We start from the raw sequence: 72,089 nt of genomic DNA, 5'->3' as shown, positions 1-72,089 counted from the left end.
ATCTTTGTTATTTTATACTACTACTAAAATAAGTATGTTGGGAAATGGAGCAAAGCAAGGGATGTTCTCTGTTGCTCAGGACAGAGTATTAAGAAATCTTTTCTTGGGAATTCCCCACGTTTTAGGTAGAATAGAAATTAAGTGACTGATTCACTCCTTCATTAACAATAGGGAGAATGTTCTGAGGTGCCAATCCATGCTAACCCCAGCAGATCCTCCCTAATGCCTGTGCTTGCAAAAGGCCTTTGAAACTTCAGAGGAGTTTGCTGACATTTGTTCTCACTAAATGCTAACACGCTCATGTCACGATGCTTTGCTTCTGCACTATATGTGTTGGCATACTTTGTCTTTATGCACCATCAATAGCATCTCAGTAACACTGACTACTCAATTCAGGTGACATTTCATGGTCGGATTTTTGTTATTGTTACTTTCAAAGTCTACTTTTTTAGCACTTCAAATTCCCAGCAATTTAGCCTAGTATACAAATCAGCAAATAGAAACTGTGGTTGAGAATGTGTTTTCATAACACATAATTATGACCTCAGAAAAATCCTTTCCCACCCCTAGTTCATTTAGGTACATATGTCCAGCAGACTTTGGTGCCACTTGACAGCAAAGATACAGTCAATGCTTTCCCTGAGATGGATTTTTCATCCCTTTTAGAATCTAATGAGGTTGATCAACTGTTTCCGACTCAGGTTTTACCTTTATGTTTACATTTACAAAGCTTGGTGATAAATCTAATTCACACCTCCCAACTAGTTTAATCTCCTTCAATCCTCATTGTCCACTAGGGTCTTAATATTTTATTGGACAGTAGATATCTCTAAAACTTTGTGAAAACTATGGCCTCTCTCCTCAGTAAAGGATATATAAACATCAAATATTACTTGCAATTGTAGAAGGGTCTCTTACCCACCAATCCTGTCTTCTACTGAGGAACACCTGTTTCTGATGTTGACCGTCGAAAACAAACCTGTATTCTATTTTCCATTTCAGGAACCCTTTCCAAAGCATACCTGTGACTGCTTCATTTCACTCCACCTTTGGCTGACCTAGCCCTATCACCCCTCAGGCAACAGAAGAGACCACAGAGAAAGAAGAGTACAATAAATCATTTCTCTTTTCCTGCTACTTCTATTGTGGGGTAATAGGCTCCTCTGGACCCCACTCACTGAATTAGTAAGGCCAGCTGAAAACAAAACAAAACAAAACAACAACCAGCCAACTGTCTGCTGACACATGAAGAGGACTGGATTAGATATTCAAAGCCTAACCAAATCTTAGGGACACACCAAAAGGCTAGTCTTCCCTACTATTTATCAGATATATCTTGGGAGTCTTCTGTGACCAAGACACTTAGTGTGCATGAGTCAGATTCACTGGTGGCTTGGACAGTGCCTCCCAAATAAAAGGAACTCAATTCATATTTGTTGAAAATGAATTATAACTAACATTTATTGAGCAATTATTACGTGCCAGAAAGTTTAATTCTCAAAATGACGGAGATGTCATTTACTACGTTGTACAAGTGAGGGAACAGGCCCCCAGAGGTTCAGTAACGTGATCAACATTATGAAACTATGAGTCTGGATTTGTTATATCATACATTCTACTACTTCAACTTATTCTGGTAGGCATGACTGTTTAATCTTGTCCAAGAGATGACCAAATCTAGGTCCAGATCTTATGAATAACTTAACTCAGAAGAACATGCGACAGAGCCTGAATTAGGCCCAGGTTTGACTAATTTCAAACCCTGAGCTGTTTTGTGATATCACTGCTATGTCATAGCTTGAATCCCATCTACATACCATCTTTCCCCCCAACTTCTGGTCCATCTGCTGTCCCAAGGCCGTGTGTCTGGAACCATGGCCTTATGACTACGGAGTGAGTGCACCAATGTCTACAATGAAAAGGCTTTTATTTTTGAGCCAAAGGCCCGTAAAAATCCTGCAGAATTTCAGATCTCATTAGGTATAATCTCTTATCTGTTGGTCCTTAGGTATTTTGAACTTAGTTCAAATTTAGTGAAGTTGTAGTTCTCTGAAAAATCCATCACAGAGGTTTGGTAGACATGGAGATGGAGGAGGAATAAAAGCCAGCTTCTTAATTTCCTTTAGTTTTATTAACTATTCCTCACAGGTTTTATCTTTATTGTTTCTGAAGGCTTGCCATTGGGGTCATCCACTTCCCTTCATCTAGAGGGGCAGGTGCTGGGGCACCTGGGTGCTCCGTGGGTTAAGTGACCAACTCTTGGTTTCTGCTCTGGTCAAAATGTCACAGTTTGTGAGATCAAGCCCCACGTTGGGCTCCATGCTGAGGGCACCTAGCCTGTTTGGGATTCTCTCTGCCTCTTTCCCCCTCTCAAAATACATAAACTTAAAAAAATAGAGGAGCAGTTTTCTACAGCCAATCATTCTTATGACAGGCTTTATGTAAGAAATACCATCTATTCTATTTTATGTAGTTGATTTCTCCATCCTTTTATTTCCCTCACGTTCACTAATTATGAGTTGGTGTCATTGCCTAGAACAAGATCTGTCAAAAATTAACTATTGGGGCAGCTGGGTGATGCAGTCAGTTGAGCATCTGACTTTGGCTCAGGTCATGATCTCACAGTTTGTGAGCTCAAGCCTCACATCAGGCTCACTGCTGTCAACAGCTTGGAGCCCACTTCAGATCCTCTGGCCCCCTCTCTTTCTGCCCCCCGCCCCCACTAGTGCTCTCTCTCTCTCAAAAATAAATAAAAAACATTTTAAAAATTAAAAATTAACCTTTAAAAAGTATAGTTTCTGACTAGCATCATGTTTAATGTGTATCATGTGAAGCCTGAATTTCCAAATAGATTCCCAATAATGATGGCAAGCCAGGCTTGTCCTGGCTTACAGATTTATACAGGAATTTGAAGGAATTATTAGATGACAGGAAACCAGTCCCACCATTTGGGAGCTGAAAATATAATCTTACACCCATGTAGACAGAGACAAGTACAAAGAAACATAAACACAATCAAGCAATAAATACACTGGGCAGATCTTTATTCATCAAGAGAAATAAACATTTGCTCTGTGAGACAGTCTTTTACCTTTCTGGGAAAATAGAAACACCATCATTCCTGTAATCATACTCCCACAGGCAGCATGTTGATTTCATGTCTCTAGGCTCCAATATCTTCAGTTATTAAAAGAAAGTTTTCCAAGAAAATATGTGTGTTTGCAGGTGTCAGTCAAATTGGAGGAATATTCAAGGACTTAATCCAAGTCCAAAGGGAAATTCCCTTCTCTCTTATTGCAACCGGTTTTCAAGGATGGGCAGAAATCCCAAGCACAGAATAACAAGAAATCTGGGAAGATTATTTAAGAGTAGGTCTCAAGCTTTCTTTGACATTTAATTCAGTTATATAAGAACAGATATTACACAGGACCTGTCTCCCTCTTGCTCACCTATTTAATTTTCATTATGTTTATTCTTAGAAATGTGAGGACAAGAAGAGATAGGCAAGCTAATGACTCATCCAACACAAGATTTGAATTTCAAACCAAAGATATTTTATTTTATTTCAGCTGGAGATTTCCAAATAAACACTTCCTTCTCTGTTAATTAGAATGTAGATATTATCACAGACATATTACAGTTGTCAACTCAAAGCAAAAAACTTAAAATGCCATTGACTATTTGGACTATGTTAACACATTAAAATTAAAAGAAAGGAAAGGAAGGTGCTATATTATATTATTGGCAACAATGTGACATCTACTGTATACAAATATTATACTGTTGAGCCTTTTGGATTATTTTTTGTGATGTGAGGGTGGGTTGTATTGACTTTGCCAAGATCGCTCACCCTGCTTATAAGATGACATTAGGGTTTAGGCCCAGAACAGAAGAAGGACAGTATAGCTGTGATCTAGTAGTCACCGAAACAGGGTCGTCACCTGACAAAGGACTGGATCTTTCCAGAATTTAAACTCAGGCCTCCTGAGACTATTCACAGAGTCCTTTTCATACAGTGTATTGCACTGGATGCTCTGAGCATTTACCCCTCTGAGCAACCCACTGCAAGAGGTTGAGACTCTAACTCATTCACACCCACACATTTAGATGGACAGGAGCCAGGCTTTCAACCAAATCCATCTTCCTCCATGATCTTTCTGCTGCTATACATGCCCCACACTCAAGAGGCAGGGAGATATGTAAAATCAGCCCCTGCCAGTGCGACCAGCTTCACAAGTGTCCATCGGGCAGGTGCCCTGGCCCCCAGCCCTGAAGGTCCTCAGGCTTGGTTAGGGCTCAGCTGCCACTTGAAATTCTTAATAATCTTTGAACAAGGGGCCTCGGGTTTCATTTTAATGTGACTTTTGCTAATTATTGAGCCAGTCCTACCTATAAGGACAGCACAACACAGAAGAAATAGTCCCATTAAGCCTCTTTTCTTCAGGACATTGGAATGAAATGAGCTGCCTTCTATACAGTTGCCTAGCAGACCAGTCATAAAAGTAATATTAAAATATTCCAGACTTTGGGGGAAATACTCAGATTTCTGTCATTTTTCTTAGGGGAGATAGAAGTGAAAGGTAGTATTTGATCATTTCCCCCCATAATTAGCTGTCCCCCTAATAGATTAAGGTCCATTTTGAAATGTGCAGCAATGTCTCATACCAAACAAGAGCTCTAAGAGACGATCTTGAAAATTCATGACGTTTCTTCTTTTTTTAACCTTTTTAAATGTTTATTCATTTATTTTTGAAAGAGAGAGAGAGTGTATGGGGGGGGGGAGTGGGAGAGGGACAGAGAGAGAGACACAGAATCTGAAGCAGGCTCCAGGCTCTGAGCTGTCAGCACGGAGCCTGACTCAGCACTCGAAACCAAGAACCGTGAGATCATAACCTGAGCCGAAGGCAGATGCTTAACCAACTGAACCACCCAGGTACCCCTTATGAAGTTGCTTCTCATTGGGTGTCTCATTGCATCTCTTTGTATGCTCCAGAGAAATGAGCATCTCTTCTCAACCCCTAGATTGGTAAATAATTGTAAAGGCCACGTCCACTAGAAATGCAAAGGAATCCCACAGGTTCCCGGTTTAAAACCCCCCACAAGTCCTATCTATACATAAGCCATGAAAAAAACAGCTTATCTTACTGGTTTGAAAACGAACAGTACTCTCGCTATCAATAGATAATGATCTGGAATGTTCAGGGCACCACCTGATAATTATCCAGTGTTAACAATTACACCAGCGAGGTGAATTCTTCTCTTACAAGGCAGTGTCTAGATAAAAAAAAAAAAAAATGAGATTTAGTAAACAATTGTAAGGTGGAAGGCTTGTCTTTGGTTGTAGGTGGAAGATTAGGTGATAACATTGTGGAGATGCAGAGACGTTTCACCCCAAATTCTTACCTAACAACTTGATTCGCTATTTGGAATTCTAACACTAGGTTATGATTCTTTGGGGTCAAAAGTTGCCTTATGAAACATTTTATTCTCATACATTATAGTCACTGATCCATTCTCTGCATGGTTGAGTGGACTCAAAGGTGCAACATCAAGGGAAGGACATGGGTGAAAGAGAAAAATAGGCCGGAAAAAATGATTTTTTCTCCCCATTTTGTCCTGTTCAGGTCTCACCATTTTGTCTGAAACTAGTGTGGAAATCTGACAGAAGAATCACTGCAGAACCAGCAGTTTTAACATCAGCAACATCGGTTGTAATGACAAGAAATATTTTTTGAGCGTTCTGTCTGTGGCACTGAACCAAGCCTGCATTTTATGAATCATCTCATTTAGTTCTCAAAACAGCTATATTATTTGTATCCATTCAGATGCTTTCATCCACAAGGGCTAGAGTTAGACTTGACTCAAAATGGTGTAAATAATTAAAAAAATCTATTATTGCAAGTAACAAGAAACACAGAGTTGGGTGGCTTTGTTATCAACAGCTTAGTGATGCCATCAAGGACCTAGTGCCTTTATACTTTCTGTTCTGCCTTCATGGCACTGTTTCAGGCTTATCAGCCAATGGTTTCAAGATGGCAAGAGCAGCTCTGAGCATCACAGCCCAAAGTAAAGCAGGGAGAACATGATGTATTTGAGAAAGGAAGGCAAGTTCCCAGAAGCTGTCCACGGATTCTCTGCATGACTTATTGGCACCCCTAATTCTGTATCAGTTGCTAATAGTGAATAGAAGTTCCTTGACTGACTGCATTTAGTTAATATTGGCCTCCTGAGAAGAGGTCCACACTTTTGTGCAAGGATGCCCAAAGGCTGGACGAATTAGCCACTCTGCTAGAAGGAAGCAGGAGGAGAATGGATTTTGCATAGATGACCAAGAATGTCTCCCACAGACTCCGTTGTGTCATGTAGCAAACAAGAATGCGGAAGCCCAGCAAGCCCTGTCACTTGCTCCAGAGCACACACCCGGCAGGCGGTGACACCAGGGTAGAGTCAGCCCTAGTCTGTGGACATTGAAAAGGCGTACTTCCAACCATCGTGTCTTTCCACATGCTACTTTTGTGTATGCATTCATAAACACCCCAAATTTTTGCAAAAATAACTTTAAAAAGTAAGCATCATTGTATCACCATAAGCTTCAAAAGAAAATCCAGAGTGATTTCTTTAAAGCTGCCTGACCTGTAGCAGCAGATAGGCAGCATTTTGTCCAGTGGATACACACTTCACTGATAGCAAGCTCTACACTCCAGGAAATTTTAGCCTAACAGGACCACTGCAGTCATAGAAGTTCTCAAACCCCTGAAAACAACATCAGCCACTGAGAATTCAGAGGAATCAAAAATTGTTCTTGTTGAAAGGCTTATAATGTGGTAACATAGTGAACTGTGCAGCAATCGCTAAATCTTTAGCTAAATATCTTTAGCCAATGACACTCCGCTAAGGTGACCTTGTCTCTCACTAACCCAGGAAAGCTAGTAATTCCTAAACTACTAATTTTATTACAGAGATAACTTCTGGATCTTCTGCTGCTAGGTTTTATCTGAGTCGAAGTTGGACAAAAAGATAGTATTTCTTCTAGAGATTATAGAGAAATGATTATTTTGGAATGAAAGTAGAAAACACACATATATTCTTTTTTTTAATTTTATTAAAAATGTTTTTTTGAGAGACAGAGAGACAGAGCATGAGGGAGGGAGGGGCAGAGGGAGAGAGAGGGAGATATGAATCCAAAGCAGGTCTCAGACTCCTAGCTATCAGCACAGAGCCTGACACGGGGCTCAAACCCACCACCGTAAGATCATGACCAAAGCCGAAATTGGATGCTTAACTGACTGAGCCCCCAGGCACCCCCACATATATTCTATATTTGTTTTTCTTGTAATTTTTTAATCATCTTAAAAATGAAGAGAATGGTGATGAACTTACCCCAATCCTGTACTTAAATGGAAATAGTTAAAGGCAGGTATATGAGCATATTAAAATTCTTAGATAGCTGCTTCTACCTAATTTTTAAAAATATATAGTATTCGTTAGATTATACAACCTCCAGTAGAAATAAGAACTGAAAAGTGGACCTGATTTTGACTATTGGTAGTAATTCTATAAAAATATCCCAAAATAAAGAGGCTAAAAATCCTCACATAACAAATTTAAAAATTGACTATGCCTAAGAAATTAATAAGAAAGAACTCAATTTTGGCTTTATTTTCCCTCACTTTGTTTTCCTCTCCAACCCAGCTCCAATTTCATTCTTTCTTATATTTAGTTGTAACTTTGGAGACAAACATGATATTCTTCAAAAGGAAACACTTTTAAGCCAGCTAAGCATAGTTAGGGAAAAAAAAGAACAAAACTAGAGAAAGCTTTAACACTACTTGTATGTGTAATAAGGCTGTCAGTGAGTCAACCAATTCAATTTTTTTCTAACAAATTTACTGGATAATTTATTATCACAGAGAGACACCATGGATTTAGCAAAAAGATTCCAACTATATTCTGTAAAAAGAAAAAAAAGGAAAGAAAGAAAGAAAAAAACCATTTCCAACTAAGTGATTTATTGTCATCATCAGGATCATTTTAAAAATAAAGAAAAAAACCCTTGCATTATTATAAAATATGCATTATCATTTGTTGTAATTTTAACGGAAAAACTTTAACAATTACTACAAACAATTACTTGTCAGTTCCTGAATTTGTGACATACTTCATATTTAGATCACAAAGAAGAAGAAAATTGGTAAGGAAATGGAACTGGTTAAGACTTTATTGGGTGTAGGGAGTCCTAAGAATGCTGTTTTATATTCTTACACAAACTAGAGGTGACAGATGGGGAATATGAAAAGTTGAGGAAAACCAGAAAGTAATTTTGAACCCTGAAACTTCTCAAAGAGAGAAAATGAGATCAGGAAAATGACTTTTTTCCCCCAGGAAGCTTGACATTAGAGTAGCAATGAAGAAACTATACATAGAGAGTGGTAGAAAATGGACCTCCACTTAGGCCTTTATAATAAGGGTGAAAATCAAAAAAACTGAAGTTGCTGACTCATTAATACCCAGAAGGGAATTAGGAAATACCTGCAGAATGAATGAAGTAACCAATGGCATGAATGGAACGTATATTTAAATGTCTCTAGAGTCATTAAGATTGTTCATAGGTTTGGGGCGCCTGAGTGGCTCAGTTGGTCAAGCATCAGACTCCTGGTTTACACTCAAGTCATGATCTCACGATTCATGACCTTGATTATCTCACTGGCATTGTGTTGACAGTGTGGAGCCTGCTTAAGATTCTTTCTCTCTCTCTCTCTCTTTCTCAAAAAAATAAAATAAAAACTTAAAAAATTTTTTTCAAAGATTTTTTAAGGAAACAGTCTAACATGCTTTAATGGTGAAAAAGATGGTTCTGGAATAAAACTAGTTAACAAAATTAAATTCTTGCACATTCAGTAAATAAAGCTATAATCTGAATTTCATCCCAAGGAAAGCAATGGAATGGGGTTGGGTCAGTAAGGTCCAGAGGTAAAAAAAAAAAAAAAAAAAAAAAAGATAGTGTTGCTAAAAGTGTGTATACTTCTGTTCCATTCTCTAAATGCTTTCCATTTACTGATCCAATTTCCTATTCACTGGAGTGTGTACTTTGCTATAATCCATGAAATGTGATCCAGGAAGAGTCTGCACACCTAATCTTTCCAAATGAGTGAGTCAGACATAGCATCCACAGTAATCTGTAAAGAATCCAAACATGGAAACTACCATCACTGGCATATGACCTACTTAGATGTCTTACCTGTGGCAATGCAGAAGAACCGAGTCAATCAACGTGCATGTTCTATACAATTTGGAAGATATTCTATTGTACTTTTTATCTATGGTTCTAAATACTAATGAATTTTTTGGGCATTCTAAAATATATTTGACCATTTCAATACTACCTTTCCTATATAGATAGAAATGTCACACTATTGTAAATCTTCCTTCCATCTCAACAATTGTCATTTCCATGAGACAGTTATTTGCATATAAATAAGCATGTTGCCTGAACCACTCACTGAAATATGTATGGCCCCAGACTGCACTGGCCTCTTCCAGATCCCTATAATTACACAAATAAGAGTGGCCACTGTATCTGACATACCATTGCAAACAAAAAGTGTAGGAAACCTGTCAAAGGTAAGGATACAATGGCAAGAGTTCAACACCTATGCTAGAAACCCTTACGGGTGGATATGCTACCTCTTCAAAGTAGGTCTCAGGCAAAGGCCAAAGTTGGGGCAGGATGAGGGAAGCTAGATTAATGATTGCCTCAAATGAGAGAAAAGTCAGGCCTCTGCACTTGTGAGTGGCATGAAAAGGCAGAGTGAGGGACCTGCTTTACTCCTGATACCACAAAGGCTGTTGCTCACTCATCCATTCGGCAATAGTTTTGGGCAATGTGCTCAGCACTGTGCTACGAGCAGGCCATACAGTGGTGAATCAGACACACTAAGCATACAGATTAACAGAACGGTAAGACATCAAGAAATACTTGCACAGTTAATTATACACTCTGTGAATCGATGCATAAAAGAAAAGTAAAAGATGCTATAGCCATGTGCTATGAGTAGAAAGTGCCTATGTCCCGATGTGCCGGGAACAATCCCAGTTTACACCTGCTGTCCTAGAGCAATTGTTAGTGCTGCCTCCGTGCACTCAGATGGGTGCCCCAATTCGACGGGAAATATGTGATTATTGTTCACTTTCCTAAGAGGAGATCTGACTTCATCCGAGAGTCAGAAAGAGCTTTTTCAGCTGAGACATGAGGGTGTAAGAGCTACCCAGAGAAGGAAGGAGCACACTGTAAAAGTAAGGAAGGATGGAGAAAGTCACATGTCCCAAGACCTAAGGAGTGAAGTCCAGACCATTTCAAGCACTTGTGAACAGGGAGTTGTCTGGTAAGAGAGGCAATACCAGCGCTGGTAGAGCCTTATCAGTCACCTTATAGGTTTAAGACCCAGAACAGCAGGAAGCCACTGAACAGTCATGGTAGTAAGAACCACCACTAAAAGGTAGCGTTTGGAATGTGCCAACATCAGTTTACACATGTTAGGGTTTGCACAACAATTTGAAGCAGGTGGGAGTATAACCCATTTTTTTTCAGATTAGCAGACTGAGGCACAAAACTTTAAGGCAACTTGCCCAAAGTCGTATATCAAGAAAGAGATGGGGCCAGGCTTGCAGCCAGACAGATTTCTTTTAGAGCCCTTACCCTGTTCATCAAGGAAGTGACAATATCAGATTTGATAGCTCTCTTTGTAAACATTTAAATAAGCTTAGAGAACTTCAAAGTTCTGAGTTTATTCTAAAATAATCGAATGACAGTGAAGTGTTGAACTTGCTGTTTCTTCTCATCAGGTTAAAAATCCCCATACGTAAAGCAGTAAAGTATGATCCTGTCTGTGCTCAATAGAAAATAAGGTGAGAACATATGCATATATACGTGGATGGAAAATAACTGAGTGGGAACACTAAAAAATTATTAAGCAGTTACCTCTAAGGATTTGTTGAAATAAGAGTGTGAGAGAGCAAGTGATTTTACTTTTCATTCAAAACTGTTGATTTTTGTTAAGTGAGTGCATGCTTCTTAACAATAAAAATCAAGGGGGACCTGGGTGTCTCAGTTGGTTAAGTGTCTGACTTCGGCTCTGGTCATGATCTCACAGTTCATGAGTTCAAGCCCTGCATCAGGTTCTGTGCTGACAGTACAGAGCCTGCTTGGGATTCTCTCTCTCTCTTTCTCTCTCTCTCTCTCTCTCTCTCTCTCTCTCTCTCTCTCTCTGCCCTTGACCTCATGCATGCTCTCTTTTTCTGTCTAGATAAGTAAGCAAATAAATTTAAAAACAATCAAAATTAAAAATTAACTATCAACACCCCCACTATTTCTTGCTATGAAACATACAATGTTTTTGGAGCTGAAGAGAGCTATTTGGAAGAAAGGAGTCCCTGATATCAACCTTCACCAGCCCGGTGAGAACATGAGGAGTGACTTCAAACAAAACACACAGGATATTTGTTTGAACAAGATATTAGAGATGTTCATATTACCAAGGTACTGTACGTTCTGACGATGAGTGTAATCATGTTCTTTCCTGGTAATGAAAGCAAGCCTTAGAAGAGAGTGTAATGCTATCACAGGCTAAAGACAATGCAGCTCAGCATCAAGATATGTTGCAGGAGTACAAGCCCATGTTAAGCAAAGTTCAAGTAAAATGGCTGTGTCATTGGATGGAGTGTTAGTCCAATACTACACATCTAATTTCCAAGACATTGTTTAAGATTGATGTAATCAATCAGTGAATCAAGGAATCCAAGTTTTAATGGCCCTCCAGCTATCTCTTATCAATAATGTAAGACTGGGAATCTGTACTGCTGATTCTACCAAACCATGGTGGTGATTTTCAGGTTATAATATCTTTCCTAGAAAAAAAAAAAGTTGTCCTTTTCCTAAGCGAAGTTTCAGACTTCCCCCATTCCCTTACCTGACCAAACAAACTGAAATTTCCCATTGATTTATTTATAATCTTAGGTCTGTAGTTGTATCTATTTGATGTTTGGTCACTTTTGTAATGTCCAGGGGAATTTTTTTTAGAGTAACACTTCTGGATAGTATTTATGCTGTTATGAAAAGAAGGCATATTGATTTTGTTTAATTATGATACTGATGGTGTAAGACCTGAAGTCTATAATGGGTGTCCATTATTTCCTGAAAAATTTGACAGGTTCTGGGGACTCTCAGCTCCAGAGATCCTCAGTCTCAAGGCTGCATTGATCCCTGTATTTAAAATGCCTTCTCTTGTCTATGATGTAGTTATTTTCTTGTGTTATTCTGTGGAGAACAAGTGTTAGCATATGGAGTATTCCATTTAATTTTTAGTCAGATGCATTTGACAGGATGGCTATATTTCTGACTTCTAGTATTGGGCGTGTGATCCAACACATCTTAGAAACTTACAAATATTGAAATATGGGAACACATTCATCTTTCTTTTGTTCAATAAGCATGTTGTTAGATTTTATGTTAAAAAGAAGATTTCTCCTTTTTGTATCCATATAGCACATTATTCCTAATGTTATTACAATATGTATAATTTTTCTTTTTCATTATTTTTTGTTTCTATTTCTCATTCTAATTGTGTTTTCAAAGGATTAATATTATATCATTATTTTTTCTCTAACATTGAAGAACAGTGTAGTAAGTTCTCCATACATATATTGAAGGAAGAAAGAAATTAATAAATACATGAGTGGTTGTAGATATACGTAAGGGTTTTGGATAGGTCTTTTAATTTCAATAATTATGGAAATCAATATTCTGAGCAGGAAACTATAAAGTGTGCATTATTATACACCTTTTTCTGCATTTTCAGATAGAGTGAATCTGATTAAGAGAAAAAAATAAGCAGCCATGATTGTATCCATTGTGGCAGGTGCATGAAAGAGATGATATATGAAATAATTTAAAAGAAGTAGCTAATAGTTACTTTTATTTTCAGAGTAACTGGAAAACAGAAGGAAGGGAAAAAAAAAGAATGCCTGTTAGCTTTGGTCTTAGAAGGTAAAGTAACATTTGAATACTACTTCTTCAGACAATACATTACTGTAGCACATGAGTGGTCTGTCTCCTCCTACAGCAATAAAAGAAAAACAGCATCTATTCTTCAGGACCGAGGACAGAGATATCAATAGTAAAATTACCTGAACACAAAACAACTGGACTGGAAGTCCTTGCATAGGTCAGCAGCATGAAAAATTTCCTAAGTATGGCTCCAATCTCCTTCACCACCAGACGCCATGATGCTTCCTGACTCTGTGTAGTTTAGCCTTTTCTAGATTTTCAAATAAATGCCGTTATACAATATGTAGTTTCTTATTAGCTTTTCACTTTTTGCATTTAGTATAATATTTTTGAGATGAATCCATTTCATTTTTATTTTCATTCATATTTTATTCCTTAGCAGTTTCTCCAGAGTGGCTCTATCACAAATTATTTATCCATTCACCAGTTCATGAACATTAGGGCTGTTTCCATTATTTGGCTATTATTATTGCTGCCACTGTAAACATTCACATATAAGTCTTTGAATGTAGAAAAGTTTTTCTTTCTTTTGGATAAATATCTAGGTCAAATATTTTTGTTCTGGAAGTTTTATCATCTTGGCTCTTACATTTAACTCTATGCTCTATTTTAGGTTGTTTTTACAAGTATAGTATGAAGTAAAGTGTGAGATTTATTTTATCCATACAGATATACAGCTGTATTACAACATTTGTTCAAAATACTGTCTTTTCTCTCACGTAATTACCTTAGCACTTTTATTAAGAGTCCATGGACTATATGCATGTAAGTCTATTTTTGGATTCTCAATTCTATTACATTGCTCTATACATCAATCATATGCCACTACCACACTGTCTTGTGTATTATAGTTTAGTAACTCTTGAAATCATGTACTCTAGGCCCTCCACCTTTGTTTTTTTTCTTTTTCAAGATTGTTGAAAGATGACCCATTTCTTTTATCATCAAAGGAAAACGTTTTTTAAAAAACAAAATGCTTGGGCACCTGGGTGATGCAATTGGTTAAGCATCCAACTCTTGATCTCCACTCAGGTCACGGTTTCCCTGTTCATGGGTTTGAGCCCCATGTAGGGCTCTGTGCTGATGGTGCAGAGCCTGCTGAGGATTCTGTCTCTCCTTCTCTCTGCCCTTCTGTTTGTGCTTTCTCTCTTTCAAAATATATAAATAAAACTTAAAAAATTAAAAAGCAGAATGCTATGCTTTTTATAATAAAATTGTCTTAAGGACAGAATTTTTTCATAGGTGATAAGCTTCTAAAATGTATTAGTGGAAATTTAGTCTGCTTTTCCATATAAAATTTAAAATCATCTAGTCCATTTCTTCAAAAATATATTTTTAAATTAAAAACTTAATTTTTTAGAGCAGTTACAGGTTCACAACAAAATTGGGTGAAAAAAACCAGAGTTCCCACATGTCTCCTATTCCTTTTTAAATATTGGAAAAGATTTACCTCATTTTAATTTTTTCTCATTAGGCTTTAGAAGTCTTTCATTTCTGTCTATTTAATTCCACCTCAACAAAGACAGCAATCCTTCATCTTAGTGTCCCCTTGTCACGTTACTGAGTCTCCTTACAAGGGCTGGAATGGGTGTCCGCCACAAGGGTGGGTTCTTCTCAGCTTCCCTGCCGGTCAAGCTGCCAGGGTCTCACTGTAGGGATACAAGGCATGGAAGACTGTTTTACTGGGTTAGAGACAGATGATCTGTTCATCATATCTTGAGTTTTTGTCCCCTCTTCAGACCAGAAAGATGAAGGGTTGAATCTATTGGATGTTTTATACTGTCTGGATTCAAGTTCCTTAGAGCCTGAAGGCTCAATATTAGTAAAAAGGAGTAAACAAAGGATACTGTAGCCAGCTTCTTTGAAGTGCTGCACGTGAGGAGGAAGCCATACCCTTTGTATATAAATGTTGCCCTACAGTCACCATGCAGTGTGTTCTGGTTTTGGCCAGAACCAGCACAGCTGGCGCCCGCCCAGGCCATCACAAATGGAAGTCCCAGGGGACTGACTAATGACTCTCTAAACATCTATAATCCATTGGTTGGGGAGCTCTGAAATAGCATAAGATCTTTTTATCTGATTTCTTGGGATGTCAAACGTGAAAATTTTTATTTTTTGACATTAATGGCTGGCAAAGCAACTTTTATATTACTTGTAATAAAAGGCAGACAAAGTTACAAAGATGGAAAGACCTGGGGTGATCACTACTATTTTGATCTCACAGAGGGAGCTCTGCCCGTGTAAAATGTTCCCTAAGACGACTCACTGTTTTAATCAGCAAAAGAAAGCTTTTAAAAAAGCAAAATGCCAGGATTATTATATTAAAATCATTATAAAGACCTGGAATTCTTTCACAGGTAAAACTTCTAAGTATTAGTGGAAACAGTCTGAGTTTGGTCTCATAAACAGCAGTCTGTCAATAAAATGTTACCAAATGTATAAAACAATTTCAAGGATCTTATCCAAGAACACAATCAATAATGAAAATATGTCCCCCATTGATTCATAGTAAGGAAAACCTCAGTAATCACAGCCAATGCAAGGAAAGGGTGGCATCCAGGTCAAATTAGTATATAGCCTTTTTGAGGTAATGTTTGTAAAGCTGGCCACATTAAAGATTTTGGAACCCTGTAAAATGAAATTTAAAAATTAAGAGCACCACTGTTATTAGATACATTTTACATGCATGTGCTCTAATAATTTTATATATAGAAACTAAAGTTGTGAGTATTGCTTGTTTGTGTCAATTGTATTTTTAGGGTACTTGTTTGAGTGAAAGATACAGCACTTTCTTCCCATAGATCAATCACATATTTTCTTCAAGTCTTGTTTATAATATTAATTTGATTAACAAAATCCAACCAGAACCAATACTACATAGGTACACTTCTACTTAGTACATATTCAAATAGTCCTAGACTGTACATTTAGCGGCAATCTAGTATAACCAAGTTTTATTCTGTATTCAAGACACTTGTCAAAACTGTACAGAAAGGCCATCTCCATGGAGTTAGCAGTTTAATATTCTTCACTCCAATAAGCAACCAATTAAATTCATTGAACCTCTTTCCTCCACAGAAAATTCAACTCAGAAAAAGTGGTACATCTAAGAGTTTCAATTTTGAGCTTCTGCATTTAGAAGTAGGGGTAAAGATTATATTCTTTGCACTTGGACTCAGCCAGAATGGCATGTAATTAATATCTCCGTGCCCACACAATGGTTTGGAGTCCAATAAATTTGAAGAAGAAAGAATCAGGCAAATGGGGCTATACTTTGCACCATCAACACAGTATCTATAGTCTTTTGTTATTAAAGTATTTGTTTACACAATTGAGAGTTTTAAAAAAATGGCTACTCATAATAATAATCTGCACATATGCATGTGTTCTTGCACACACCATACACACACACACACAAACAACACACACAGCTTCAGTGGCAGCTACACTTCCTCTCTTCATCTTCTCACCATCTTAATTCTGCCCCCAAACTAGGTGTGGTAAGGAGAGTTACTGCTGCCAACCATGTCTACATCCTAATACATAGAACCTATGAATATTCTATCTTACATGCGGATGTGATTAACATTTAGGACCTTGATTTAGGGGACTTTTCCTGGATTATCTAGGTGGGCCCAATGTAATCATAAGAGCCACTGAAAGCAGAGAATCTTTCTTGGCAGTGGTCAGAGAGAGATATGACAAAGAAAGAAGAGTCAAAGAATAGAAGGAGAATCGCAAACAGGTGCTGCATGACAAGCATTTAACTTGCCATTGCTGGATTTGAAGGTGGAGGAATAGGGCCCTTAAGTCAAGGAATGTGAGAAACTCCTAGATGCTAGGGATGGCCCTCCATTGACAACTAGCCAGAAAACGGAATCCTCAGTTCTACAGTCACAAGAAACTGAATTCTGCTGATACCCTGAATGAGCAAAAAACCAGATGTAGCCCTAGAACCTCTAGAAGTGAATACAACTTCTTAGTACCTTGATTTAGCCCACAGAGACCCATGTCGCACATCTGAGCTCCAGAACCATAAGATAATGAATTTGTATTGTGTAAAACACTAAGTTTGTGGTGATTTATCCCAGTAGCAATAGAACACTAATTACACTCATATATGCAAACAAGGAAACTCTGTTCTCTCAGAAACAACAAAGACCACTCCATGTCCATCTGCCATATTCCAGATGGCTTTCGTTTTAATGTTGGCTTACTTTTCAGAGAGAAAGAGAGAGAGAGAAAGAATCCAAAGCAGAATTTGAAATGGGGCTTGAACTCATGAACCACAAGACCATGACCCAAATTAAAGTTGAATGCTTAACCGACTGAGCCATGCACGTGCCTCCAGGTGGGTTTTCTACCTCATTCTTTCTCTTTTCTTTAGAGATAAAAAGTTGGGTGACCAGTTGTTTTAAGCACATTTTTTACAATGGGGCTAAAAACACTTCTTCACCATAGGGAGTGTATCAAACTTGACACAATGTATAACAAGACACTGAGACTTGAGGTGGCCTCTTTAGCATCCCAGGATCCCTGGGATACACAAGTCTTTTGGAAACAAAGTATCCAGGGAGCAAAACCAATATCAAAACTTCCCACTTTACCCAAGTTCTCTGGCAAATCTGCCTTACTAGAAGTAGACCAGACAGGTGGTGAGTCCCGTGGGGTGACTGGAACAGTCCTGGGGATGGTGACCTCACTAGCTGCCTGCTCCCTGACACTCATCACAGTCGTTCCTTTGTTGAAAGAAGGCTTGAAAGTTTAGAGGGCCCTTATGAAATAGAAAAATGGCTTTTGTTTTGTGTGAGAAGGAAAAGGAAGGACAAGAATAAACGTAGAAATACATGGCTTCAAAATCATCCATTAATGTATTAGCATCAAAGGCTGCCAACAATGGGATGAGGCACTAGATTTTTTTCTAATAAAAAAGGACAGTAAATTTTATTTTTTTACCAAAATTTAATAAGTAAATGTTCACATATGTGATAGTTTTTATATGAGCATCACATATTTATTTTCTTAATTAAGAATGTCTTATAGATAACCACTCTAGATATTTTTAATGTCATTTTTAATTGAAGTATAATTGATACACAGTGTTACATTAACTTAGTTTTTATTAAAGCTATCCATGCACATAGCTTAGAGAGTCACATAGTTATACAAGGCTTGCTTCCTATTCCCCCAACTATGTTTCTTGCTCCCCAGAGGCAAGCCTTTTCATCTTGTTTAGTTGACTACTTTTGTATTTATTTCCATATCATTAGATAACATGCTTATATTGCTACTTCCTGATTTTTCAGTGTTAAGGCTTACACATTGGCTTGCAGATGTGGATAATAATGATGTAGCTCTTTCTGACTCCTTATCCATGGTCTCACCATACACATGCGTACACCCATGTCCGTGTTTCCCAGGGTGGTTGGCTAAATCAATACTCATTGTTTACATCACCATAATGGCACAGGTGTGATTGACAGTGGAGCCACATCATAGGTCTTGAATACCTTTTTTCTCTTTCATATCTTTTTGTTTTCAAGTTCTTTGGAATCCCAAGGATGTATCTTCCTAATTTTCTTTGGTGGCTTTTCTATGTGGTTATCACTAATTTATCAAATTCTTCTCTGACTATAAAAATCTTCTTTTTATACATTAAGTACATTAAGTAGTCTACACATTTTTTTTCTTCTTCTTATAGTTTCTCTCTAAGCCTTCTGATCTGCACCAGTCTAAGTTGCTGTTTTACCATGATATTGGGAACTGCCATCCTCTACATCCTATCCTGGATCTCTGTTTCTCAGATTCTGTGTTTTACTCTTTCTTGGTTTACTTTCTTGTTTTCATGGACAATATCCTCCAGTAGTTTCCTCCTCATTCAGTCAACTGACTTTTACCAACTACCAAGTGCCATGCACTGTCCCAGGTATTGAGGCTAGAGTGGGAACCCATCTCCATGGAATTGTATTTTGAAGAACACCAAGATAAAAAAGGACCGACCTTCTCCCATACATTTGCTGTAGGGATGAGCCTTGCCCATGAGCCCTATTGAGTAGTGAGACTTTAGGAGGGAGCTGGCAACTCCTTCCCAGTATCCCATCTTCACCTATGCATGTAACAACATCCTTTTCTCTGGGGATGGTTCCTGTCTTTTCAACTTAATATGGCCATGGTCACATGAGCTGTCCCAAGGATAGGCACACAACAAAAGCTGAGCTTGGGTACTGAGAAATTCTACATTCCTCTGTAGCCAGGGCTTCCTTTCTGCCCCATTCAAACCTTGTCCGATTCTTAAAAGTAAAGTATACCTAGTCTCTCTAAAGTGTTATGCCAAATCCCATGGGAGACACATGGAGGTAGCCTGTCTTCATAAGGATGGAATGAGACTAATGTACAGAAGTGATCAGGGTCTGAAGAAAGCTCTGGATATTCTTTTTCTAAAACTTTTTTTTAATGTTTTATTTTGATACAAAGAGAGACAGAGCATGAGAGGGGGAGGGGCAGAGAGAGAGAAGGAAACACAGAACCGGAAGCAGGCTCCAGGCTCTGAGCTAGCTGTCAGCACAGAGCCTGATGCTGGGCTCGAACCCACAAACGTGAGATCTGACCTGAGCCGAAGTCAGAGGCTTAACCGACTGAGCCACCCAGGCACCCCTGGATATTCTTTTTCTAAAAGTCTTGAGTAGGCCAGAGGTGTTGGGATGTTAAAGAGGCCACTTCTGTTCTCAGTGTCTTGTTATTCATGTCCAGTCAGGAGAGACAAAGAGAGACAGAGAGACATAGATGGGGGTGGAGGGGAGAGAGAGAGAGAGATTTCAGCATCATTTGCGTCTATGTCCCTAAATGTTCCAACCCTAGAATTCCCTCTCCAATTCTCTAAGGCACTAAATTCTCCCTTTTGCTTAGCTAATTTGATGTTCATTTCTGTCTTCTTCAACAAGAATCCTGAGTAACGACAGGCAGTAAAAAGGAAACTGCCTGTTGTGAAAAAAATCTTTGGGAATATTCTCTTCTGAGGCTCTGAGATGTCTCTGACATTGTCATGTAATAATGTGTTACCTCTTCCAGAAAACAAGATGCAATCAAGATTCTGAAAGGTCTTTGAGCCCCTTATAAATGATATGTCAAAGATCTGAAATAAGAAAAGTAGATGAATATGTATAATTAGTAAATTCCTATGAAAAGAACATCGGTGTTGGATTATAATTTCCATGAGGTCAAATTTTTGTCTGATTTCACTCGCTGCTGTTTACAGAGCTTAGAAGAGTATTTATAAAATAAGTTAATGTATGCATGTATGCACAAACTTCTAACATGTAAAAGATTAAGGGAAAAGTTGACTTTTTTTTCAAAAAGAAAAAAAGATTATATTTGGGTGGTCACCATTGATCGTAAATTCTGTCTGAGTGAAACAATAAAAGAGGCAGACATCTTTCTTTGCCTCCTAATCCTTGCAGAGGACTCTGGGAGATCATGACTGCTAGTGGATCAGACAAACCCTCGACAGGGTTAGAATCGCAACTTTAGGCAGAAGTCCTAGGATAATACCTACGAATTTAAAAATATTATGAGAGACCAAGAAAAGCCAAAAAGAAAAAAAGATATATATATTATTAGCCTTACCTTTGATTGTTACTTATCTCTAGGGGGCTATAGTAAATAATCCACGTGGCAATATCCTTATATATAGAATCTTTATTATACGTTGCTTAATGATGAAACATCAGATAACTCTCCAGAAAGCTATATATTATATTATTAAAGGGTATTGACAGAAAACAAATAAACTCTGGTAGCCATTTATTCAGATTTTTCAAGATACATAAACAACCTGAGATTTTACCTGTAGAGAATGGGAAAAGTTTAAACAGGGCAAGCCTTCCTTCTAACACTTTCAGCAGCAGGGGACATGAAACTCCACTCCACTTGGAAGTTGAGAATGTATTTTTTAATGTCTCAAATGGGTTTTTCTTTGAAAGATAGTGATGAGTCTTAATGATTCCAAAGGAAGGAGGATTATTGATCAAACGACCAGAGCCAACTTCTGAGTCAATGGTGGGTTTTTTTGGACATGCTACATTCAATAGCAACATTCAGCAGCAACTTGCATGATACAGGCTAAAAGATATGGCAAAAGCAAACCCTTATTCATGGTGATAGACGAACCAAGCATACATTATGTTGGAGTGCTTGTCTCCCTGCCACTGTCCCTGTGGGACCCAGTCATAGGTATGAAGGGTCTGTGGTGAAAAGAATATTAGTGAATGCTTCTGTCAAGTAAACAATGAGCCAATATGCAAGATCTGTAGTTAATGGTCTTTCTCCTTTTCCTCTACATAAATATAAATTTCCCATGATTATTTACAATGAAAAGAATTAACTCTAAGGTAGTAATTTCCCCACTTTTTCTTTTACTTCTGCTGTGTGGTAAGCCAGATGGTGGTCTCACAAACATTCACTTTCAATTCTCCACTCTTTTTCATAGAACTTCTTCTGATCTTCGTGTTTTTATATGTCTATTTTTTTTATCTTGCACACTTGAAAATAAACCCGGCTCTTTGTTTAGCTTGCCCAGCATTGTAACTTCAGCCCCTATGACACATATTAAGTCTTCAATAAATGTTTAGTAAATGAAAGAAGGCATTGCCAGCAGGTGGCATGCATCATCTTTCCTCAGAAACTTTTTATCTCTGTCTAACTTCACTTTTTGAAGTGGAAGATTCATAGGTAACCTTACCAGAGGGACTGGCATTTGGAAAAAGACATTAATCCTATAATGAGATACCTGCTAAAGGAAGATTGCTGTTAAAGACGGTTATAATTATCTTGGCTTGTAACAGGCTGGGTTTTCATCTTCATACTTTTCGAAATATACACAGAAAAGATTAACATGAGTGGCCAAATCAATATGAATGTTAAAACTAGCCGGTTAAGCAAGTGTACAATAAGTACAGATGACTGAATATAATATTAAAATAGTTCATTACTCATCCTTAAATAAAGTAATGGTCTAGATTACTGTTTTCCCTCAGCCTAACTTGCCTCATCTAATCAACCAGTTGGTGAGTCAGTTAAAATACACATCTTATCATATGGCAAGATAGCAGAGGGGTGACACAGACCTGGGTTTATGTATTTGCTTCCAATTGCTGCTGTAATAAATTATGATGAGCTTAGTAGTTTAAAACAACACACATTAACTATCTTATAGTTTGAGAGGCAGAAGTCTGAAATGAGTCTATAATGGCTAAAATCCAAGTGTCAGTAGGGCTGTGTTCTTGTGGGATGCTCTGGACAAAGATCTGTTCCTTGCCTTTTCTGGCTTCTAGAAGCCACCCACATTCTTTGGCTTATGTCTTCTTCCTTCCTCTTCAAAGCTATAACTTCAAACTCTGTTTCTGGAGTCACATCTACTCTGACCCTGATGCTTCTGCCTCTCCTTTATAAGGAGTCTTGTGATTACAGTGGGATTCAGGATAATCTTCCCTTCTAAAAAACCTTAACAATCTAAACCCCCTTTGCCACATAAAGTAACAAATTCATGCGTTTTGGGGATTAGGGCAGGGACTTCTTCATGGAGTTGTTCTGTCTACCATAGTTCATATTCTTACTTTGCCATTTATAAGGTGAAATTTGATATCTCTGATCCTTTGGGGGTATTTTTGGGGTTTTTTGTGGGGGGGAGGTTTGGTCTGTGGAAGAAGAATTAGAAATCTCAAAGCTGTAAGAATTAAAGGGGACAATGAGTATAAAGCATTCAGTACATTAGGCTGGTATCAATACATAATGGCTAGTATGTTTCTTCTTCTTGGAGTTGGCCAGTCTCATAGATTGGTTCTTCCATTGACTCTGATCATAGAGTCACAGAACTTAAAAATACAGAAGCCCTAATTTTTCATTTCCTTAATTGCTAACATCTTATGTTTCAATTTTTGTATCAGGTCAAAATGACTATTTTCCTAAAAGGGTTATAATAATGAAACTTCAAGAGGGACATAGAAATAAAGAGGAAATATTTTAGGAAGCTCTAGCTGCAGGAATTTTAACAGAAGCTAATTTCATAACAGAGGGCAAGCTGACCCAGACGCTGTCCAGACAGTTTCTTTACAGCACTCACTGTCTGGGAGCATTTGCAGGATGGTTTTCAGTTCTGTTTGCTGCCCTAGTAATCAGCTCATTGGGTAGTAAGTAAGGAGTACAAGCCCACACATAGGGGATGCATACACATATCACATATCCAGGTATGAGCACACCCACATACTTTTTAAAATAAGCTACATATCCATAAAGTACTGTGAGCACTGGCCTTATTCGGGTATATGTATAATCACTAAAAGTAAATTTCTTCCTTTTCACTGACTTATGAAAATTACTCAAAGAAAACTTCACTGTACAGATGTGCAAAGGATATAAAATGTACATTATCAAATAAGTACTTTTGATTTTTTTCCTAAAAGTTATGTAATAATTCATCTGTATGTAACTAGTCAATCTTTAGAACTCTGTCCAATTGAGGGGCACCTGGGTGGCTCAGTCGGTTAAGCGGCCAACTTGGGCTCAGGTCATGATCTCCATGATCTCGTGGTTTATGAGTTCAAGCCCCTCATCAGGCTCTGTGCTGACAGCTCAGAGCCTGGAGCCTGCCTCAGATTCTATGTCTCTCCTTCTCACTCTGCCCTTCTGCTGCTCATACTCTGTCTCTCTGTCTTTCAAAAATAGATAAACATTAAAAAATTGAAAAAAAAAGAACTCTGTCCAATTGAGAATTTACTTTTATATCTAATTTAATCCCAATTTTTTTCACAGAGATAAAAAAACATTATATTTTGTGTGATAGAAGTCCAATACTTGAAGATGGTTATAAAAGTCACACCAACATTTATAGTAACACAACTATCTTGACTATGTGTCATTTGATACCCATCTGTTAGTGTGTCTTTATCTACATCTTAATTACATTTAACTTCCTATACTGTGAAGAAATTTGGTCATCAGGAGATTTTTGGCTCTTTCATAACTTGATTTGTTTTCATGTGTGTTTAGGAAAATTAGCAAGTTATTGAATAAATTCATCCAGCAGATACATGTTGAACATCTATTATGCTCCAAGAGAATACAAAGTTACTGACAAATGAAAAAGGTGAATCCAAATACTGACTCTTATGGAATTTACATGTAGAAGAATATAGGTAATAGACAAACAAGCAATATGTTTCTTGTACTATGGTGGTGAGTGACATGTCCCATGAAGAAAAATAACAAATAAAAATAAAGCATTGTAAGGGGAAAGAAATAATGAGAATTTGTATTTTAAATTGGATATGAAAAAAAAAGAAGCTCTTAAATCCTGTCAGCTTGGAAGTGGCCACTGTGTCTTCCTGTTGAGCACAAACAATTTTACAAAAAAACAAAAAACAAAAAACCCCAAATCAGACAAGACCACTTTTGTAACCATATTAGAGCAAGATCAGAACAAAAGCAAATAGTAATCATACCTGAGCTCAGATAAAAACAAGTACACTGTGCAAATCACAAAAATAACCAAACACTCCCCTCATCCAGCTAACACAAGTAACTAATTCTTGTTGACTTTACCAATTACAGCTTTAATCTCTCTTCATTCCTCCTGGTTAAAAATTGTTGAGGAACTCAATTATAGAATTGCTCCCACTTTCTGGTAACCTCAGAACAAAACCATTTTTCACTGAATTCTCCCCAAAATAATTGTCCCCAAAATAACATTAACTTGAGCCCTTCCAATCCTCCCTTGCTGGTACACCACATGGGTCCCCATGGTGTGCTGCATCTTCCATTGCAACAAGCCAAGAAACCCAACATTGACTAGAGGTGTGTTTTTAGTACTCTTGAGCTAAGAGAATCGATTTCTGATGAACTGACATTTGAGCAAATACCTAAATAAAACAAGGGAATGAACCATTTGCCATGGGAGGAAAAAAGGAAGTCAGTGCAAAGATTCCAAGGCAAGATCATGCCTGGGTGGGTTCAAGAAAGAACAAAGACACAGAGATAGTTGGATCTGCCTAAGTGGAAAAAAGAGGATATAAGGTCAATGTCCAGATTGTGAAAGGTCTTGCTTGCCATGATATTATGGACTGAATATTTGTGTTCCTCAAAAATTCCTATGTTGGAGTGGGTGTGATGTATTTGGTATCCAAGATCAGATTTCAGCAGTCTGTACTATCCCCAATGCCTACTTCCTAACTTCCAGTGTGATAGTATTAGAAGGTGGGATATTTGGGAGGTAACGAGATGAGATCATGAGGGCAGAGCCCTAGTCTGATGGGATTAGTGCCCTTATAAGAAGATAAACCAGAGAGCGTGCTCATCCTCTCTGCCACTGTGATGTGTGGCCACCTGTAAGCTAGGAAGAGGACTCTCACCTTGAACTCACACTTCTTGCTTCCAGAACCATGAGAAAATAGATTTCTATTGTTTAAGTCACCAAGTCTATGGTCTTCTGTTATGGCATTCCAAAAATTTAAAACATATGGTAAGAACACACACAGATTTTACTCCATGTTTATTTCAAGTGAGTTAGAAACCTTTGGAGGGTCTTAATACAACCTGACATGTTTTTATTTACATTTATTTATTTATTTATTTTATTTTTTAAAATATAATTTATTGTCAAATTGGTTTTCATACAATACCCAGTGCTCATCCCAACAAGTGCCCTCCTCAATGCCCATCACCTACTTTCCCCCTCCCCCACCTCCATCATACATTTATTTATTTTTGAGAGACAGAGAGAGACAGAGCACAAATGGGGGAGGGGCAGAGAGAGAATGAGACTCAGAATCTGAAGCAGACTCTAGGTCCCAAGATGTCAGCCCAGAACCCGACACAGGGCTCGAACTCAGAAACCGTGAGATCATGACCTGAGCTAAAGTTCAATGCTTAACTGACTGAGCCACCCAGGTACCCCTGACCTGACATATTTTAGTTGGGTCATTCTGGCTGCTCTGCTGAGAATATATTATAAAGAAGTCAAGAAAAGAAGACCCAGTGAGGAACTCAGATAGTTAGTAGGTAGCTTTTTCAGGGTAATAGCAATGCAACAGTGGTGGAAAGTAGGAACTGGGGATAGACTGCTGAAATCTGGTCTTGGGTACCAAATATTTTCTGAAAGTACAGCCAGCATATTTGGAGATCCGTTTAATGTGGACCCCAAAGGAGATAAAAAAAATAGATATGGGTCAAAAATGACTTCAAAGTCTTGGGATAATAGATGAACTGAATTACCATTAGCTGAGATACATAAGTCAAATGGATGAGGAAGTGGGGAGATTATAAACTAAATAAGAATGTTGAACAATATGAAATGCTTGTTCTGTATTCAAGTAGAGATACCCAGTAGGCAGATCTATGAATCAGAAGCTCCAGGGATTAAGATTAGAAATATAAATTTAGAAATTATTATTTAGCAGGTAGTATTCAAATGCATGAGGATGAATGACCTGGAGAGTGAGAAGACCAAGGTTTGAGCCCTGAAACACTCTTAACAGAGACTGAGAAAAATCCAACCAAGACCAAGAAAGAAGTATCATTGGGTAAAGAAAAAAAAAAAAAAAACAAGTGCAGTATCCTAGATCAAGCCATGCTTCACAATATAAATGATAAATGATCACCTAATAATAAGAGTGTCAGAAAAGTGTAGCCTGTGAGATACAAGTTTTTTGAGCCCTTTCAAGAATGGCTCATGTAGATTCCACAGGACACTAATTGAAGTCTTAGGTGTGGCAAATTAGACTTAATGTATTTGTAATCTTATTCCCTCCTCTTTATTCTCGGTATTGAATGGAGAAATCTAGCCATTTTTTATGCAAGTGTTTCTCACACTATGAATGATAATTACCAGTGCACTTGTCAAAAAGTGCACATTCCTGAACCCCAGCTCAGACATAATTAGAAATTATGATAATGGCACCCTAGGACCAACCACCATTTCAGTATGTTCCCAAGTGAATTACCATGAGCACTAAATCAGAAAAAAAAAAACTATACTTCTATTCTTATCCTGGCATGAAGAAGGAAGGGAGCTAATCCAATTCAGGACATCACAATGGGCCATGGATCTTTCAGGGAAGTTGGCAAAACCAAAACCATATTCAGATATTGGGATGTATACTATCAGTTATCCATCACTCTATAAATTTTTTTCTCTCTTTCTCACCTTCCTTCCTTCCTTCCTTCTCTCCTTCCTTTCTTCCTTTCTACAAAATTAAGGAGTCTATAGTATTTTTCCTAACAATTTCTTGGTGTTTAAATGAAAAGTTTTGTGCAAGGGTTGTGGCACAATCATAATGCCCTACTTTAGTTTAGAAAAACATAATTCAAGCCTTTGTTTGCAGAAATGCTGCAACATGTCACCAAAAACAATTTAGCAGCTATCATAGGGAAAGATTTTGTATCTTCATTTTTTTTTTTTATTTTAAGGATTCTGTATCCTCTTGATGAGTTGGTTCTGTACACTTTCTTTTTATTCTTGAATGCAAAGATGTCTTCCCCTGGCAGATTCTGATTTGACAGAAAAATAGATTTGACTAGAAACATAGGAAGATGAATGACTGAGAACATCCTTTAGCAAAATGAGTTTTGAGAAACAGTAATGGTGGTTTCTCCCACTTATTGGACTTATAATATGCCAGGCACTACAGTGAGACGTTGCTTTTGAGAAGCAGACTTAAGACGAAATTTTACATGCAGGATGTTTATTAGGAAGGAACACCTTGCCATCAACACTAGTCTAGGAATCTGTGTAAAACTTCTGAACATGAGGAAATCTATTTTGAGACTAACAACTTTATCCTGTGTTTTTGAAACAGAAACCACAATGACTTACTGAGCTGGGCAGAATCATCTGATTAAACACTAAATTGCTACACCCGCATTCTTGATAAAAACTAAACACTACAAAAAGTATTTTTCTGGGAACTGATATAACCAATGAGTTGTAAAACGCATTTGTATCTTCCAATCAGAAGTTTTGGAAAACAATGTATGAGCCTCCTAACGCTTCTGCAGTTTGCTAATGCAGACCCCTGACTTTTACTCCTCATTGAGACACAATTTGGGTTGCTGCTTGAATCTGTGCTCCACAAATTGCAACTCTAAGACCCCAGATAAATGCTACTGTTTTATTTCAGTGCTTCCTCATTTCTCAGGGGACAGGTAACAGGGGTAGGAGGGAGAGCAGTAGGCAGAAGGGGAGGAAGACTTAGAGATGTGGTGCTGCCTCAAGGGCTACCCCAAGGATCCAGGGGGTTCTGCAGTCAGAATGCCCTCACGGTCATCCCCAGTTGGGCGAGTGCGGCCAGGCCTCACAGTGCAGCAGCAGACACTGAATGGGGACCACTCTGGGAAGAGGGATCACCTTGGGGGAAGAGCTTCCTTGCAGCTGATGCATTTCCTGAAGGGCTATTGCTGAAGATTATCTGCAAAAAGCTCCCAAGTTGAGGCAACAGATCCTTCACCCAAGGGGGAATTTGGTGATCATGACTCCACTGCATGTTGGTATCCACAAACAATATTTAGTATTTTTTCATGTTTTGAAAATTACATAAGGAGAATTGCATTGTTCATAAAATTCTCCTACTTGTCTACCAAAAATCATGGGTTTTTTTAAAGCTTTATTAAGGTACAATTTACATGTAATGGAGTCCATTTCTTTTAAGTGGTTCATTTTGGTGAATTCTGGTAATTTTATCAATCATGTAATCACTAAGCCAAGATATGAAACAGGCCTTTCACCCCCAAAAGTTTCCTTGTGCTCCTTTGTGGTTGCTCCTAACCCATGCCCAATCTTTCTTGTAACCACGAGGTAGAGTCCAAGGACAGAGCTGACAGGCAAGTGCACAGGAGACGCACGCCAAGCTCACCATTACGAATTCCACTTCTATGACAGCCACTTGTTCCCTCTCTCTACTGTGTCAAAAGCCAACCAGCTCATTTCTGTCCTGCCTCTCCTCAAAAGACCCTGTGACCCTCGGATTTCAGAGCACTAGGTAGCCTTAGCCTTGCCACTTCAGTTCTCTAATGGATGCCCAAACCCAGGATTTTGTAGACTCTCTGGCTCATTTTCATCATTAGAGTAGAAACAACTTTCTCTTTTTCCTTTCTCCATCCTACCTGGAGGCCAAAATCTCTTTAGATGGATGATAGTGGGTGTAAACATTTGGGTATTCATTCTCTTTGATGTAACAGTTTTATTTTAAAGTGTGAATATTTACATCTGCACATTTACATCTGAATATTTGCATCCTTTGCAACTATTTAAATTTCTAATGAGACATGGCAGATCTCAACTTTAAAATATTCTAGTTTTGCCAAACTTCTCCTAAAGAGTAAGTAGCTAAAGGAGACCACTGACCTATATTATATAATGTCCCCAGAAATCTTACCATATTCTCTGAGTCTAGTGGGAAAGATAGGTTATGTATATTGTCATACATTTTGGAAAAAAAGTGTGTCCAGGGGATTGTGGAAGAACAGAGTAGAGATGCTTGGATTAACACCAGGATGGTAGAGTTCTGGGACTGCTTCTAGGAAAAAAAAATTATTTCTCATGGTCTAAACCAGGCATTGGCCAACTTTTCTGGAAAGAAACAGTAAATATTGTAGGCTTGGTGGAGACATGGTCTTTGTTGCAACTACTCAGTTCTGTTGTTGGGGTAGGAACGGAACCACCGACAGTATGTAAAGGAATGGATACACAGTGTTCCAATAAGACTTTTTTTTTTCTACAAAAGCGGACAGTGAGCAGGATTTGGCCAATTGGTCATAGTACAGACAACCATCCTAGATTGTAGTCAATTATACTTAGATATATTATATATCTAAAAACCACTTAGAAATTGTCATGGTGCAAGGTGTATAGAGATGAGTGATGTTAAGTATTCTGTCAAGAAAGCCACAGACTAGAAGGGAAAAACAATGTGAAAGTAGCCACAATAAAATGTGTTAAATGCTATGAAGAATGTATACGGCCCAATCCGAGCATAGAACAGAGTGTGGCTCACTTACTTATAAGAGTGGGGACATATTATCCCATTCCTGGTCCAAGGTTCCACTTATAAGGGGCAGAGATCTAGACATTTCAGACTTAGAAGGAAGTTCTATGTTCATGAAGTCTGACTCCTAACTATACACATGAAGAAACTAAGGGTAAGTCTTGGAAAGGGGAGCATATTATGTGCTATTGGACTTGCTACACGCACACACACACACACACACACACATAATGTATTAAACTGGACCATTCATGCAAAGGATTCATTAACAGAAATTAGACATACTTTATTTTATTTTAATTGAAGTACAGTTGACATATAACATTGCTAGTTTCAGGTGTCCAGCATAATGATTCAATATTTGTATATATTACAAAATGATCACCACAATAAGCCTTGTTAACCTCTATCACTATACATAGTTTTGTATTTTTTAAGCTGTATCTTACTGAAAATAATGCGGAAAGTAAATGGGAACAAGAAAAATTAAGAAGCACTTCTATACTTTTTTATTTAGCTAATACTGAGGAAAAGCTCAAATCAATTAAAATAATTATTACAGTTCTCATCTGGAGCACTGTCTTTATTTAATTTGACATGGTGGGTTGGGCAGTTTTGAATATTTGCTAGGTTGGCACATAGATAAGAATAGGACCCAGGGTATAATTTCACTACAATTTTTTTGCAAAGCATTATGGTAGCAAAGTGAGTATCAAAGAAAGGTGAGAATAAATAGAACGGAAAAAGGAAGAGCTGGCCAGCAGCAAGAGACAAAGGACACATACAGCCTGAAGACTCTAGAGAGAAAAGGAGTAAAGGGGTGAAGTGGGGTCTGTGGGGACCAGCCTATGTTATTTAGTGCTGGGCTGCAGAATCAGTTAGACTTATCAAATACACAGGCTATGCATCCCCGTAGCTAAGCCATCTCCTCCCTGGGGCCATGGCATTGTTTATTTTTAAATTATTTGACAGGAAGTGAGAACATCTCAGCATTCTACTATGAGGTCCTGGAGGCAATGGCCTGAGGAGCCTCATTAGGAGAGTTATCAGAAGGCTTGGAGAATTTGCTCTCAACGAAGTGTGCATATAATAAGGGGTGGATTTATTTATTAATCATTATTTTATTGACTTAAATAGACAACAAATGCTTGACTAAGAATATATGAGAATGAGTCATTGACATTTACCTCTGGGTGGCTCAGGTACAATTCTATCGATTGCAGAAATTATTTGTACTTTCTGTTTGAATAACAAATGAGCTGGATTCTGGCCAAACTAATGCCCAAATCTAGATCAGGCCCAGCGTGCCTAGAAACACCATGAAGAAACAATGATAGAGTAAAGTACATTTTAAATTGCACATTTCAGCCTTTGGAAAAAGGAGCAAATCGCTCTGCTCTAGACTAGACAGCTGTCATAGGGGCCAGAGAAGACAGATGGCTACAAAAGTGAGTGGAAGCCTGACAGCTAGCCAAGGGCTGCTTGCAGGATGAGGCCTGTTGTACACTTACCCAAATTCAAGATGGGCTGAAGTGCGCACAATAAGAGACTGAACACCTGCAATAATTAAGTCCTTTGATTACAGGCAGCCCTTTTTGTTTTCTTTAGTTACTCTTTATTTATCCATTTCCCACTTACAGAAACGTAGGGCATACCCAGTTTTTCTCTCTTAAAAACAATGCTGCACAAGCAAGGTTTTCTCCATGGGTGAGCTTACCAGAGGAATTGGTGAGATGAAGCTTACTTCAAGGCCTCAGCTTCTCCAGATAATGCTAAAGTGCTCTCCACCTTGGTTGGGCTAATTCATCTTTTGTGGTTTCCTCCACTGATTTTGTTATAAATACCTCCCCTCCCTTAAAGTTCCAATTACCTTGTCTTCTAGCTTTTAGAGGTAGTCTACATTATAGGGTGAAATAAATTCAACTAAGTTGCAAATAATTTTTTATTTTTGGACATTATGTTTAATATACTTTAAATATAATGTTAAGCAAAAGATGGAATATACAAAAAATACATGCAGTATTAATCTAGTTATACATGAATCAGAAACAGACAAAACGAGTCTATGATGAAGAAGTTTCGGGAAGAAGGAAGGGGTAGAGATTGAAAAAGAGATGAAGTAATCCAGAGTGCTATTTCTTCACCTACAAGGATATTTTTAATTCATGATAATTGCTCAAGTGTACCTTGCTAAAATATATACTTCAATAAAATGGTTTTAATAAAATAGTTTCATATGTCACTAATGCTTTCTTTGAAGAAAGTAGTTTATGATAAGTAAATAATTTCACATAAATCATATAGCAGTTAACATCTTTTACAAGAAAATTTTCCATTCCTTTGAATTCCCTGTGATTTGATTCACTCGTTCAAATTTGTTTCAAATTATTGTAATTTATTACATATTTTCCAAATAGAACAAGATACCCTTCATCACTATTAATATTAAATTTTTTAATCTTTAGAATTTTTTTTTCAAATTACAGAAATAATATCAACAGAAATTTTCTAAGGTAAATTTTTAATACCATAAATTGGGTTTGCCTATTAAATTTCATATGAATGGGGAGGGGTCTGGGTGGCTCTGTCATTTAAGCGTCAGACTTCATTTTGGCTCAGGTTGAGATCTCACGGTTTGTGGGATCAAGCCCCGTGTCAGTCTCTGCACGGAGCATGGAGCCCTCTTGGGGTTCTTTCTCTTCCACCCCTCTCTCTCTTTCTCTCTCTCTCTCTCCCCCTCCCTCGCTCCCATGTTTTCTTTCTAAAAAAATTTTTAATGTCTTTTTATTTATTTTTAAGAGAGAGAGAGAGCAGAAGCAGGAGCAGGGGACGGTCAGAGAGAGGGGTGGGGGAGACACAGAATCTGAAGACAGGCTCCAGGCTTTGTGCTGACAGCTCAGAGCCTGACATAGGGCTCGAACCTACCAACCTTGAGATCATGACCCGAGCTGAAGCCAGACGCTCTACCGACTGAGCCACCCAGGCGCCCCTCTCTCTCCCTTAAAGATAAGTAAATATTTTAAAACTTGTTCACATGAATGGACTAACACAGCACATATCCTTCTGTGTCTGCTTTCGCTCACCATAGGGTTGGAAGATTTCTCCGTGCTGTTGTATGCAGTGAGAGCCTGTTCTGTCACTGCTGCGTAACAATCCACTGGGTGACTGTGCCCAAATTATTCATCCATCGGCCATGAAGGGACATACAGACTGTACTTTGGCGTTCTGATAAATGATGCTGCTTTGAATATGCATGCGTTTCTGTAACGGTGTAATCCTAGGAATGCAGTTACTGAGTCCCGGGGTACCTCTGTTGAAAATTTAGATAGGGCCAAACGGTTTTCTGAAATGGTTGAACTATCTTTGCACTCCCACCAAATACATGTGTGAGAGTTTTAGGGGCTTCCCATCTTCACTAACACTTGGTATTTTCAGTACTTTGATTTTTATTCATTCTGGGGGTTTTTTTTTTTTAGCAGTATCATATTGTGATTTTCATTTTCCTGAGTTAATAATATTGAGCACTTTTAATTTGTAACTAATATATGTATGATATACTATTTATTATTTATGAAATATTTTCTGTAGAAAACAATTTAATTTACAAATATTTACTTATTATACAGGCTAAGGTGTCATAAAAATACAAAATTATTCAAAATACCCACTGCAAAATTTAACTTTCCACCAAGGAAACGAACATAAATTAGGCATTATTTTTCTGCATTTGAGGCAAAGTGAAACCCCTCATCCACAGATCAAACATGTAAGAAAAACCACATATTGGTTTCAATATCCAGTTTTTGGAGAAATGTCCAATCAACTAAATACTTTGAAAAAAATTCATAGACATTATTTGTTTTTTAAGTTTTAAATTTTATTTAAATCCAAGTTAGTTGACATATAGTGTAATAATGATTTCAAGAGAAGAATTTAGCGATTCATCGCTTAAATATAATACCCAGTGCTCATCCCAACAAGTGTCCTCCTTAATGCCCATCAGCCATTCAGCCCAAAGGTGCCCTCAACACCCTTTCAATAACCCTCAGTTTGTTCTCTGTATTTAAGTAACTTTAAATTGCTGTATAATATTCCATTGTATAAGTCTGTCACCCTTTATTTATCCATATCCCATTTACAGATGTGCAAGTGTACCCAGTTTTTCTCTTAAAAGCAATGTTGCAGAAAGTATTCTTATATATGCTTTCCCACACATGAGCAAGAATTTCTCCCTGGGGTGGACTTACCAGAGGAACTGCAGAAATGGAGGTTATTATAAAGCCTCATCTCTAGATATTGCTAAACTGCTCTCCGTGCTGGAGGGACTAACTCACCTTCTCACCCGAATTGTGAGTCTGCATTTCTCTAAGCTGTCTCCAACACTGGGCCTCGCAGCTTTAGGTTTGCCTATCCAACAGGTGTCAGATATTATCCCCTTGTTTTAATGAGTATTTCCACAATAACTGGTGGAAAAGGTATGCAACTAACTTTCCGCTAGGAAAACTGAGGCTCAGAGTGGTTATATGACTACACAAGATTTTGTAGCAAGTGGGAAAGCCAGATGTGATCTGTTTATTCAACAAATGTATATTGATAGACTATTTGTCAGGCACGGGACTCAGGTTTAATGCAATGGAAAACAAAAGACAATTTCCTTCTCTGCATAAAAGTTATGTTCTAGAATGGAAGCAGATAATAAGTAAATTCACTTGAAGCCTAAATGGAGCCAGCTATGTGAAAAGAGATGGTGCAGCTGATGGAGTTCACAGCCCACACTGGGCACAAAACATTGTCTTCCTCCAAGAACTGACCTCCGAGTCCCTCAGCCCTTCCATAGCATACTTTCACCTGTCTTGAGTTTGATATTTTTGGACTAATTTCTCTCCGAGAAGTAGACTTTTTAAAAAAATGTTTATTTATGGTGGGGGGGAAGGGCAGAGGGAGAGGGGGACAGAGGATCTGAAGGAGGCTCCATGCTGACAGCAGACAGCCTGACGCAGGGCTCAAACCCATGAACTGTGAGACCACGACCTGAGTCAAAGTTGGACACTTAACCACTGGAGCCATCCAGGAACCCTACGAAGTAAACTTTAAAAAGATAAAAATAAAAGGCATGGCAGCTAAATATTTAGAAAAGTGAGTCTATCCTGATATTTTTACAGACTGAATACCCATTCATTGTCATATCCTTAAATGTTAATTAGGGTATAAAAAGCCAAAATGAGACTCTTTCCACCCATACATAGGAGTGGACACATGGACTTTCAATGTACAGGGCTGTGTCTGACCTTCTGACCCCAGAACAGTGTCTCAAACTTTAATGTGCATGGGTGATGACCTGGGGACCTTGTTCAAATGTAGGCTCTGATTCAGTAGGTCTGTGACCGAGCCTGGGATTCTGCATTTCTAACAAGCTCTCCTGTGACATTGAAGCTGCTGTTCCATGAACTACACCAGGGGTCACAAAGCCTTAGGTGATAGTAAACTACATTATTACAAACAGTAGTATGATCTCACAAGTGTGAGAGACCCTGCCAACTGACCCAAATGAAATGTGATGTATTCTTCATCCCAGAGATTCATATCTATCTAACTTTCATCCAGATCTGCCCTATGCACAAGGTCAGAATGGCCTTAAAGCGCAGAGAAAACAGCCCACCACTGTGTAAACACTTTCTGCTGATTTATTTACTTAATGGGACCACTTCTACTAGTCCTCATATTGTTAATAAACCAAATATATTCACAAATGATTTTAATCAGGTTCAAGCGTTGGCCTCTGCAAATTGAGATTTCTTCCTGATCTCATCACCTTTCCTAATATGGGAAAAAAGTCTGTTGACACGAGACAGATAAGACCTTTTCTTGAGAATTCTCAATGACATAAACACAATGTAATGGTACTAGTGTCCTGTACTCTGTAAAGGAACTGAAACAAAAGTCTGAAGTCATCCGTAAATAGCAATAGAAAATCACACTAACAGTTACCATTGACTGCTCTGGGCTTCCTAGAATATAAATCTGGATAGTGAATATAACTTCTAAGGAAAAACAGATATTCTACTATGGACAGGAAAATTGGTTGTAACAAAGTGAATTTTATTTAATTACTATATCTGTAGATGCCAAGGAAATTCAAGACTTAAAAATAAACATCTTCTAATTTATTCTTAATACCTCCTAAATGTTGGGTGTATTCTCTCATGTGCCCTACACACTAACAAAAAAATCCATGTAATATCAGTGCCTTACACCTGAAATAAAAAGGGGAAAAACTAACTAGCTAATAGTGAATACACATTTCATGATCTAAGTACTGACCAAACCCACTTTAAGTGGATATTAGGTTCTTTTTACTTAAACAACTACTAGGCACGAATCATAACAAAGCCAACTTGTTCAAATTACATCAACACAAAGATTGAGAACTAAAATCTTAAACTACTAATATATAAGAAAAACTTGAAGAAAATTACACAAGATATATTTATTTAATAACAGCTTTCTTGCATGTGTCAAATTTTATGTTACACTGTTGAGAAAACAAAAAGAAAGTATTTCTACCAAACCAGTAAATAGGTAATTCATAATATATATTAAAATGTAAGAAATGATATGTAAGGACATGATTTATGTTCATGAAGATTTTGATCTTAAAAGCTGGGGCTTTGAGAGATACCCTCAAGAGGAGTGACTTGTAGCAGGACCTCTACAACTGAAGGAAGGATAAGATCAGAAATGTGATTTTTCTCTATAGATAATAGCCAGCCTCTAAATCATATATTGCTTACTAGTAAGACCGTAAGTCAAAGAGGAAGAAATGTCTCAAATCACATCTACGGTATTTCTGTACAAGAAGCAGTGTTCACCAAGGTACTCTTCCATTCACTGTGGCCATGTACCAAATCACCCCAAAACTTCAGGTCACAACCATGTTACGATGCCCACCCATTCTGTGGTTCAGACTTTAAAATGGCCCAGATCAGGTGACTTCTCTCTGTTCCACAATTTCTGGGACCTTGGATGAGAAAACTCAAAGGCTGAGGTCTGGATTTATCTGAAGGCATGTCTGGCAGTTCATGCTGACTGCCAGCCCGCTCTGGAACTTTCAGCTGATACTCTGAACCAAAATACCTACCTGTTGCCTCTCCATGTGGCCTGGGCTTCCTCAAAGCATGAAGGCCTTGAATGAGTAAAACTTGTCTTTTTCTAAAGTTTGTTTTTATTTATTTTAAGGGGGCGGGTGCCTGGGTTGCTCAGTCAGTTAACCATCTGTCTTGCGCTCAGGTCATGATCTTAAGGTTTGCGATTTCAAGCCCTGCATCAGGCTCTGTGCTGACAGCTCAGAGCCTGGAGCCTGTTTCCAATTCTGTGTCTCCCTCTCTCTCTTTGCCCCTCCCTGGCTCACACTGTTTCTCTTTCAAAAATAAATAAACATTTTAAAAAATTGCAGAGAGACAGAGAGAGAGAGAGAAAGAAAGAAAGAAAGCAGGGGAGGGGAGAGGGAGAAAGAGAATCTTAAGCAGGATCTGTGTTGTCAGCCAGCACAGAGCCTGATGAAGGGCTCAGACTCAGAACCCTGAGATCATGACCTGAGCCAAATCTTGACACATAACTGACTGAGCCACCCAGGTGCCCCAAGCATGAGTAAAACTTCTACCATAGTGCCTCAGAGTTCCAAGGCAAATGTCCAGGTTTATAAAGCAGAAGCTGCATCACTTTTCACTTCCTGGCCTCAGAATGCACACAGCATCACTTTCCCTGAATTTCAATTGCTATCAGCAAGCCATCAGCCCACTTCCATTCAAGAGGAAATGCTATTGCAGACATTATCAGAAAATGCAATCTTCCATAAGTATTAATTTCTTGAGATGTTTTTCTTTTCATTGGCATTATACCTTTGTAGTTGAGCCATGGGAACAAGTTACTATATATAAAATGGTAAGATCACATCAATTTCCATTAAAATGACTCAAAAATTGCCTTGCTGCCTTTTTTGAATTCAGTGTTAGAGAGCAGGTACTTTAGGACAGTCTTTATTCTCTTTACATAACCTCTTATTCATGTCCCATATTTACAGAATTCTTGTGGTATTTAGGATTTTTAATTCAAATAACTGTAAGCCACAAAGAAGGCTTGCCTTATAAAAATTGTCCAAGTTCAAGTTCAGCCTTCCCTAGCTGCATTTTCTAGTTAGCGTCATTTGACAAGAAACTTATACCTGTGAAAGCAGCTGGATTTTATGGGCTTTTTCAGAAGAGCTGTATGGTTCTTCATGGCTCCCTTGGAGACACCTAAGTTAAAGAGAGTAAAGCCAGGGTGCCTGGGTAACTCAGCTAAGTGTCCAACTTCGGCTCAGGGAATGATCTCATGGCTCATGAGTTTGAGTCCTGCATCAAGCTCTCTGCTGTCACACTGCTTTGGATCCTCTGTCCCCTTCTTTCTCTACCCCTCCCCCACCCCCTCTTGCCAGAGTCCAGCTCCAGCAGGTCCAGGCTTTCCCTGAAGGATGGGTGGTGTCAGTGAAAGAGAGTGAGAGAGCCTTGGCTTCTTTCTGCTCACCAGGCAGGTGTCTCGGCTCTGACCAGAGAGTCAGCTTTATTTATTGAAAACATATAGGGGGTACAAAACAGAAGTGGCAATTGCCTTAGGCAATGATTTCTGATAACAAATTCTTTGGTATGTGAAAATTTCCCAGAACATAGATGGGTAGAAGACTCATGCATAATCTTTACCAATAGAGATTGAAGTAGGTGACTAGGGGAAGAAAGGGATCTTTAGCATTCAAATATAAGGCAAAGTTTTTAGCATAGCAAAGGCAAGAGTTAGGTCTTTGTGAGCAGGGGTCCATAGCCTGTTTTCCGAGGGGAGGAAAAACAGATTTTCTCAGGAAATGTAACGTTTGCTCCTATAATCACGAAAGAAGAAACTTCCTATAACAAGTTTTTTCACAAGGTACAATTCACATATTTTTAACATAAGAAGGCAAGTCACTCCTGATATCAGTCAGTCAGGCGCCTTGGGGGTCGGTGCTCAAGCAGAAATTGAGTGGGGTTGAGTGGGAAGACACCAGTCGCCATCTGATGGTAGGAAGCCTTGCAAACCCTTCTTGCCTCACAAAGAGATTTTTCCTCCACGTATGAGTTCAGAGAGTCCCAGCTTCCCACACTCTCTCTCTCAAAAATAAATAAATATTTTTAAAAATCCTGAAATAAATTAAGGAGATTAAAGCCAAAGTGACCAGAAAAAACTTGAGGAAAACTGCCTCACTCTTCTTAGGAAAAGCAGGTGGCAGACTTTAATTTCAAAAGCAAGCTGTGTTTGTTTGCTAGGGCTGCCCTAACAAAGTACCACAAACTGGGTGTTTTAAACAGCAGAAACATCTTGTCTCAGTTCTGGAGGCTAGAAATCCAAAATGAAGATGTTGCCAGGGTTGGTTCCTCTGACCTGTTCCAGGCCTCTCTCCTGGTTTCTGGTGGGGTGCTGAACATTTCTGACATTCTTTAACTTCTGCTTTGTCACCTCTATGCCGACCTTCATCTTTACATGCTGTTCTGTGAGCATCTGTGTCGCCAAATTTTTCCTTTTCATAAGGACCCGGCCATGTTGGATTAGGGGCCCACACTCTGAGCATGACCTCATCCTTACTTAAATAATTGTGCTTACCCTGTTTCATATTCCCATGAGGTAGCAATGAGGACTTTAATACGTGAATCTGTGGAGGGACACTGTTCAACCCATGGCACATGCCTAGTTGGTTTTATTCTCTACATGAGGATCTTTATAAAACAGATATGATCTTCCTGTGGGTTTTTTGGTGGGAACTTTCTAATCTTGACTTTGCTTATCATCTTCACTGTAACTTCAGAAGCTCACACACTGTTTTCATATTTGTGTGAACTATGCGTGCACGTTTCATTATCTATGAACTTTTTAATTATCTGCTAATAGAGGGGGACAGTGTTGCGCCTTACACCCCAAATCACAATTAGAACTCACAATTTGTTTTTATAGTACATTATGTGCATTTCCCCCCAACTGAATACCTGCATCATTCTGTCTTGGTTGGATAAGCATTAAAATTTATCTTAGATTCCCTTAGACCATGCCCACTGTTATCAGAATATCAGGCTAATAATTGTGGAAACTAGACAGGAATTCAACAGGGACTAGGGAAGACTTTTAGGTAATTATGCTTTGATTCTATCCATCAGCTAGAGAATTATAGTCTATGTTAAATTTAAAACAAACTTATAATAGCTTTTCATGCAACTTGGAAGATTAACAAAATTGGGACTTTGCAAGGGCGTGTATTCCAAACACCCAAATAAAGTTCTCTGTGTAGCTTTAATATGTGTGTGATTTGTTATTATTTGAAGGACCTAGAATTTTCTCCTCTACTGGCCTTGTACAATTTCCGATTGTACCTAAGTTATCATGTGATCTAAAACGCACATTGCTTTGAAAAGCAAAACAAAACAAAACATATGGGTCCTGGTGGACCGGGACCAATGGAGTGTCCTTTTACTAGTATCATGTGGAAAGGATGCAACTGGAAAACAAAGTTCAACAAAAATGAGTCACCTTTAAAATAATTCCCTTTAATCAGGGACATTACTTGAAAGATGCATCTCATCTTCATAAACAGTCATTTGGAGATTGGACACTTCCAGGACACCTAAGTGGCTGAGCTATGGACACTCAGTGAGTGATGACAAACAAGATTCAGTAGATACCAATATTGTTGACTTAGCCATTTACTCTGTTCAATGCTGTGTAATGTTCAGGAGAACTGGACCGCCCTTGCTTTTCTCCATGTACACTCCAAGTAGAGTTTGGGAACTGACAGTTAAAGTGTTATCTCTTTGTCTCCCTTTGTCTTTTGACTTTTGCTCCTATTTTAAGAATTGATATCAATAGTAACACTCTCTATATCACTGCCACTTTCTAGAGCAGAAGGGATGCCAGCTGAAAAAGAAAGGAACATGTAAGTGAAGTGAGTTGAATGTTCATTAAAAAATTCAATCTTAAGTTATATGCCCCTTTATTTTCTCATTTTCATATGTTCCTTTTTAAAAAACTTTTTAATGTTTATTGATTTCTGAGAGAGACAGAGACAGTAACAAAAACAGAGACAGAGTGTGAGCCTGTGAAGGGAAGAGAGAGAGGAGACACAGAATCTGAAGCAGGCTCCAGGCTCTAGGCTGTCAACAAGAGCTTGACACAGGACTCAAACTCACAAACTGTGAGATCATGACCTGAGTCAAAGCCAGATGCTTAACTGATGGAGCCACCTGGGCGCCCAGCCACATGTTCCTTTTGAATGTCAGTCCCATTTCATATGCTGTCTGTTTGCACAATATTTGACACACAGGAATCACAATCAATTTTCTGGCTCTCTGATTAACCCCACAAGCTCTTACACAAGGAACTTCTACTCTCCAAAAATTAAAAGCAAAACAACTTTTCATGGAATCTTTGTGAGGGCTTATCCTAAACTACATTTTATCGACCCCCTAATAAAGACATATTGCTTTCTTCATAACCCATCCTACAGAGAACATCTGCCGGTATCAGGGGCTGGGTGTAGGGAAAGAGGATTTGCCTCCATTACAAACAGATGAGTATAATAATCAGTCATGTTTCAAATATGCTTAAACAGGATTGTGACACTTCAAACAGGGTATCCAAATTAATCACCCACAAGGAAAAATGAAAACACTGGTAATTTATGTGGCTCAGCAACTCTGTCACCGAATCAAGGTGTATTGCTTTTCCAGTATCTTTCTTGCTATATTAGCCCTGCCAATGGATAATTGTGCATTTATGCATGTCTCTTGGCTGGGAAGAGGCTGGGTCTCTTTTTATGCTGATGAAATATTGCACCAAATCACTATGTAATAGTAGGTGGGACACACATCACCCCAAACAGTCAGGTATATCTTATTCCTATGATTTAAAAGAAAGTCATTTTTGCTACCAATAGGAGTACAAGTAATTCAGGTTTTATCACTGAGATAAATCTTTAAAAATCTTCCTCTCTCTCATATTTTATCGAGTCCTTGTTTTGTCCTGGTTTAGGGGTACTACATGTATTCTCATCTAAAGACTTCAGCACAAGGGCGCCTGGGTGGCTCAGTCAGTTGAGCATCCAGCCTCGGCTCGGGTCATGATCTTCCAGTTCTTGGGTTTGAACCTCGTGTCAGGCTCTGTGCTGACAGCTAGCTCAGAGCTTGGAGATTGTCTTCAGATTCTGTGTCTCCCTTTCTCTCTGACCCTTCCCTGCTCATGCTGTCTCTCTCTCAAAAATAAATTTAAAAAAATAAATAAGGGCTTTAGGACATCACAGGGAAGAGGTGGTAGTCATTTACCAAGTAAAAAAGAATTTTTTAAAAATGCACCTGTTATTTATTTAAGTTATAACAGTCAAAAGAATCAAAATCACTTCATACTGCTTCTTTGAAAACCAAGCAAAAGAATTACAGATTAAAAAGTTATTAAGTTATTAAGTTCAATTCTCTAATATATACCAATTGGGTAATTGGAATATTGCATTAATATGTACTTCAAAATGTCTGACTATTGTCTAGAGTTCCCTAACAATAATTGATAAAGTATATTTTTAAAGTTGGTAGTTTAAAGCAAAGTTAAAAGAAAACTAAAACTAAAACAAAGCAAAACTTTAATTTTTCTTTTGCATGAATTCAAAGGCAGTAACATAATCAGATTACAGATTTTCATATTGATATGTTTTATTTTACCTTCCACTAGAGAGAAAAGCATTGATTGCACTTTTAGGAGTGCTAAATTAGGTTTTCTTCCACCTGTGTAGTTCTATAACCACTACTGAGCTTGATTTAATGCCAGTTACCTTCTCTAAGGAGAATTACAAAATGTTACTTCATAAATAAAATCAGTTGCAGAAATAGTATTTTTTTCTTTTTCTTCTTTTCCTTTTAAAGTCTATTTAATTGTTTTGAGAGAGAGAGAGAGAGAGAGAGAGAGAGAGAGAGAGAGAGCAGAAGATCCCAAGCAGGCTCTGCACTGCCAGCTCACAGCCTGACACAGGCTTGAACCCATGATCCATGAGATCATGATATAAGCCGAAACCAAGAGTTGAAAGATTAAGTGACTGAGCCATTCAGGAGCCTGGTCCTTAATTTTTCTAATTATCCAAGTGTACTAGACTTTCCTGCATGAAATGCAACATTCATCTTTCAAAGAAAAGGCTGAAGTTTCCAATTTACCATCCATGTATAATTTAAATTTAATTCAGAATAGCATGGATGATATGAAAGATACCAATGGAATTGAGGTAACTTGTGTTTTCAGATTTCAGTTTGACCTTAGAGTCACTCAGTAACTCATTCTGTAAATGCACTGATTGTTCTTTCCTGATATCTAGACTTTATGTGTGCTATTGAAACTTAGCACCTTTTTTCCTTTAAGTTATAGTGTCAGAATTTCTGTTAAGCAATAAGATAGAAAAGTTTTATAGGAGGTCAGTTATCTGTCTCCCATGTGATCTTCCAGGGTGAGGATGTGATCATCTTCCTCAGATCCCATCTTCACAGACTCAGAGATCTAATTTTACCAGCTAACCAGAAACAAGAATGAATATAATAGCAGTAATTTAGATAAGAAATATATATTTCACTGTTTTACTCTACCAAACATATGAAATATATACCTAGGAAAGCCAAATTATAATTTGAAGCTTAATAAGTTTGTCTACTTTAAGCTTATAATGCTAAAGGGACCCAGTGAATTAATCTTCATAAGGATGGCCGTATGAAGCTGGACCCTCAGCTCACGGATCAAGATTCCCAGTGCCCCCAGGGAGTGTTGAAATGGGCACCACCAATATTTATCTATGTCACTCTCTGTTCTATCTATATCCTTTGATGAGCAAGCGCTCTTCTGATTGGTTTGAATCATGTGACTTGGTATTTTCTGTTTTAATCCATTAAACATAGACTAAATCATCAACAATTAAAGGTAATTTTCCTAATTGTATATTCTACTTTTTCAAGCTCTTGACAGGGTCCCATAAACACAACAGACAACATCCATTTAGTGACGCCCAATCAAGACAAAAAAAGTCAACAGCACCAAAAAAAAAAAAAAATGTATATATTGACTCAGAATCAGAATACGGTTCAGAATTAGAAACACAAAAATGAACTTGTTTTAGAATGGGGAAAATAAGAGTCAATGAACAATTTCTAATCCTTACCTCATTGGTATCTGTGACATTTCACAGACTATGCCTCATCTAACATTTAGGATACCCCTCACTTCTAGTTTTTATCTGTCCAGGGTTGACTCTGTCCAGTCCCTCTTTGTTGCTTTGATGAAATTTTGGTCCACGCTCCCCCTCAGATGGTAGCTTTTTCCACATGTACCTTCTTGTCTCTCTTCTCTTCTAACATGATTGATTCCCCCTTGAGCAATATCATCTTCATCCAAAATGTCAGCTATCAACATATAGGCTGATAACTTTCAAAAATACATTCTTACTTCAAAAGTATATTTTTACTCCTTCTGAACCATAGGACCTTATTTACAAATGGTTGCTGAAAATGTGTGTGGAGACAAACAGAATTATCTAAAGAAGATAGGGATGAATCTTGGGTAACCTAATGAAAAGCTGTCTGGGACTATGGGCTTCATTTAACCCCAGATTCCCATGGGACTCAGGCCCTTAAAGCCTAGGCCGGGGACATCTGATATTTTGTAGCAGTGTCTTAAATAGCTACTAACACCCAGGTCCTGGCTGCTTTACCCTTGCCTCCAAAATGTTTATTACTCTCAGAAAGTTGCTCACAGGTTTGCACGAATGAGAAGGGGAAAGCCTCGGGAAGTCAGGGTCCCTCCATGAGAGCCCATCCTACAGAATATTCAACTGCATCCCAACCCTGGCATGTTTGTCTATAGGACCTGAGGGAAAGAGCACCCCATGCACCTGTTTCTGTACGGAAGTCTGAACCTATTCCAGATGGATGCCTGCTGGACTTCCCCTGCACTTAGTACATGACCATATGCTTCTTATTGAGCTATCTGCCCCTTCAGACACCTCAACTCTAGGAAAAATCTAATATTTCACCTCTGAATGTACTACCATTCACCTAAGTTGGGAGTCCAGAAGTAATTCTGTACCTTTTCTCCCTTCCTTAACTTATCCTTCACCTCTAACTTTTAGCTGAAGTTAGAGCCCTTGATATTCCACTTGTCACAGATATGTAACATTCTTCCTCTTCTCTGTACTTCCATTGTCCCTATTTTAGTTCATACCCTTTTAACTTCTTTAATTTCACCATGCATAATCCTGGCTCCCTGTCTTGACCATGTCAAGTCCACTGTCCAAATTAATACTGGAATAATCTAAATAAGGTTCAAATCTTATTATACTTTACCGTTTGAAGACCCTCATGACTCCCTCTTGCTGACGTAAGAAACTCTATGGTCTTTTATCAAGACCACATGGCATCTGTCCACCATCTTGTTACTCCTCCACAGGAACCTGGCATTCCAGCCACACCAACCTATTCGAAGCTTCCTAAGCACATGCTGTTTCAAACTTCTATGCTCTTCTCGTCTTTGCCAGAAATATCATTCTCCCTCCTTAACCCACATCTTTCAGAAACCTCCTTCTCATCAATGTGATGAAGCCATTGATGATGAAAACAGAGCTGAATTTGTCAAACGCACACCCACATCCCCCCAGCCTTCCACACACACACATGCTCCACAAACTTGAGAAGCTAGTCAAAGAAATTCTGCTCCAATTAATACTGATTCAGCCATTAGACTTTTAGGTAAGCCAATAAACTTGTTATGTTTAAGTGATTTTTGGATTAGATTTCTGATAGTTGTGACATGAATTCTCATTAACATGTAAAGAGTTGATAGAAATAATTTGTATGGAGGGTGTGGAAATAATAAATTATTAATTATTGTATGATAAAAATTGAGCAAAACTCATGAATCACACCTCTGCTGGCATCACTCAATTATATTATATTACCACAAAAATGAATAGCATAATTTTGGGGATATCATTTAAGGGTAGATTTTTTATGTCTTCTGAATTCTACTAGGGCGTGTCTGGCTGGCTCAGTCAGAAGGCCATGTGGCTCTTGATCTCAGGGTGGTGGGTTCGAGCCCCACATTGGATGTGGACATGACTTGAATAAACTAATTAATTAAAAAATATATAAGTCTGAATTCTACTGATGTTGTTTATTTAAAATCGTTTAACAGAAATAAGAAGTTCCCAGAGAATGCGAAAGACGTTAATTGATGGCTCAGCACTTGGGAAGGGCATTCTAACCATGAAGAATCCAGTTTACATGGGGTAGATAAGCAAAGAAGATTGAGATCTTTAACTGTTGTTCTTCCCATTCAGGAACGTCCAGTGGAATTCACTGATTGTTGACCTCACTACATAGAGCACAGCATTTCTCACCAAGCTGGGAAATTATTAATCTCTTCATCAAATCCTGAGATAGCAATCATTTAGATTAATGCCTCCACTGGTTACTGGCCAAGTACTGTGTCCAACTCAAACATGATTCCTTGAGGATCAAAGGCCAATGGTATTTTAGAAGAGATAGAACAGAATTAAATTAGGCTGTTGCTTTCAGGTTGTGTCCCTTTTGATGAAGCCACAACTTCGAACAGCCCTTTTGTTTACAGATTTTAGTTCTTAGGAAGAAACTGAGGTCATTCCCCACAAGGAGAATTCGGCAGCCTGGAGAGGGTGGATCATGGGAGAGTGAAGCAATCCAAACAAGTGAAGGCGTGACATACCCTATCTCTGAGGCATCCCAGCTTCCGAGAAATCTCAGTAGGAGTGAAAAGGTGCAGGCCTGCCACACCCCATGGACTAAGCTCTGAGGACCTACAGAATGCTAACTCACCTGATAGTATCACCAGTGGAATTCTTGGTCTGCTAGTACCTGCTACTATGCTTTGACAGGCCTGCTAGATTATTACAAATGAAGAGGTAAACAATGAGCATTGAATGGTAGCCCTTTTGCACCTCAAATCCAATTTAGAAGCAAAAAGGGAAACCCAGGATATTTCAAACACCTTTGCATCTCGTCAACTCTCTTGTTCTACTATTCCTCAGTGATTCAGGAAAAGCTCTGATGTAGGCATGACCTGATAGATCATGGTGAGTTAGCACCAAGATCAGGTGAGTCAGCATTCTGTAGTTTCACTATGTGAAACATAGAAAAGGTGAAGATTTTGAGAAGCAGTAAGAAACAGGTGAACAATATACAGAAGCCATTGGCCGAAAATATTTCACTTAAGTCATCTTTAGTAACTACACTCTTGCATCCTGCCCCATGACATTGGGAGCTCTAGTGGTCCTGATACCCAACTGTGGACCCACCCCACCCCATTTCTGTCTGCAGACATACCTTTGCTCACTCTGAGACTGCAGCCCTGGAAGCTCTTTCCACCTCTTGTCATATAACTATTTTCTATTCATCCTTAAGAGTCAGATGAGGTGGCATGCTGAACCTCTGGGTTGACATAGAGCATTTCTTCCATGGTCCTAAAAACCAGTGGGTACTAAGCCTTAGTGTAAGGAAGAGTCAGCTGTTAAAACAGAGACTCCTGGGGTGCCTAGGGCTTAGTTGTTTAAGTGCCCGATTTCGGCTCAGGTTATGATCTCGCAGCCCATGAGTTTGAGCCCAAGTTCAGGCTCTGGGCTGACAGTTCAGAGCCAGGAGCCTGTTTCAATTTTGTGTCTCCCTCTCTGCCCCTCCCCACTCTTGCACTCTGTCTCTCTCTGTCTCTCAAAATTAAAAATAAACATTAAACATTTAAAAAAAAAACCCAGAGACTCCTGCATCACCACTTAAAAATGCAGGTAAAAATCTCCATTTTTAACAAAGTCCTGAAATAATTCTTTAGCACAGTCTGAGACCTCTACTAAGATGTTCTGCGGAAGACGCTCTGAGAAACATAGATGAGAAACTCAGTGCCTCTCTTTATTAACAATCCTCACATTACATTAGAACTATCTGGGTATGTGGTCCTCTCTCCCATAAAACCACAGGTTTTTTGTAACATTGAGATCACATATGGCTTCTTTGTACCATTAACACCTAACTCAGGGCGTAACATAGATGAGGTATCCAATAAATATTTCTGATTAGAACTGAATTCCAAAATATGCTAGTTAGTCTTTCTTTTATGTGAATAATTTCTGGTATTTTTGAAAGTGAAAATAACTTCAGTTTACAGACTCAACCTAAGGTATAACATATAAGAGGGCAACTGGAATCTACAATTGTGGAATCTACAATGTTTCAGATCCTCAGATCTATTTTCCATACATTTACTTGATTACTGTGGACAAGAACCATTTGATGGCAATATCATTACCTCCATCTTAAAGTTGAATAATTGAGGCTTAAAGAGGTTAAGTTACCTAACCAACAACACACAGCTATAAAGCCACTTTTATTGATCTGGAAGGCCATGCCATGCCCTTAAATCCTAAATACGAAAATCTCGATAAAATCCCTAAAAAGTAACCCCAGTGCTATGAACTCTATAGGAAACCTTGCAGATAGTTTCCAGTGTCTTTGAAATTATGAAAATAAAGTGGTATCCCTAGTTACTTCCAACAGACTGACCTACTGACTCAAGCTGAAGCCAAAACGACTTGTCTATAGTATAGGCAGTCCTTGGTGCCTATTTACACTTGGAAATGCCATGATGATCTCAGGTCATGTAGCCAATCACTGAGGACAAACAAGACTAATGTAGCACTTGGCCTTCATGCAAGGCTCATCTATTTTTTGTGCCTGCAAAATTGCAGTCAACAAAACAACTATTGCTGTATAGAAATATGTACTGAAGTCAAGACCACTGGATAAATAAAAATAAATATAAAGATATGAATGTATAATATAAGATGCATAATAATACATAATCTATAATAATATGATAATATATTAAAGATTACATATAAATATAAGAATAATTAAATTGAGAACTCGATCATGCATGTTTGAGAATGTACGTGGCCTATATACATTTACGCTTACCTGACTGTAAAATGCTTGATTCACACTTTCTTTTCCTTAGGACTTAGCTCCATTGTCTCTAACAATAGATGCTACTATGAAAATAAATTCTGAGGTCAATCTGATTTTTCCCCCTTTATGCGTGGTGTGCTTTTTCTGATGGGGCGCGTATGTGCCTCATTATGACTAGAGTAGGGGAGCGTCACTAGGTTATGTCCTTGTGCTTAGGAATCCCTAGCAATGTTTCCAACAATGCAGAATGCCATTTCAATAGCTAGATTTACTAACTTAAGTGGAGTTTTTTTCCTGAAATGATTTATCTATTTGTTCTGCCCATTTGTTTTCTTTTTTCCCCTCAGGAAATCATTTTCTGAATGTTGGCTCTCCTCTGCCCATCATTGCCAACTTTTCTACAATCACTTTTATGTCATTGTTATTTTTTATACCATTCTGTGTGACTTCTTCAAGCACTTCTGTCTTTTTTATGATTCTTCTTCAAGTCGTCTCGATGAAATTGTTGTCTTATTTAGTTTTTATATCTAAAATGGTTTATTTATCTTTCCCTTCCATGTTTTTCTTGATCTCTGAAACCTTGCTTTACCATCTCGTTTGTTGTCTTAAAACCGGTTCTTAAAACTATCTATTCTTACATTTTTTTTGTTGTTCATGGTGCCTATAATTTCTGTGAATTTGCAGAATTAACACATGTGGTCTCCTTATATTTATATTCATTTTTGATATATTTACTTCATCTTCCCTTTGCTTATTCTCACCCTCGTTTTCTAAGGAACTGATTGGTTACAATATTAGACATGGATCCACAGCAGATTTATTTCTAATTAGTATTCACCTTTGAACTATATTCACTTTGCTTGATAAAGGGGAAATAATAGGGTGGAGAGTCTGTAGTGATCTCTGAGTGCAAAGTCTCCAAATTGCTTGTTTCCTTAAATACTGTCACGTCAAACCTAGTGTTTTATTTATCCCGGGTGAATTTCCCTCCTCTACAGTCAATGTGGGTCTCAGCAAAGTCCTCCTTTCTTCCACTTCTCTTAGAGGTGCTTCTTGTTTAAAAGGTTAGGTCGTACACTGGGGTTTTGAAACTCAGACGCTTACAGAGATAAAGTGGATGACATAAATGGGTGACCATGGCCAAGTATAAGAGAAGAGGCAGCGGTGGTAAACTACAGTGTGCGCTTCACCCCAGAGGTGCACAGCTACTCACTGATTAACTGCTGTCTGGTTGTTATGTGAGAACACTCTGGCCAGATCTTTTTCAAGAGACTCTAAAAATGTGGATTTTTAAAATTTGCCAAAGTTTATTTATTTTGAGAGACAGAGAGAGAGAGAGAGGAGAGAGGGGGGGGAGAGAGAGAGAGAGAGAGAAAGAGAGAGAGAGAATCTTAAGCAGGCTCCCAACCTTCAGCATAGAGCCTGATGTGTGACTCAAACTCATAAACCATGAGATCATGACGTACCTGACCTGAAACCAAGTCAGACGCTCAATCAACGGAGCCACCCAGGTGCCCCAAAATGTGGATTTTTAAAAAGCAAAACTTCTATATTTTAAATAGTCAAGGTATATGTATGTACATATACACATATATATATCTGCAGACTCTCATGTTTTAATCTCTATTATGAAAAAATATAAATGGCTTATTGGTCTTGCTTTTCTATGATAACACCTGGGTGTCTACAGAGCCTAAGGCCACCCTTGCTTCTACTCAAAGGATTTCCGGGGAAGCTTTTGAGGGCTGAATCCTACTGGACTCTGATGTGGCGTGTAGGCAGGCACTCTCCCTCTTCTCATTAACAATACGCTGTATTTGAAAAGTGTGCTTCATAATTTGTGAGTTGAGGTGTGATCATCTCCTTGTGTCACCAAGAATGGCGTGGTTTTTCCATTGTAATTTTATTTATTTTCATGGAGTTTGAGAAAGATGGTAATGCTGCCATGGCTTTTCATTGGTATTTTTATCTCTTTTTTTTCCAATTCATCTCGATTGAAACTCTACTACCCTTGCTTTTATGTAATTATACTTGCCTAGAGAGTCTAATTATATTCTCCTGTCTCCAGACAGTGTACGTAGTGTGCAGGGCTCAATGCAAATGAGAGGGCTGGGCCACTTGCTGAAAAAATTATTGTGAATTTCGGGATGGTGACAGCAGATCGTGAAGCCAAGGAGAGGCCTCTCCTAAGCCTGGGCCCTGTGACTGCACAGGTGGCATGTCCATGAAGCTGGCTCTGCTCGTGATTCTTGCCTATCTCTCTGATTTCTCTTCCCGAGGTCTCCTCCAGCTGCTCTTTATTCTCGTATGCCAGACATTCCCTAAGTTCTGTCCTCAACTTCTCCCTCCCCGCATATGTCATCCTTGGCAACTTCAGTCAGACTCTGACCTTCCACTCTTGCCAAGACAGCAGCAAACCTGTGTTATACTTGCTTGTGAACGTTCCCTGACAAAAATAGGACTCCTTGAGTGGCCTCATACTAGTAAAGGTCATAACTCCAGTAACTTCTTTGGTCTCCTGAAACAGACTCTCAGGTGAGCCTTCTTCTCCCACCCCCACATTTGGCTTCCACCAAATTCAGTGTTTTGCTCCACAACATAATTTTCCATATCAAGGGGCAGCAAACTACAACCTGCAGGTCAAATCTGGCTCATGCACTGCTTTTGTAAATAAAGTTTTATTGGAACAGAAACCACCCTCTACATTTATGTTGTCCAAGCTGCTTTTGTACCTTAACAGTAGAGTTGAGTAGTTGCAAAGAGATCTTATGGTCACAAAGCCTTAAATATTTATTAGCTAGCCATATATAGAAAAAAGTTACCCACCCCACACCCCAGTCTATACTCCCCATTTCCAAATTCATTCACTTCCTCTCTTTTGAACCCACTCTGCTCAGACATGTTATCTCACTACCCCACCATAACCACCAGCCAAGCCCACTGGTGGCCTGTTTCTCAATATCCCTTACTATTTCCTTCTCATTGACTCTATCCTGAAATGTTTCAGCACCTTACCCCTCAGTCTTTGAATGCCTTCTTTTAGCTGCACGCTTCCTCAATGGGAACTCTGGTCCTTTGACTTTAAATATTGCTTATTTGTTAATAATTTTCTTACTGTGATACTTCTAAATAGTTCCCAGCTTCTATCCTTGCTCTCCTAAGGTTTATGCTCATCCTAGAAGTCTGAGTGATTCTTTGAAAATCTAAGTCAGGTCATGTCATTCATCAGTTCAAATCTTCCAATGGTTTCTTGTCTCCCTAAGACTGAGAGCCAACATCCACAGCCTGGCCCTCAAAGCCCCACATAATCAGTAGGGGCCATGCTCCTTCTCCTGCCCCCCAACACTCACTTCACGGCAGCCACATTGACCATGTCAAACCTCCTCAAACACGTCCAGCACACTGCTTCCTTGGAGACCATGAGCTTGTTTTGCCCTTTGCACGAAATATTTGTTCCCAAGGTATTTGCCTGACTCACTCCCATATCTCCTTCAATATTTGATTGACATCACTCTCCCAGTGAGACCTCTGACTATCCAACATGAACCCTATCTTTTTAGTCCTATTTGCTGTACTCCCTTAGTCCAATTTTATTTTCCCCCATAGTACTTAGCATCATCCTATTTATTTGTTTATCTTGTATCTCTGGTAGTAGCTTATGAGATTTTTTTAAAGCATATATTTTTGTTTTTTTAATCCAATGAAGTATCCCCACTGCCTAAAACACTGTTTGGTATAAAGGAGATGCTTGTAGACAGTTTTGAATGCATTAGGTAGAGACTGCTTCTTAATTATCATGGCAAGGCCTTCAGCATCTAGAACAGTGCTTGCCACATATTATTCAATTTAAAAATATTACTGTTTGTAAGTTAATAGATAAATGAATGGGTATTCCAATGAACCTTTCTGAACTATGAGTTCTACAAGTATTCTAATTACCTAATATTCATGCACAATGTAAAAACTTTCTAAATCACTTTAATTCCTTCTTATTTAAAGAATCATACCATTACTACTACACCTGCGTTCTCTGAAGGAAGTCTATGATGCACTCAATAGCTGGGCAACTGCCTCATATCATAGTAGCAGATTGTGGACCTCACACATTTCCCCATGAACCAGTGTCCCTTGAGTTTCTATCAGTTCTTATGTTTCTCTGATGATCTTAAATGCACCTTCTTTGGAATGAAATTGCACACACATCAAAATGACTAAAGCTTCGACAGACTCTGCTTGAGCAATCAGCTAACAACCATTGTTCAATAAACCAATGATCTATACTTATGTGTGGGGGAAAACATCCTCAGTTTAGAGTCATATGAATCTGAGTTCGAATCCTCATTCTGTCACCCAAGACTAGAGCTTGGGCTACCCATTGAACACATGTCTCAACTGTAAAATGTAGGTTATACTTTACTTAATACACTTGTTCTAAGAATCGCACAAAATCATGTACATAGAAGCCTAATATATAATTGACTTACCAAAATGATCTTGCATTTTTATTTTTATTTTTCCCCATTTTGTTTCTCTCTTTGCTTTGTTTCATTTGTGCTCTTGGGAATATAATAAGCTCTTTTAATCTTTAGAATTAAAGACTAAATTGAAAGCCTTTACTCGTAAGAAACATCATCCTCAGAAAGCTTCCAAAGAGCTTGAATTGGGTCACAGTGGTGAGGTCAGTAGACTCTCCACTCTTGCCGGGGCCCAACTTTCAATAGTCTCAGAGGTGCCAGAAGAAAATGTTGCCAGGTCACGTGTGTCACCCCAATAGCCTAGTGATATGGAAGGAGCAGCTTCTTCTTTCATATTCTTAAATCTGCGTTGGCTTTTTTTTAAATGTTTACTTTTGAGAGAGAGAGAGAGAGAGAGACAGACTGTCAGTGGAGGAGGGACAGAGAGAGACAGACAGACAGACAGACAGACAGAATCTGAATCAGGCTCCTGGCTCTGAGCTGTCAGCATAGTGCCCGATACTGGGCTGGAACTCACGAGATGTGAGATTATGACTTGAGCTGAAGTCGGACACTTAACTGACTGAGCCACCCAGGCGCCCTCACTGGCTTTTTAAAAAATGAAACATGAAAAGCAGTATCATTATTTTAGACAGTGGCTCTAAGGGAAAACCAGATCAAGCAGTACACCGAGCTACCTCTAAGACCTGACTTTGCCCCCGGGGAAAACGTTTCTAGGCAGCTGGACTGTAAATATTTGCTGAATAAATGAATGAATGAATAAATGTATGAATTAATTAATTAATATTGCCTCTGATGCTGGTGAGTGTCTCTGTGGTTTTCCTCTTTCAACAGCCACTTAACCGGGAAAGGAGGGATGGAGAGGCAGCCCTTTGGGTTGTGCAGGGTGTGACTATTCCCCATCTTGGCACTCAAACTGAAGACGATGTCATTGTTTTGCCACCTGTTGCCATAGCAATCATGGGTATGGCCACAATAGCCAAAGACTAATGTCAACATTTCCCCCCATTTTTCTGGTTGAAATTTTCTGGTTGAATTTTTTCCCCCTTAAACTCAAAACTATAGAAAAGTCACATTTCTTTTCTTCTTATTATTCTGACATATATTTGTTTGTACATTTGTGCTAAAAATAGGTTTGCTGTAATTAAATGAGGTCATACTAATGTATATGAAAAGGAAGAGTCCTAGAATTCATATCCTTTATGAAAAGGATATGTGGGTTTCATCTCCTTTCTTCGAGCATAATACTTCTTGATTTAAGACTACCACTTTCAAAAATTAAAACAGGTTGCCTAGAAATTCTTCCATGGAACTCTAGTCAGTAATGACTAGAATTGAACACCATTCCTTAAAACTTGATGTCTCCCTGCTAAGCATGCTTCAGTTTGTGTAATTTCATAGACCGCCCTTAAAAGGAGCAATAATAAAGCAAATACAAGACATCTGCAATGTTATTTAATATAATTCAAATTTCATTCTATTTCTTCTAAAGGATTTAGTTACTAAATATTCAGAAAAGAGTATTAACTTGCAAGTCTACTGTTAAGACATTTTTCAACACTGACTCCAAAAAAAAGAATGATCATAAAACCTTATTTTTTCAGTCCGTTTCTAATTTCCAATCTTTATCAAACATGCCTGTTTCCTCATTTAGAAATTATTGGCAGCAATAGTACCCACCTCATGTTACTAGGGAAGAAATAAGTTAACGTAAGGTTACATAAGTAAAATGTGCAATCTTAAAAACAAAATAGCCAGTTATTTTACTAGTAAATGAGTTCATTTGGGAAAAGTAGAGAAATTGAAGTTTGGGACACGAAAATTATGGCAAACCATAGGCAAGTCAAAGAGACAAAGGGAGGTCAGGTTTTATTAGGTTTTAGAAGAAAATTAGGTAGGGCTGTTTTGAGCACAAGTTCACTGGAGAAAAACAAGAATTTAAGATGGTGACGGGTTCTAACTGGCTACAAACAGTGGTTAACGCGTTGCTGCTGGGGACGGGAGAGTCTTCTTTATTTTTCTTAAAACTAGAAGATGAAAAATTCCTATGTGAAAATGTCTTCATCAGAATAATTCTGACCTTCCTTCTTCCCGCTGGTTTTACAGGCCACAGGAGTGGTACTAGCGCGATAGCGCCCCCTTCAGGGGCTCCCGACTCCATTTTAAATGAGATTTCTTTTACTCATTGTCACAAATGATCGTATGTTAATTGCTATTATGATTTTTATCATTATTAAGCCAAGGTTTGTTATGTTAATTTTTAATATATCTTCCTATTCCCTCAACCCCAAATCATGAGCACACTCCTTTTTCCTAATCTGTGTATTTTTTTATTATTATTATTATTATTATTATTATTATTATTGCATTGGAGTTAGCTGCTTTTGAAAGGTTCAAACAAACACGGGAGGGAAGGAAGTAGATAATGTAAGTAGAAAGACTGAAATGATTACAGGATCTGAATGTGTTAATATTATATAGTGAACTCACAGAGGACAGGGACTCTAACGTTCATATGTTTAGTTATTCACGGCATCCAGAGCATTGCTTTGTGAAAAAATTAATAAATGAATGAAAAAGATAATAAATAAATGAATGAGAGCTGCCAATTGAATTTCAAGCCCTGCAAAATACTTGTTCGTTGGAGAGTTAGTAATGAGAGTAAATAAGACTTGATGAGTATCTATAAATTCAATTTATTTAGGTTTCCTTGTCCTCTAGCAGTTATAATGTCTGGCAGAAACTGCTACATTCATATCTCAGACTCATCTAAATGAAGTCATAGAAAAAGGGAAGGTAGAGTGTGTAAGCATGAGAGACTGCTCTGATAAATTCTATGACAGATTATAATAGAAATCCTAAAAGCAGTCTTATACTTTAAAATTTTAAGTTTCAGAGCTCTTGAAATAAAATTATCATTTTATCAAAAAATGAAGCATGTATTGACCTCGTATTTTTTAATTAGCTTAGAGTAAATTTTTCACATGTGCATATTTATTTCCCGTTTTCTGTCCACTGACATTTCCATCCTCCAGACTTGTGCAATGCAGAAGGAAATAGGTATGGGACTCAGCCTGGGGGCACACATATTGCAGAAGGAAATGACCCGTTCTAGGGAATCATCTATTTTACTCAGTGGCACCTAATTAGAAATAAACCTTGGGCCACCTGAGTGGCTCAGGTCTTGATTTCACGTTGGTGGTTGTAGCTTCGCAGGCCTGGGCTCTGTGCTCACAGCTCAGTCTGGAGCCTGCTTCAGATTCTGTGTCTCCCTCTCTCTGCCTCTCTCCAGCTCACCCTCTGTCTCTCTTTCTCTCTCTTTATTTATTTAAAAATAAATAAACATTTTTTAAAAAGAAATAAGCCTTATTTTTTAATACCAAATTTGAGAGTATCATAGGTGCTTGATTGATTTTGGAATAGAGTGCAAATTTTTTATGTGTAAAATTACACTTTAGATCCCAAGGTTTTTTCTCTTTTTTTTTTAAATTTTTTTTTTACATTTTTATTTATTTTTGAGAGACAGAGCATGAACAGGGGAGGGACAGAGAGAGAAAAAGCCACAGAATCCGAAGCAGGCTCCAGGTTCATCACAGAGCCTGACGCAGGGCTTGAACCCACAATCTCAAGATCATGACCTGAGCCAAAGTTGGATGCTCAACCAACTGAGCCACTGAGGCCCCGCAGTTTTTTCTCACTGTCAATTTAATTCTAGGTCCACGGAACCTCCCAGCCCCATCTCTGCACAGACATTCACTTTTCTCCCTGAGCACTGCTCAAGACCAGCCATTTCTTTGGGCGCCTGCGTGGCTCAGTCACTTGAGGGTCTGACTTTTGATTTCAGCTCAGGTCATGATCTCGCAGTTCATTAAATGGAGCCCCACATCAGTCTCTGTGCTGACAGTGTTCAGCCTGCTTGGGATTTTCTTTTTCTCTCCCTCTGCGCCTCCCCCTCTTGTGCTAAACAAACAAACAAAGAAGCAAACAAACTTAAAAAAAAGAACAAAAAGGAGCAGCATTTCTCAAACTTTTTTGGCCAGGACCCATCTACTTCACTGATTCTGCCAGGAAAAAAGAATTGCATAGAAAGAACTGGAGAAGAACAAAAGAACAACAGAAATAGCAGAATTTCAGCAGTTACACAACAACAAAGCCAAGCAGACACAATTCTACAAGTAAATTAAATAATACAGCAGCAGGAGGTTCAAACATCCCTAATGTTATAATGAGATCATGAAATCTTCCTTAAAATTTGGGAAATTCCAATCACCTGAATGTGCGTTAGAAGTTCTGACCAAGCCCTGCTTGACTGTGAGTTGCCTTAATAGTAGATTAGATTCAGATCCTCTTAAATATTAGAAGCACAATCATTTTAATTTATGAATATCTAAATTTCATAATTCTTTACAACTCACTTAGAAGACCACTCGCTACTAGGTACAATTTGTCTGAACATATAAATACAAGTCTTTGGAATTCTCAAACTTTTTTTAACTCCTAAAAATTGGGAAACAGATATCTTGAGCTGCCACTTGGGCTTCGGGCTCCGTTGTGAAAAGAGAGCTGGAGTCCCGTGGCTCAGCCCTTGACTGTGGGCATTTTGATGCCACCTGCTGGCATGATGCGACACGACATGGCAGTTTAGAGGCTGAAACACTTATTTCAAAGACCACATCTTTATCCAGGGCTATTTGGTGTCAAACACTGCGCTAGGCAGAGGAGCCACAGTGGTTCGCAAAACAGCCTACTACGTCCTCTCCCAGGGGAGGCAAATATTAATCAAATGATCACAAGAGAAGGGCCGAGAGGGAAAGATCTTAGTCACGGGGCTGCGGGAGTGCTGATGCTGAAGGCAGGGTCAGAGTTAACTCTAGGAAGAGAAAGAATCGGGAGCAGAAGGGGAGCATGCTGGGAGAGGTGGGAACAGGAAGGAGGTTAGAGCATTGAGGAAGTGAGGGAAAGCCCTAGTGGCTGGACCTAGACTGCTGGAGGGAAGGGAGGGTGGTAGAGGTGAGATGAAGCTGAGAAGATAATAATAATAACACTTACATAGCACTTACGTTTCTAGGAGGCTTTTTTAGTGCTTACAGACACGAATGTTTTCAGTTTTCCTGAAAACCCTATGAGGGAGGGACCATTATTGGCCTCATTTTATGGATGAGAAAACTGAGGCCTACAGAAGTTGGGTAGCCTCTCATTTGGCCCAGCTAGTGAGTGTTAGAGGCAGGGACTGACCCATCCTGGTCTCACCTTCAGAGCCCATGCTTATATACTCTTATATTTCACTGCCTCTCAGGCCATGGATTGCCTGGGCTTTGTGGGACATGGTATCTTCACAACCATGGGCGGTCGCTGAAATTTTCTAAGAAAGATACGACAGGATGAAACTGTGTTCATTCTGTGGCCACAGTGTGAGAAATAGATGGGAGTGGTAGGGGCTAGCTAGGGAATTAGGAAACTCAGAATAAGGATAGTACAATAGTGGCTTGAAAAAGATGGTGGCCGTGGGGAAGGAGGAAAATAAACAGATTTGGACTATGTTTAGAAATGATGATGACCATGACTGGGTGGTAGATTGGTTACTTGGAGGAGGTGGAAAAAGAGAAGGAGCATTCAAGGATGACTTTTGAGTTTCTAGATACAGAACTGGATGGTCATTTACAGAAAGGGGGAACTAAAAAACAAGAGTCTTTCTTCAACTGCTTCATTGCAACTTCCCATATTTAAGAACTTTTAGAAACTGACAACAATACTTTGTTCTTTGGAAGATAATATAGTGTGATTAATTAACACTACATTTTAGTGAAAAGGATGGAAAAAAATTAAAAAAAAATAGGGGCACCTGGATGGCTCAGTCGGTTAAGCCTCCGACTTCGGCTCAGGTCAGATCTCACGTTTGTGGGTTCGAGCCCCGTGTCAGGCTCTGTGCTGACAGCTAGCTCAGAGCCTGGAGCCTGCTTCCGGTTCTGTGTCTCCTTCTCTCTCTGACCCTCCCCCTCTCATGCTCTGTCTCTTTCTGTATCAAAAATAAATAAAACATTTTTTAAAATTTAGTGAAAGGATGGTGTGCCCATCAAAGTCTCTTTGAAAAATAGTCTGTTCCCCTATCTGGTAGATCTGTTGGGCACTCTCCCATCTCATTCTTCCTACCAGAGTTCCCCACCTTGAATGTGCTAGAAGTGGCAACAGAATAAAAAGAAATTAGTCAAGACAAACATACAATGTAGGACCAACCAAACACTATCACAAAGCTTCATTGCAGGGTACCATATTGCCTTTCTCATCTGAGACAGTCTAGTCAGAGAGCCAATGTATAATGGGAAGAAGTGGGTGGATACATAACATATTGATATAATTACTTCCAACAGCAACAAGATAATGATAAAATGAACCAATCATATATTCACACAGTGTAGTACTATAAAGCAATTAGAGATGATGTTTTAGGAAAATATGTAATGAATATACAAGATAGATTCTTAAGTGAAGAAACTAAGTGACAAAGCAGTGGTGTAATTATAATTCTATTTAAAATATAGATATAGATATATATACATGAAAATAGACTGGAGGACATGTTCCAGAATGTTAACTTTGGTTATATCTGGAAAAAGAAATGACTGGTGACTTCTTTCTTATTTTTACTTGCACATAGTGAGTGTAATGACCAGGCATTGATTTTCAATCAAGGGAAACTATAGGGTTTGGTTTTGTTTTGGAGTTTTGTTTTGTTTGTTTTTTAGAAACTATAAGAAAGAGATAATTCTTTTCTATATATAATTCTGAATATAATTCTCTAGCATGCTTTACATGGCCCTAATCTGTTAATATTAAATTAAATTGTTAGCAAACAGCTATAATGGACCACATTCTATCCCTGCAGCATCCTTGTCCTCAAGGTCATTGAAAATACTGTTATCAAAATGAAAAGTGTAGCTAAATAAATTGACAAATTGACACTCAAAATTGTTTCTAACAACCAGGAATTGAGGGCTGAAACCAAGAAGTTGACAGTTAAGGGACAGAAAAATAAAATCTGGCATTTAAGACAAAACCTGAGTCATACAGAAAGACATAGGAGAAACCTGGCTTATAAAAGAGATTTGGAGGGTTTAGTTCACCACGGGTTCAATATATGCCAAAGTGTAAGAAGACACAGAATATTAACTTGCAGTTTTTTGAAGTATCCTTTCAGGGTCAGCAAAGATAACAGCCATAAAGAGTCTTTGCAGTTCTCTGCACTGTATTTTAAAGACTTTGACAAACTAGAAAAAGTGACCTGGGTAATGAGTTCAATCGCATGCCAAATGAGATCCTTAGCTTGGAGTGGGGAAAGGGCTATGGAAGATGTGATCGGTTTTTCAAATATCAGAAAACCTGTGATGTAAAAAGAGTGAATTCCTTCAGTGTGAAGGACAAAATAAAGACCAAGGGAAGGACACTGATGGGGATGGAAATTTCAATGAAAGTTTCCTGAAAACAAGAGTTTTAACCGAATAGAAGCTGTTTTAGTGATGGCAGTGGTGGTGGTGGTTATCCAGAGGCAAGAATCCTACATCTTGTAAAAGCCCAAACATTAATGGAGAAACCAACTCCTACCTTTCAACGGTACATCAAGACACATGGTATTAATGATGCTGTTAACTGCCAACATCCCCAGTTTCAAAAGGGATGTAGAGAATAATGTAGACAGGAGGAAGAAAATCTGACAGAAAAAGGCAAAAAGATAAGGAAAAGGCAAACATTAGCAAGAGACAGATGAAGAAGAGACAAGGGAAGAAGAGAAGAAATCCTTTCTTTCTTTTTTAAATTTTTTTTATGTCTATTATTGAGACAGAAAGAAACAGAGCATGAGTAGGGGAGGGACAGAGAGAGAGGGGGACACAGAATCTGAAGCAGACTCCAGGCTCTGAGCTGTCAGCACAGAGCCTGATGCAGGGCTTAAACCCACAAACTGAAGATCATGGCCAGAGTGGAAGTCGGTTGCTTAACCAACTGAGCCACCCAGGTGCCCTGAAAAGAAATCCTTTCATTTTTGCTTTTTATTGTTTAATCTCTCCTGTGTCTGTTTAAGCCCACATTCTTGCTTTTGTATTTTCAACTACCATCTCCTTCCTCACAGTCTGGAGGCACGTGGGTGGGTCAATCAGTTGAGTGTCCCACTCTTAATTTTGGCTCAATTCATGATCCCAGTATCATGGGATGGAGCCCCACATCTGGCTCTGTGATGAGCATAGAGTCTGCTTGGGATTCTCTCTCTCTCTCTCTCTCTCTCTCTCTCTCTTTCCCTTTCTCTCTCTCTGCCCCCTACCCTCCTCATGCATGTGTGCTCTCACTTTCTCTCAAATAAATAAAATAAAATAAAACAAAACAAAATACACTTGATCTTAGCCAAAAGGCTGAGAAGCAATAAAACAAAACAACATAAAATAAAATAGACTAGGAACAGTCTGATTCAATGAATTCCAGAACACTTGGGAATTTAAGGAGGGAACTTTAGAACCTCTGTAACCACAAAGTGTGCATAGTAATAAACATTCCAAGATATTGCACAAAGTAAGAGTTTAGATGTACTGATGAAATATGAATTTATAATGAGTCATTAATGAGACTTGGGGACACATCCTGTCGAGATGATATCATCCAGCCCACACTTTTCTGTTCTATAAGGCGGCCCTTGGTTCTTTTCCAAACTAAGAAAAAAAAGCCACCACCTTAAATGCCTGGTGGGTGGGACCTACTTCTGAACTTACAATGTTTCCCACTCTCTCTCTCCTTTCTGAGCAACTAATTTAGGGGGGGGAAAAGTATTTTAGAGTCAACAAAGCCTGCCTTTGTCTATGTGAGCTAGAGTTCCTGTCCTGGTGAACAGAAAGTTGTAGCCTCGGTTTGTTAATTTAAACCTAATTAAATATAATGAGTAGATAAAACAAGGAGCTGCCATGGAAGATAAGAAGGAAGGGGACTGGTGTGTCATAGACACAAGTGTGCCTCAGCTGATTTCAAAAGATAGAAGTAATTGTCAACACCTGAGAAGAAGCAAATGGTTAGTCAGTAGATTACCACTTCTCGATGGACATAAGATGGTGCCAAATCCTAGAGGAAGTCACAAAGATGGTTTTACTTAGGTCAGTCTGGTGGTTTTGAAGGAAAGGGAGGGGGACTCACTTCTCACAGTGCTCATTCAGAAACCATTTCTGATATTTTCTTGTTCTTTGAAAGACAAAAGGAGACTTTGCAAAATATTAAGTCTTCCAAATTAAGTTGTCCTGGGCTGTGTGAATAAACAGGTATCATTCCTCATGGTCTTGGCTTGTATCAGCTATGACTTGAATAAAATTGTTAAGCTACTCTCTACTGCAGACCTGTTCTGCCAAAGAGAAAAAAAAACAGTAGTTGCTTCAAGGGGGACCATGCTTAAAGAGAGCAAGAGAGGGCTCTGGCCTGATGCACTTTCACCTGAAGAGTGGAAAGGAGTGGAAAGTGTAACAATTGTAAAATGGCTTGCCATCATGTCATCGTGTGACGTGCTTTCACACTCGATGATGCTCTCTGTTACTTTCTTGCAGCTGCTACATCTATAATATCTGTTGAGGCATCTTCCCAGTACATTTTATAACTTCTTCCTATAGATGGTAAAAGAGGCAAAAAAGAGCTTCTCCCCCAAACTTGGAAATAATGTTGCCCTTCAAGGGCCAAAGGATAGGATCAATACTTCATAGGGCAGAGAAGAAAGGTACACAGTTATCCGAAAGAGACACATGGCCCCCAGATTGTCAGAACTGACTTATCCACTGGATACACTAACATCACAAAAGAACAAATGTGACTAAACACAAGATCACTGTATCAGCTGGGTTCAGTGCAGGAAACTGAACTCATGGTTGTGGGACCCTCTTCCTAACCATGGACCCTCTCTCCCAAGAACCCTGCAGAACTGACTCTACCTCAGTCAAGAGGGTAAAGAAATGGAGAAATTGCCACCAAAGCTTTGAAATTCGAGAACATGCCATGATAGATAGGGGTCAGAAGAGCTGCCACCAGTGCAACTAGTTCTCAGAGCAGAAGCCTGGCTGTTGGAACACGGCAACCAGGAGGCAGCCAAAATCATCACCAAACAAAAATGGCCTCTCTCCCAAATTTTGCAGGACTATATCTCCCCAAAGGAATCAGCTTCACCTCCAGAATCCTAATTATGGTTCCAGGGGAGAACTGAAATGGTAACCAGTGCGGAAATGCCCACTAGGAGGTGCGAATGGGTGTTCAGAGCCAATGTACCCATATCTGCCTTGGCCACTTTCTGATCACAGAGATGGATACATGGAGTTAGCTTAGTCTGATTTCTTTCAATATTTATACCTAAGAATTCTTTCTGATTGGATTCCATGTTCCCAAGCAACCATCCGATTATACTTTTACTTCCTGTATACCTTGCACACTGGGAGGAAATGTACTGCACAGAGGATCCTAGTCTTCTTGAGACTTGTATTTTACACTTTAGTTGTCATTATGTCCTCAGTGCTAAGATGCTCACTGTGTACCACTCATTTCACATATGTTGAAGTGGTTTTTAAAATGCAGTGAAGCATCTAGGTAATACAGTAATACATTTCCATCTTGATTTTACAACGTATTCTCTAAGGCTAACTAAGTAAGTCTATTTTGAGAAGCAGATGCATTTTATTGTGCTTATATATTCTGGATTCTAAATCAACACAGCTAAAGCCCAGATGCTGGGCCATGGGACTCAGACCAGGACATGGTACACTGTGCAGACCCCTCTCGGTGGTCAGCCCGTCTTGAGTGAATGACCTGTGTGTATGGCCTTTTGTTCACATCACTTTGTCCACTCAAAACCATAACACTTTTCAACTGATATCTATTTGTTCAGTGATTTTCAGTGAGGGCAAAAAGGCAGGTCAAATTCAGGTTCTTAACATAATTCCTTACTTTACATAAACAGAAATAATACAAACCTCAGAGGCAAATGTTTGCAGCCCATGATACAGTACTATTCCTATTATTGTTACTTTACTGCTTCACAGGTACCTCAAGTAATGAATATCAGTGGTACATGAGGTGCCAATAATAAGAAAAACTGGGGCATCTGAGTGGCTCAGTTGGTTAAGTATGTGACTTCAGCTCATGTCATGATCTTACGGTGGTTCAAGCCCCGCATCAAGGTTCTGCGCTGACAGCTCAGAGCCTGGAGCCTGCTTCAGATTCTGGTCTTTCCCCTCACTGCCCTTCTCCCCTAATGCTCTGTCTCTCCGTCTCCGTCTCTGTCTCTGTCTCTTTCTCTCTCAAAAATAAACAAACATTAAAAAAATAAAGATAAAAAAACTAAGACAAAGAAGGCTGATGATTAGAACTTTGTGACCTCATTATGTAGGACAGCTATGACCACCACCACCACCATCTCTAACAAATAAGCCAAGAAGCCAATAATTGCAAGTTGGAGATAGCATATAAAAACAAAGTATAAACTCAATTGACAGGCTTAACAGTCTAGGAAATATAATAGAAGGTATCTCACAACTATCACATGTACATGTAGATGTATCTCTTTTTTAAATAAATGGGAGTTTGTGGTTCAAATCCCAGCTTTGCCCCTTCTGATTCTCATAGCTTTCAGCAAGTTGCTAGTGTCAATGAATCCATTTCTTCCCTGGAAAACAGAGATAATGACATCTACCTCAGAGAGTTACGGTGAAGATAAACATCGAGCAACATAGATAAAATGCTTAGCACAGATGTTAGCCTAATGTAGACTAGTTATTGGTACAATTACTAGTAAGCACTATCATTCCATGGAAGAGAATATGTAACTATTGTGGAAGGAGTCTGGAGTGGAGTCAGAACTTTGCCCATGTTTGTGAATTTAATAAAGAATTCCTCTAAGTGGCCTGATATGACTTTGCATGTGGGAAGGAAAAGGTTTTCTAGGAGTGCTGACAATGGAGCAGAGACCCGATTTGCTAGGAACCTTGGAGTGAACTACCTCCCACACTGTGAATGACTAGAACGTCTTTCATCAATCAGCTAATCGGAGGACCCAGTGTGGCTCTGGTCTTATTTAAACCTGTCTGGTAGAAACCCCGGATGTCCACTGGCATTTGCATTTGGTTTAGAGTCTCAAACTAGGTTTAGGTCCAAATATCCTTTACTTTAAAGGATTTATCCTTGTCTTATTTACCTAGCTATCTGATGTGTTTTTCCCTCCCATTCTGACACTAACTGGAAAGCCAGTATTCTCATAGGTATTATTTTTCACTGACAAATTCATAGCAGGGTTTACAAATTCCCACAAAGGAACCAGAAACAAAGAAGATAGAGGAAAAACACAGGCACAGCTGAATGAAAATGGAAAAACAATCAGAACCCTGGAGTCAGTAGAGACTCATGAAAGAGGACCCATCTCTTATGCTGATCCATTCTTCCTCAGTTCTCTGTTGTGTGTTGATTACTTCCCATGCAACAGCTCTTTCCAGATGGGGGAAAGTCCTGGACTGGCCCTGAGCATAAGGGAAGTCATCTCCTCCCTGATGGGTCAGACCTGTAAAGTATTACCACCTACAAGTCTGTACCTCTTTCCTATTTCGTGCCTGGCCACAGCTGTCAGTGCCCTTGAAGAGATTCCTAATTCTGTATTCATCACTCTGGTTCTCTGTCAGTACCTCAACCTAACAAGAGTAAAACCAAAGCAAGCATCTTAACACCACTAGTCTTCCACCAAAAAAATAAGTTTTCATTACTATATTCTTCTAATTTTACCATTTCTTTCCAAAGACCCACTATTCCTTCAGTCGCACAGACTGACACCTTCCCAGTCATCTCTGACTTTGCTAGCTCTTGCCACCCACAATGAATCATCAGTCACCAAATCTTCCCCTTTGATGTCAAGATGTCTGTTAGATCTACACTTATTTGTTCCTACTGATGCTATTCTAGCTTAAGCTTTCAAACTTCCTACCTGAACTCTTTCTAACTCCCAACTGGTTCCCTCTCTTTCTATCTCTCCATGATCCCACCTGTCCTTGCTCCATTGTCAGCTTGAACTTCAGATCACACAAAACCTTGATTGTGCTTTAAAATGCTCACATGCCACCTATGCCCATCCCCACTGATCAGTAAACTACAAACATCTTAGCCCAGCAGTCAAGACCCTCTGTTATCTGGCCCCTTATCTTTCTAGCCACTTATTTTCCATGATTTCTGTACCTTAATCTAAACTCCATTCAGACTGAACTATCAACACTATCTCCCTCCCCCTTGGGTAGGATGTCTCTGTAATGGGTATTTTATACTGTCTTCTAGAATTCTGCTAATGTATTAAGTGTGGTCTCCCACAGGGGTAACTACTTGCTGGTACACTCTTTATTGGTTGTTTCCTTCCCTTACCTCATTCACATCAGTCCTCTGGGCATTGCCTTCACTTCCTGTGGTAGACTGATTGTATTAATGGTCCCAAATCTTTATCCCTCCCTACATTCATACTCCTTGCCATTTCACTTTCAATTCCTCTCACTAAAGGTCAGAATATATTTTCCCACCTTCTGAGTCTAAGCCACACTTCTCTTGCAGCTTTGAGAATGCACCTCACAGCCCTCCAACTACATGAAACATAATTGACTGCAAGCCCTAGCCCCCACCTGCTGTGCTGTAAAATTCATTGCTACATCTGTACTGAGGAAATGCCTCCCAGAGCCTCCTTTTAGCCAATGACTGACCATTCATGGGAGACATGATGCCTCTGATGGCCAGCTTTGGCTTGAGGACTCCCCATTGGCCTTGCCAACCCAGGTTTAGGTTGCAGGACAGTCTAGGACACTTCTTCCCAACTCTCCTTTCCTCTTTCATTCGGCAGCATAGACCTGCATCATGGTCCCACAGATAGCCCATTGTTACCAGGCTCGTGCCCCCATTCTCTCTCATAGCTGATTTCTACAATAAAATTCTAACATGTTTAATCCAATCTTAGTAATCTTGGCATCTGTTTCCTGGACCTGCTCTGGGACTTTGCTGTGGTGATTAGCAAAGATGACTAAATCAGAGGCTCTAAAACATACTTGTTTGCTTCTGCTCATTCTTGCCCTATGTCATCCTCATGAGAAGGACACGCTTTTTCCCTGGTTCCAGGAAGAAAATGAGAGACTTGTGGAGCAGAGTGAAGTCATTCCAGTCTTCCCGTCTGGGCCTTCCCAGATCAACTGATAGCCAGTTAACCCCCAGACAGGTGAGCAAGTCCTGGCAAAATCAGCCGAGCCTGGCTCAGATCAGCTCAGTGCTGCAGATCCCTGAGCTAGCCATCTGCTTACTGGCAGAGGCAGCAGCTGCTTGCTACTCAGCATATAAAAGTGATAAACTTCCCAGTGATAAACAGAACCCAGCACTCTGCCCAGTACCAAAGACAAAGGGAGGTAGCATAGAGAATGACACAGAACTTATGTTGGCTTATCTAGGTCCTTAGAAGGAAGACATAGACTATTTTTAATTAGAAAGTCACATTGTCAGTCACTCCCTATGTTCTCTCCTAGGCTAAGCTGAACAAACTTGGTGTTAAAAGGAAAGCAGATATTTTTTTTCTTTCCTATTAAGGTGCACAAAGAAACTCTGGCTCTAGTAATACATACTTAAGGAAGCATTCTGTGTCAAATTATCAGCCCTGTCCAACGAGACACATTTCTGCTGATTGGCATGAAGGAACAGCTGGCCAAGGTAGTTCTATCAACAAAAAACAAGGAAGGAGCAACTTTTTCCCAAGACATTGTGTGTTCCTACAAGTGTAGGAATCAGTAAAGCACAAGCAAAGCATCCCAGTTGAGACTGGAGAGGGAAAGCTGACATGCTTGAGAGAAAATTGTTACTCAACCCTTTCTCCAGGAGTCACCACAGAATAGCAGTTTTAAGAATGTGTGAAAGATCTAGAGTAGCATTCATCATGGTAAATTGTTAAGTGAGGATAGACACCCATGTCAACTTGAGAGGTCCAGCCTGCAGCACAGTACCTGGCATGGAATAGACACCTTATACGTATTTGAATACATGAATAAATGTTTTGTGACTATTTCCAAGATCCAACAAAGTTTTCAGAAAAAGGAGATTTCCTCACTAAAAAAAAAAAAAAAGGTTGGTGCACCAGGGTGGCTCAGTCGGTTAAGCGTTCAACTTCAGCTCAAGTCATGAGCTCGTAGCTCATGAGTTAAACCCCTGCATTGGGCTCTGTGCTGACAGCTTGGAGTCTGGAGCCTGCTTTGGATTCTGTGTCTCCCTCTCTCTCTACACCTCGCCCACTCACACTCTTTCTCTCTCTCTCTTTCTCAAAAATAAATAAGCATTAAAAACTCTTTTAAAAAGGTTAATTTTGCTATCATTGGAAGTCCATGTTATTGTAATCATCCTGACTTGGCCACTTACAAGCAGGATTGCTCAACCTCTCTGTGACTCAATTTCCTCTTCTAAAAATTGGAGAAGATAATAACATTAACTCATAGGGCTGCTATTGGATAAATTGTAGTTAATATATGTTAAATGCTTAGGGCAGTGACTGGCATCTGTTAAGTGTGTTATCCATGTTATATGGTTGAAGCAGTAATAGTGGTCATGGTGATAGCAAGTGGATGAAAACCAATCTATGCTGTCGAAAGTTATACCATAAAATGCAATTAAAATGTGGATATTAGAGTATAGTAGTAACATTCTAACTAAAACTTTCCCATTTTTTAAAAAATTGAAGTACAATCGACACACAACCTTGCATTAGTTTCGAATGTACAACACAGTGACTCAACTTCTCGTATGTTACACTGTGCTCTCCGCAAGTGGAGCCATCCTCTTCTCCATACAACGGGACATAGCACCATTCGCTGTGCTCCCTAGGCTGTGCCTCTCATCCAGGACTTATTTATTCCATAACTGAAAGCCTGACTCTCCCACTCACCTTCCCCCATTTTGCCCTTCCCCCCACCCTCCTCCTCTCTGGCTGTTTGTTCTATGTATGTATGGTCTGTTTCTGCTTTTTGTTAGTTTGTTTCTTTCTTTATTCATTTGTTTTGTTTAAAGTTTTCCAGTTTTTAAGTGAAAAACAAGTCTTACTCATCTGTCTATAACACATGCTATAAAATATTTACTGAAGCTTGTTTCCAGCAATATAAATAAATAACTGAAACCATTAAGGGATTCAAAAACAATAAAATATTAGGATCATTTTAAATTTCTAAGTTGTGATATATTTTACGTCTCCACTTTATCTTAAAACCATTAGTCCTTTCCCCAGTGCTAAGTCCAGAGGCACTAGTGGACTCACTCACCAGGAAGATTGATTGTCAGTCACTGGACACATTGGCCTTTTGCTCAGGAACATCTAACCTCTCTATGCCTGGGTGGGCGGTTTCCTGCCGGTATTTAGTTTGAACTTGTTCCAGGACTTGTGGTTTTAGCCAGACTCATTCTGCGTGTTATCATCCTACTGCATATTTAATGATAATGTTGACTTTACAATTGGGCATATGACTCCTGCATTTCTCAGAGAGACTTCTGGGAATCTGTTCAGGGTTGCGTGTTCTTTCCTCTCTTCATTCTTACAGCCTGCAGGCTCCATCAAGCCTAATCTTCAGGCTTAAAATGTTTTCTTCAAGAGGAGAAATAATTTTGAATACTGGAATCATCAGATAAAAGGAAATTCAATTAAGCAAAAGCAACTAGGAAGCTATTTCTCTATTAGAACATAAAAATGCTCTTGCCTTATCAAGATAAAGAGCAAGACAATAAAATAAGAGAATGTTAATGTGTCATGTGACTTGAGCAGAAGAAGAATAGGAAGTTGTGAATGCAACATTACTAGAGAGACCTAGTAAAAGAGGAAACCTGTTTTGTCCTGCTCCACCTACCTTATTAAAAAAAATGGCTTGGGGACACCTGGGTGGCTTCTTAAGCATCTGACTCTTCATTTCCTCTCAGGTCATGATCTCATGTTTCCTGAGATTGAGGTCCATCTGGGGCTCCACACTGACAGCATGGAGAATGTTTGGGATTCTTTCTCTCTCTCTTGCTCTCTTTCCAAATAAATAAATAAAAACTTTGGGGGGGGCGGAAAGTGTGTCTTGCTCTCCATGTTCTTTTGTCAGAAATCCTACTTCATGGACATATTTCTCAAATGTATCATTCTATTGTCTATAATTAGACTTCTAGAAAGAATTAGCCTGTTTGGCTATTATACATCATTTACACCTTAGCATCAATGTCTCTCTTGTAAATTGATTGATTTCTCTCTATCTCTCTGTCTCCTCTCTCCATCTCTTCATCTTGACAGCTAGATCAAAGTACCATTCTGTGAGGAAATGAGTTAAAGTCTGAAATCTTCAAAATCCATTTCATCCACTCAGTAAGAATATTGCAAACTCAATTTCTATCAGTTGCTGTAATAGGCACTAGAAGTACAGATTCTAACAAGACAGACATTCCTTAAACTTCTGACAAGTTGTTTGAAGAGAGGGCTAGACTTGAAACGGAATAGTTTTGATCTTAGCATTCAAAAGTCTTCTGAGCTAAATTTTGTACCACTATAAATGTTGGCTGGGTGTCTCTTAGAAGCCCTGAGCCTACTGAGCAGAACAACATTACTCTAACTTCACCCACAGTCTATCACCTTGGTAGGGACTCTGGTTTCATGAACCTTCTGCAAGAACATCAAACAATGGACAACCTCTATTCTCCTCACATTCCTCCATTTGTCAGAGGAAACCCCAGGTTCTTACAACAATCTAAACCTACTTAGTAAGCTGTCAAAGATACTATCGGCAGTGTTGCATAGATGAGACAGGAGGTGGGTGACCTAGCCTGAGACATTTAAAACAGAGCACTAACACTGAGACTTTACTAGTTCAACGTCTTGTCCATCTGGGGATTTCTCTATGCCTTATCTATTAGGTATTCATTTCTCCTTTATGTGGGAAACCACATGACTACTTTAACCAAGATTTTGAACTATCTTAAGTAGTAGAAGAGTGCCATGAGATTTCAATTAAGTGTCTACAGTTGGTCCAGTTGGCTAGCTATAGACATTATTTATCTGACCATCCTATGTGGGAAATTTTCTAACTGAGCTAAACATAGACACTATTGCCTACAAAAGGACTTGGTTGCTTAAACTGCCATGTAGTCATCATAGGCTCAGAGAACTCCTCCTGAGTTGATCTTCAAATATAATCTCTGTGCTATTAAAGATTTAAAATCATCACTTTGGCCACAGTTTGACAGTGCTTAGGTTAGTAAGGTTGACAAAAGGATCATTCACACACACACACACACACACACACACACACACACACAAAATGATGGTTTAGGTAATAATTCCATGTTTGTATAGAACACTGCTATTTATAAAGCCTTTGAACATTCATAATCCATTTTCCCTGACCCTTACCACAAACCTTTGATTTTGGTAATACATCTCCATTTT

Source organism: Suricata suricatta, chromosome 1 (assembly GCF_006229205.1).
Source record: "Suricata suricatta isolate VVHF042 chromosome 1, meerkat_22Aug2017_6uvM2_HiC, whole genome shotgun sequence".
Classification (NCBI taxonomy): Eukaryota; Metazoa; Chordata; class Mammalia; order Carnivora; family Herpestidae; genus Suricata; species Suricata suricatta.
Note: the sequence above shows the minus strand (reverse complement) of the source record.